Here is a 68,089-nt window from a genome sequence, read left to right on the forward strand (position 1 = left end):
ATCGCTTCTGATCACGTCCCGCGGTCTCTCCCAAGACCATGCACGGCTCCTCGCTGGGCAAGGGCCTCGAGAGCAGGCAGGGAGCACATGCATCTCCTGCAGAGCCTATGAGCAGGAGCCCCGCGTGCTGCAGATCCTGTGATGGGGACATGCAACGAGTAGCCCCTCTGCGCCATGCTGACCAGGCGCTCATGGCCCTGGGGCTCTGCAGTGACGTTCTGTGGGATTTGTGACCTCAGGGAAAGCCACTGGGATGTTCCCATGCGAGCAGTGCTGGGCGCAGTGTTGGCTGACTCGGTGGCGCGGAGCCACCCAGGAGGAGCAGAGAGGGATCAGAGAGATCAGCCTGGGATGAGCAGGGAGGGCTCGGGTGGGAAATGTGTCCCGGGGTGCAGGGTGACAGTGGAGCGACTTTAAACAATGCTGGATTCTCTGATGGCTCCTAAGGATTGAGTTCCAACTCCAGCTTGTGCCCAGGTGAGGAGGGCAGGAGCAAGGTGGGGTCTCTGTCCCCATGCTGGGCCATGCGGTTTTACAGACCAGGCTTAGTGTTACTGCTGTCAGATTGAGCTGAAATTATCCAGCAGCTCCAGTTCCTGAAGGACTCCTCACACCCAACACAGGCAGATGCCCGGGCTGCCCAGCACCCTCTCTTTCCCTTAGGGGAAGAGGCCAAAGCCATGTGCTGCTCTGGGGAGCTCGGCTGTGCTCCCGAGTCATTCCAGCCCCCTTCCCCACCAGGACACTTCCCTGCCCAGCCTGGGAAAATGGGGAGGGTGGTAATTGCTGCCCTTGCTGTTAAATAAACCTAACTCCAAGAGGGACCGGCTTCCTAGCAGTGGGCGATGACCAGCACCACAGCCAGCAGGACGAGCCATGCAAAGCAGCAAACGCGTCACATCCCGCATTTGGCATCCTTTACCTTCTTTGAGCAGAGGGTGTTTTAAGTGTAAATGGTTGTGGGGCCTTCAGGGCCTTGGAAAGTGGCCAGGAACAGGGTCCTCACCGGCCCCACGCTGTGACGTTGCCTCCTCCCCCGGCTTCACTGTGGCTGCTCCAGCCCCAGACACCACAGATAAATGTTTCTTTTTTGTTTGCAGTGCCCAAGCCATGAGAGAAGCCTGAACCCCTCAGACATGCGTTCCAGAGGCGCATGGGAATGATCAGATCCAATGCTCCTGTGCTACACCGTTTTCCCAAGTTTTCACGTGAATGTCCTTCAAAAGCTGCTCGCCTCTGGCATGCTGTTCTGAGCCCGGGTGGGAATAGTCCCCTGGGACACACGGGCTTTGGGAGGACATGGGACATTGTCATGTGCTGTGGCCACTGCTCCCCGACATGGGGTGAGGGGCAACTGGCTGCCCGGCCCCACATTTCCCAGCAGGGATCACTGTCGGGAAATGCCAGGACTGTGCCGCTGATTTATTCCTCCCTCCGGCCTCTGGGCTTTGACACTATTCTCCTTGTTATCTGGCATTCCTCGGGCATGTATACGTTTTTGGACAGATGTAGCAAGACCCTGGCTCCAGGCCAGGCCAGCGGGACACACTCCAGCAAGAGAGACGGAGCTTGGGGCTGCTCCCAGGCAGGATTTCGAGGAGCCGGCAGCCCTGTTCCTCCTCCGTGCGCGTCCTCCACAAGCCCCGAAGGAAAGCTCCTCACTGGGGACCCCCACTGCAGGAGGTCTTCAGCCTCCCTGCTCGGAGGACATGTCCGAAAGGGGATAAGCGGATGCGCTCCGGGCTCCGTGCGGTCATCCCCGCTCGCTGACAGCTCGCTGGCCCAAACGCCCGACATTTTTCCCTGCCACATTTCCCCCTTCCCCCAGCCCCCCTGCGGATAAGGAGTCAAGTTTCTGTGTGCTCTCCGGAGAGCGGGATGCAGCCGGAGCAAGAGCGGCCAGGGCCTCTCGCCCACGCCTCCGACCCCGTCGCCCCGGCCTTGCGCTGGCCGCGCTCCCGGCTCCGGGGGAGGCGCAAGCCCCGGGCATTGCAGGGGGGAAAGCCATGGGGGGGCTCAAGGCGGGGGGCCTTCCTCTTCCTTCTCCTCCTCCTCTTGCTCCTTTTCATTCCTCCGCGGGCAGGGGCTGCCCCGACGGGGTCCCCCAGGCCCCCGCATCCCCCCCGCCTTCCCCTCCAACCGGGATGCCACCGTGGTACCCAGCCCCGGGGGACCGGGGCGGCGGGGGGGCAGCCCGGGGCGGATTTTGGGATAAGCCGCGATTGGCCGACGCCGGGGCCGGGGGATGCAACGGAGGCGAGGCCGCGGTTTGGGCCCGCCCCGTCGGCAGCGCGCCCCGGCCCGGCCCGCCCCGCCGGCTCCGCTCCGCTCCGGTCCGCGCCGTCGGGTCCGCTCCGCTCGGCGCCGTCGCGTCGAGCCGGGTCGGGTCGGGTCCGCTCGGCTCTTCGGGCCCGCGCCGCCGGGTCGGCTGCGCCCGCGGCGCCCCGGTGCGCCCCGTCGGGTCCGCGCCGCTCCGGAGCGCTGCTCCCCGCCGGGGCCGGGGCCGGGGCCGGGGCCGGGGCCGGGCCCGGGGGGACGATGCGGGCGGCGGCGGCGCTGGCGACACTGGCCGCGCTGGCGGCGGTGGCGGCCGCGCTGCCCCGCGGGGCTCTGCTGCCCCACGGCGCGGCCCGCGGCGACGCGCGGCTGCGACCCGGCGACGACGAGAGCTCTGCGGCCGTGACCCTGCGCCGCGAGCTGCCCTTCTACGGCCGCGCCGCCCGCCAGCTCTACGTGAGTGCCCCGTCCTCCATCCCGCGGCCTCCCACCTCTGTGTCCCCTGCTCTGCCCCTCCGCCTCCCCTTCTGGCCATCCCTCCATCTATCCCACTCTTTTCATCCCATCCCTCCTTCCTTCCTTCTCTCTATCACTCTGTCTCTCTGTCCTTCCTTCTGCTCACTCCTTTCCCCCACAGCAGCTCCTCATCCTCCTCCCCATCTCTGCCCCTCCTCATCTACCCTGTCTGTCTCCTGCACCCCGTCCCTGCACCCCCACGGGGGTCTCTCCTCCACCCACGGCTGCATCTCCGCACGTTCCTGTTCTGCATCCATCCCTTCCTCTCCGCACGCTCCTTCGCTCCCTCCAGCCCCTTCCTCTTTGCCCCTCCACGTGCCTGTTCTCCGTCCATCCCTGCAGGCCTCTGCTGTCCCTCCCCCCTCTCCGTGTGTCCTGCCTCCGGCTTTCCCTGGCTCCAGAGGAACAAGGGGGCCTTTTCCTTTGCAGCTGTTCCTCCGCGGAGCGGCTGCAGCTGGGACAGCCCGGGAGCTGTGGCTCTCTGGGGGACGGAGAAGCCCAAGGTCTTTGTTTCCTCCTTGGAAGAGGCCGCATGTTCTCCCTCCCCCAGGCTTGGCTCCCAGCCCTTAGCACCGCTCTGGGGACACTGGGGCACCAGCACAGAGGTGCCCTGGCCATGGGGACAGCAGGGCAGGGGGGGGCTGCTCTCTGACCACCCTGCACCGCTCTCCCTGCAGGTGGGCACCAACGGAGTCATCTCCACGCAAGATTTCCCCAGAGAGACCCAGTATGTGGACGACGATTTCCCCACGGACTTCCCGGCCATCGCTCCCTTCCTGGCCGACCTCGACACCACGGGCGGCAGAGGGAACATCTACTACCGGCAGGACGACTCTTCGGACGTGCTGGACCGGGCAGCCGGCTACATCCGCGCCGGCTTCCCCGAGGCCGCCGCGTCCTTCGCGCCCACCAACGCGTTCCTCGCCACCTGGGAGGACGTGGGTGCCTACGAGGAGCTCTCGCCGGGCATGGAGCCCTCCAAGAAGGTGAGGGCCATGGGCTGATGTTGGCTTCCCGATGAACGAGTCTTCCTTAGGCAGCACCCAAAGCTCTGAGATTTTTCCTTCTGGGCAGCTGGATGGTCGCTCCAGGCTTGGAGAAGGGCCAGAGGGGTGAGGATGCTCCAGAGCTCCCACAGCATCCAGACAAACCCCTGAACTGCCAGGATTGGCAATGCTGATGGCTTGGGATGTGCAGAGGGGTTGGAAATCGGGCCCAGAGGAGATGGGCAAAGATGTGGCTTTGGGATGGCCCTCTGCGGGTCATATATGTTTTATATGGAGCCTCCTTTACATTGAACTGGGGGTGGAAAAGAGGTGTAAAAAAAATAACTGCAGAGCAAAAATACTTGTAGATGCCTAAGCCAAGGCCATGGCACATGGTGCTGGTGTGCGGCCGGCAAGGCATTTGGAAGGAGGCAGGAGGCATTTGTTTCCTCTTCTCTGGCAAGTGGGAAAAGCAACTGGAGAAATGGCACCGGGGGCCTCCCAGTGACCTTGCAGACATCAAAAACGCAGCCTCGGGTTCTCCACGAAATTGTTTTTCCTCTCGAAAAGAGCTGGATCGTGTTTTAAAGCCAAAATGAAGGGGGAAAAAAATGTTTTGCTTTGAAATGAGACACTTAATGGAAAATTTCATTCAAGGAGGGTGGAAAGTCAGTCCGTGTGTTGTCCGCAAAATTCCTTTTTTTTTTTTTTTTTACCTATCATCTTTGTGAAAACTGCAGGAAAAAAATCCCCAAGCGCCACTTTTCTTTTAACTTTTTGGCTGAATTTGCCATTCCTTGGAGCTCAGAAGTTGAAACTCAGAGTTTATTTATTATGAAAGGCCTTCTGCTTCAAAATCTGCCCTGTTTGGGGCAGAATTTGCTCTTTTTGGCTCTCAAAGGCAGCGCTGCAGCTCAGGGGATGCTCCCCAGGAAGGGGACACTCTGCCTGTGCTCCCACCAAGTACTATTTTATTTTATTTTATTTTATTTTATTTTATTTTATTTTATTTTATTTTATTTTATTTTATTTTATTTTATTTTATTTTATTTTATTTTATTTTATTTTAAAATCTCTTGAGCATCCCAGCTCCAGCTCGCTCCGGGTCCGACGCTCCTTTCCTGTGGCGAGGCACCGGTGCGGCAGGAAGTGCCGTTATCTCTGCCAGGCGGATGCGGAATTTCAGCATGGAAAAACAGCTGTGGCCCCCGTGCAATGTTTTCCCGGCGCCTGGGGCCACTTGCTTTGTGGGGATGCTCCGGTGGCTCGTTAGGGTTGTGCTCGTGGGGCTGGCGCCTATAGCGGGATGTATGAGTGTGGGCAAGGCGCCCGCCTGTTTTTTCCTGAGGAAATGGAGCTTCAATTGCCCTCCCGGGGAAACATGGCCCGTGCTGCTCTCCGGTGCCAGCAGGACCAAGGGGAAGCTCTGACAGTGGTGGGGACAGCGCGGGACCATCGGATGGGTCCAAAAGGAGATGGTTGCAGGAGATGTGTGGAGAGCACCAAGGCCGGGCACATCCAAGGTCCCTGGATCCTGGACATCCCGCCAGGCTGAGGTCCAGGGTCACCCCATCTGTGTGGCTGCGGATACATCGCAGCAGGGTGTGAGGAACATATCCTCAGTGCTGTGTTTGCGTCCGCTCTTCTGTGGTGGCTTCCACGGGGACGTCAGCTGGTGCCTCTGCGCTGTCACACACTGCGTGTCCTGCTCTCCCTGTCCTGCAGCTCAACACGTTCCAGGCTGTGGTGGCCTACGACGCGGTGGACGCCTACGCCATCTTCCTCTACCCTGACGACGGCCTCCAGTTCTTTGGGACCCGGCCCAAAGAGTCCTACAACGTCCACCTGGAGCTGCCGGCCAGGGTGGGCTTCAGCCGCGGCGACGGTGATGACCCCAAGAGGGATGGACTCTTCTACAGCGTGGCCAGCAGCGAGCGGGCCTTGAAGCACCTCTACCAGTACGTAGCACATTCAGGGCGCTGGGTGAGGAAGGGGACTTGGGTGGCTCAGGGTGAGCCAGATGGGCAACGGTGTCCACCTACATGCGTGAGGGCAGCTGCTGAGATGGGTGGTGGCATCTCACCAGCATCAGGTACCAACCATGGGCCCGTGTGGCCAGCCAAAGTCCTAGCAGACAGGCCAGGAGAAGGTACAGGACCCAGAAAACGTGTCCCTAAAGGGTTTTGTGTAGGTGCCACTGTGCTGTCCCGAGCCACAACAGTGGGGCCAATCTTGGAGGCCCTGGTTGGAGTGTGGTGCCGTGTGGGGCCTGGCTCCTCCTGTCCTTCCGTGTCCCTGGGTAGATGCCTTTGGCCACTGTCCCCTAGGGCGAGCAACGTGATGGTGCCCGGCGTGTGGGTCTTCCACATCGGCAGCGCATCCCCGCTGGCCAACGTGGTGCCGGCGGGCGGCGGGCGGCGCGCGGGCGGCGCGGGGCACGCGGCAGCGACGCGCGGCGGGGACGAGCACGCGGCCGCGGTGCCCGAAGCCCACAGCGGAGCCGAGCCCAGCGAGGGCCTCCTGGAGATCCCCGAGGAGCAGGAGGGCAGCCTGGACCCCGACGCCCCGCGGAGCCTCCCGGCCAACCCGACCTCGTACCGCTACGGGCAGCACGGCGTGCGCGTGGAGGAGGACGTCAGCTTCAACACGGATGGTGAGCAGAGCTGGAGTCCGGCTCCTCGGAGGCTCCTCTCCCCGCTGTGTCCTCGCCACGGGCTGGGCTGCTGCATGGCCCGGAGCAAAGCCCTGGGAAGAGGAGCTGGGAGCGTTCTGGCAAGTGTGAAAGCCAAGGAAAGCCCTGAGCCTGGGCTGCTCTCCAAAAGCACATGCAACTCAGAACCTTGCCCTTGGCGTGCCCGCTTCCAGTGTGATGCTCTGTCCCCCTTGCACATGTACTCCTTGTACTCATCCTTCTTGAACGCATCCCCTCTTGCATGCATCCTCCTTGCACACATCCTCCCTTGTGTGCATCCTCTTATGTGTGTTCTCCTTTAAGTTTGTCCTCCCTTGCACGCATCCTCCTTGCACATATCCTCCTTGCACGCATCCTCCTTGCATGTGTCCTCCTTGCATGTGTCCTCCTTGCATGACTCTTCCTTGCATTCTCCTTGCACGCATCCTCCTTGCATATATCTTCCTTGCATCTTCCTTGCATGCATCCTCCTTGCACGCATCCTCCTTGCATGCATCTTCCTTGCATTCTCCTTGCACACATCCTCCTTGCATGCATCCTCCTTGCACGCATCCTCCTTGCACACATCCTCCTTGCACGCATCCTCCTTGCATGTCTCTTCCTTGCATCCTCCTTGCACGCATCCTCCTTGCATATATATTCCTTGCATCCTCCTTGCGCACATCCTCCTTGCACGCATCCTCATTGCACGCATCTTCCTTGCATTCTCCTTGCACGCATCCTCCTTGCATGCATCTTCCTTGCATCCTCCTTGCATGCATCCTCCTTGCATGACTCTTCCTTGCATCCTCCTTGCATACATCCTCCTTGCATGTCTCTTCCTTGCATCCTCCTGAAGCACATCCTCCTTGCACGCATCCTCCTTGCACATATCTTCCTTGCACGCATCCTCCTTGCACGCATCCTCCTCGCACACATCCTCCTTGCACGCATCCTCCCCACCCCGTCCCTAGGGCTCGCCGGGCGCCGCGGCGCTCAGCGCGGTGCCCGCTCGCCCGCAGTGTTCACCTACAGCGCGGCGGGCGAGGAGACCTGCGAGGGGCCCGACGGGCGCTGCTCGCCGCACGCCGTGTGCGCCCGCTACGCCAGCGGCTCCTGCTGCCAGTGCCGCGACGCCTACTACGGCAACGGGCGGCAGTGCCTGCCCGAAGGTACGGCGGGGACGCGGGGGCGGCGCGCGGCGGCCCCCGGCTTCCCCCAGCGTCTCTCCCGTTGCAGGGGCCGTGCACCGCCTCAACGGGGAGGTGAGCGGGCGGCTGGCGGTGGGCGGCGCGGCGGTGCGCTTCGAGGCGGCGCAGCTGCACGCCTACATCGTGGGCACCGACGGGCGGGCGTACGCGGCGCTGAGCCGCGTGCCCCCGCCGGCCGCGCGCGCCCTGCTGCCCCTGGCGCCCGCCGGCGGCCTCTTCTCGTGGCTCTTCGCCCTGGAGGAGCCCGGCTCCGAGAACGGCTTCCGCGCGGCCGGTGAGCGCCGGGAGCGCGCGGCGGGGCGGGAGAGCGCGGCGCCCGCGCGGCACCCGCCGACGCCGCGCGCTCCCGCGCAGGCGCCCACTTCACCCGGCACCTTGAGGCGACGTTCGAGCCGGGCGGCGAGACGCTGCGCGTCACGCAGGCCGCGCGCGGCCTGGGCCCCGACGGCTACCCCAGCCTCAGGATGCAGCTGGAGGGGCGGCTGCCCGCCGTGCCCGAGGACGCCGCCGTGCACGTCGCGCCCTACGCCGAGCTCTACCGCGACGGCGGCGCAGGTGCGAGCGGCGCCGCGTTGGCACCGCGGGATGCTGCTGTTCGGGCACCTCTTGCAGTTTGTCACCGTTGCTTTTCGCTCTACTCGTGTCCCCGCAGGGGTGACGTCGGCGGCGCGCCGCGAGTACGTGCTGAGCTCGGGCGCCGGCAACCGCACGCTGTCGTACCGGCTGCGGCAGAACATCACGTTCGCGCGGTGCCCGCACGCGGCCCGCGCGCCGCCCCCCGCGCAGCGCCTGCGCGTCGAGCGCGTCTTCGCCCTCTACGACGGCGCCGAGGGCGTCCTGCGCTACGCGGCCACCAGCCGCGTGGGCCCCGCCGCCGGTGAGCTCGCCACGCGCGGCGCCGCCTTGGCCGTGGGGACGGTTGGCGCTAGCGGAGCTCCCCGTCACTGCGGTGTTCCCCCCTTGCAGATGAGGAGCAGCAGAGGTTTGTGCACCCTTGCCACGATGGCACCCATGGGTGCCACCCCGTGGCCCGCTGCCGGCCCGGTCGGGGGACTGACTACGTGTGCGAGTGCCCGGATGGCTACGGCGGCGACGGCCGGCGCTGCGACGGTGAGCGCGGCTGTGCCGGCTGCGGCAAGCGCCACCGCGAAACGGGTGCAATGGGCAAGGACAGTGGGTGTAATGGGAGTGCAGTGGGTGCAACAGGCACACAGCGGGTGTGCAATGGGTGCAATGGGCATGTAGTGGGTGCAATGGGCACCCAGCCGGGGTGCAATGGGTGCAATGGGCATGTAGTGGGTGCATGATGGACATGCATTGCAATGGGGGTGCAATGGGTGCAAGGGGCATGCAATGAGCGTGCAATGGGCACGCAGTGGGTGCAATGGGCACCCAGCTGGGGTGCAATGGGTGCAATGGGCATGCAGTGGGTGCACGATGGACATGCAATGAGTGTGCAATGGGCATGTAGTGGGTGCATGATGGACATGCATTGCAATGGGGGTGCAATGGGTGCAAGGGGCATGCAATGAGCGTGCAATGGGCACGCAGTGGGTGCAATGGGCACCCAGCTGGGGTGCAATGGGTGCAATGGGCATGCAGTGGGTGCACGATGGACATGCAATGAGTGTGCAATGGGCATGTAGTGGGTGCAATGGGCACCCAGCTGGGGTGCAATGGGTGCAATGGGCACGCAGTGGGTGCACGATGGACGTGCATTGCAATGGGGGTGCAATGGGTGCAAGGGGCATGCAATGAGTGTGCAATGGGCACGCAGTGGGTGCAATGGGCACCCAGCGGGTGTGCAACGGGTGCAATGGGCGTGTAGTGGGTGCACGATGGACATGCATTGCAATGGGTGCAAGGGGCATGCAATGAGTGTGCAATGGGCACGCAGTGGGTGCAATGGGCACCCAGCTGGGGTGCAGTGGGTGCAATGGGCATGTAGTGGGTGCCCGATGGCCATGCATTGCAATGGGGATGCAATGGGTGCAAGGGGTGTGCAATGGGCGCAAGGATCGCAATGGGTGCAAGGGGCATGCGATGAGTGTGCAATGGGCATGCAGTGGGTGCAATGGGCACACAAGGGACATGCATTGGGTGCAAGGTGGGGGGTGCAAGAGCCTGCAGTGGGTGCAATGGGGACAATACACGCACAATGGGCATATAATAGGTGCAACGGCTGCAGTGAGTGTGCAGGGGGCATGCAGTGGGTGCAGTGGGCCCCCCAAACAGCCCAGAGCGGGGGGGTGCTCCACATCTCTCTGCTTCCTTGCAGATGTGGACGAGTGCACCGCCAGCCCCTGTCACCCAGCGGCCACCTGCACCAACAGCCCAGGCTCCTTCTCCTGCCGCTGCACGCCCGGCTACGAGGGCGACGGCTTCCGCTGTACCCTGGGTATGACACTCTTTTTCGCTCCATTTCGGTGTTTTCCCCCCCATTTCCCGCACACCAGGGCATCCCCGCTGTGGGTGCCACCCGCCGAAGCAGGCGGGGGTGACGGTGACGGCGGCGTCCCCGCACCCAGAGCCCACGCAGCGGGCGCAGACGCTGTGCGAGCGCTGGCGGCAGAGCCTGCTGGAGCACTACGGCGGCAGCCCCCGCGGCGACCAGTACGTGCCGCAGTGCGAGCCCCACGGCGCCTTCGTGCCCCGCCAGTGCCACGGCGACAGCGGCTACTGCTGGTGCGTGGACGAGAGCGGCCGCGAGGTGCAGGGCACCCGCTCGCAGCCCGGCAGCCCCCCGCCATGTAAGAGCGCGCGGGGGTCGCGGTCGCACACGAGGATGTGATGGGTTGGGTTGGGGGAGTCCGGGGTGCACGCGCCGCCCCAGCACTGTGCACGCTTGTGCATGCACGTGTGTCCCTGCTCTCTGCACACACACGAGTGTGCACGTGTGTCCCTGCTCTCTGCTGTGCACGCTTGTGCATGCACGTGTGTCCCTGTTCTCTGCACACACGAGTGTGCACGCGTCCCCGCTCTCTGCAGTGCACGCTTGTGCATGCACGTGTGTCCCTGCTCTCTGCACACACACACACACACACAAGTGTGCACGTGTGTCCCTGCTCTCTGCAGGGCATGCTTGTGCATGCACACGTGTCCCTGTTCTCTGCACACGTGTGAGTGTGCATGCGTCCCTGCTCTCTGCAGTGCACATTTGTGCATGCACATGTGTCCCTGCTCTCTGCACACGTGTGAGTGTGCACGTGTGTCCCTGCTCTCTGCAGTGCACACTTGTGCGTGCACGTGTGTCCCTGCTCTCTGCACACATGTGAGTGTGCACGTGTGTCCCTGCTCTCTGCTGTGCACGCTTGTGCATGCATGTGTGTCCCTGCTCTCTGCACACACATGAGTGTGCATGTGTGTCCCTGTTCTCTGCAGTGCACGCTTGTGCATGCACGTGTGTCCCTGTTCTCTGCACACATGAGTGTGCACGCGTCCCCGCTCTCTGCAGTGCACGCTTGTGCATGCACGTGTGTCCCTGCTCTCTGCACACACACACACGAGTGTGCACGTGTGTCCCTGCTCTCTGCAGGGCATGCTTGTGCATGCACACGTGTCCCTGTTCTCTGCACACGTGTGAGTATGCATGCGTCCCTGCTCTCTGCAGTGCACATTTGTGCATGCACGCCTGTCCCTGCTCTCTGCACACGTGTGAGTGTGCATGCATCCCTGCTCTCTGCTGTGCACACTTGTGCATGCATGTGTGTCCCTGCTCTCTACACACACACGAGTGTGCACGTGTGTCCCTGCTCTCTGCAGGGCACGCTTGTGCATGGACGTGTGTCCCTGCTCTCTGCACACATGTGAGTGTGCACGTGTGTCCCTGCTCTCTGCAGGGCACGCTTGTGCATGCATGTGTGTCCCTGCTCTCTGCACACATGTGAGTGTGCACGTGTGTCCCTGCTCTCTGCAGGGCACGCTTGTGCATGCACATTATTCCCTGCTCTCTGCAATGCACATGCATCCCAGCTCTCTGCACACGTGTGAGCTTGCACGTGTCCCTGCTCTCTGCAGTGCACATGTGAGTGCGCACGCGTGTCCCCGCTCTCTGCAATGCACCCCATGCCTGCTCTCTGCATGTGCACTAACATGCATGTGTCCACTCTGTAATGCACATGCATCCTGGCTCTCTGCACACGTGTGAGCATGCATGCACACCCTCACTCTGCAATGCACACGTGTCCCAGCTCCCTGTGCACAGGCGAGCGTGCCCACACATCCCTGCTGTCTGCAGTGCACAAACAACCTGCCTCTCTGCAACTTGTGAGCATGCACACGCATCCCACCTCTTTGCACGCATGTGAACGTGCAGGACGTCCTCCCTCTCTGCAACGCCCGTGCACCCCAGCTCCCCGCACACTCGTGAGCATGCCCAGGTGTCATCTCCACAGTGCACCTGCACCCTGTCCCTCTGCACATGCACCCGTGTCCCCACTCTGTGCATGGGAAAACCCACCCGTGCGGCCCCGCTCCGCTCCCTGCTCCGCGCGTCTCCGGCGCCGCGGCCGCCGCTCGCCCTCACGGTGGCCGCTTGCGCGCCAGGTCTGCCCAGCGCCGCGCCGCCCAGCGCCCGGCCCACGCCGCGGCCCGACGTGTCGCCGCCGGCCGCCGGCACCTTCCTGCTCTACGCGCAGGGACAGCAGATCGGCTACCTCCCGCTCAACGGCACGCGGCTGCGGAAGGACGCGGCGAGGACGCTGCTCTCGCTGCACGTAGCGTATCCGCCGGGGCGGGCGCGCGGGAGGCCCCGCGGAGCCGCCCGCACGGCCAAACCGGCCTCTCCCCCCGGCGCCGCAGGGCTCCATCGTGGTGGGCATCGACTACGACTGTCGGGATAAGACGCTCTACTGGACCGACGTGGCCGGACGCACCATCAGCCGGGCCGGCTTGGAGGCGGGCGCCGAGCCGGAGCCGGTCATCAGCTCAGGTGTGCCCCAAAACGCCTCTTTTGGGGCGTTCTGCGCCCGTGGGGCCGCCGTGACGGGGACGGTGACGGTGACGGGCGCTGTCCCACGCACAGGGCTGCTGAGCCCGGAGGGGCTGGCCGTGGACCACCTGCGCCGGGCCATGTTCTGGACCGACAGCGGCCTGGATAGGATCGAGCGCGCGCGGCTGGACGGCGCCGAGCGCCGCGTGCTGTTCGACAGCGAGCTCGTCAACCCCCGCGCCATCGCCGTGGACCCCGTGCGCGGGTGAGGCGGGAAGGGAGGTTTCGGGGTGAGCGGGGGGCGCGGGAGGCCCCGGTGCATCCCTGCTCCCATCCCTGCTCCCGTTATCCCGTCGCTCGGGTCACGTTTGCACGCACGCCGTCGTTATTGCGGTGCGAAACAGTCTGGGAACTGTAATTCGGGGCGTAAACACATCTGACATCCTTCTGCGCCGCTTCTAGAGCTTTTCAAATCAAATTAAGAGCTATTCCAGGCCCTGCCAAGGGAATTGCAGGCAGCCCGTCCTGCCAGGAGCTGCTCTCTAAGGAAAAGCGATCGCTCTTCCCCTCAAACCTCGGCTCTGAGCCTCCTGCGGGTCCGTTACCCAACCACCTCCCACAGGAACCTTTACTGGACCGACTGGAACCGCGAAGCCCCCAAAATCGAAACTTCCACCGTCACCGGCGCCAACCGGCGCGTCCTGGTGGACAAGGACATTGGGCTGCCCAACGGGCTGACGTTCGACCCCTTCTCCAAGCTGCTCTGTTGGGCGGATGCAGGTAACGTCCCCCGGGAGCCTCCGCACCAGAAACGCGCCGAGCTCCGAGAAGACACCCCAATGTGTGTATATACATATATATATATATGTATATATATATATATATATATATATATCATAGAATCATAGAATGCTTAGGGTTGGAAGGGACCTCTAGAGATCATCTAGTCCAACCCCCTGCACACGCAGGGTCACCTAGAGCACGTGGCACAGGACTGCATCCAAGCGGGTTTGGAAGATCTCCAGAGAAGGAGACTCCACAACCTCTCTGGGCAGCCTGTTCCAGGGCTCTGGCACCCTCACTGGGAAGAAATTTTTCCTTAAGTTCCTGTGGAACTTTTGGTGTTTCAGTTTCCGGCCGTTTCCTCTAGTTCTGTCGGTGGCCACCAGTGAAAAGAGACCGGCCCCATCCTCCTCACTGCCTCCCTTGAGGTACTTCTAGACACTGCTCAGGTCCCCTCTCAGCCTTCTCTTCTCCAGCTGAACAGGCCCAGCTCCCTCAGCCTCTCCTCATAGGGCAGATGTTCCAGGCCCCTGATCATCCTTGTGGCCCTGCGCTGGACTCTCTCCAGCAGCTCCACATCCCTCTTGTCCTGTGGAGCCCAGAACTGGACACAATACTCCAGATGTGGCCTCTCAACCTGCTGTAGATGCTCTTTTTAATGCACTCCAGGATCCTATTGGCCTTCTTGGCCACGAGGGCACACTTCTATTTATATATATATAAAATATTTATATATTTATTGTGGATTCGAAAAGGAACCAAGCACCTGGAGTGCACGCTCCCGGACGGCACGGGCAGGCGCGTGGTGCAGAACAACCTCAACTACCCCTTCAGCATCGTGAGCTACGCGGACCACTTCTACCACACCGACTGGCGCCGGTGAGGGCACGGGGACGGCCCGGCGAGCGCGGCGCCGCTTCCGGCGGCGGGAGCCTTGGATGGAACGGGAGCTCGGCGCCGCTCTCCGCGTGCGGAGCGAGGCGGAGGCGGGATTCGCTCCCACGTCCGAGTCCTCGCAGCGGGGTCAGGGACTCGCCTCTATCCGGCTCCAGCTGGAAGCTCTCAGGGCTTCCATCCGGGCAGATGGCAATAAACGCTGAGGCTCCGGCCTCGCCGGGGATAATTGCTCCTTGGAAGCGCTGGCCGCGCGATCCCGCCTTTCCCACCGGAGCAACGCGCTGACCACGGAGACGGTCTGGGGCACATTCCCCTGCTGAAAGTCTTGGAGATGGAAAACATCAAGATTAGGGCAGTTCCAATGGTCTGTCCTTAAATGCAGAGAGAGGGAAAAACAAACGTGTTTCACAGCCGATTAAAGCCCTTTTCCCTCTTTATCCATAGGGATGGTGTGATAGCTGTCAATAAAGATACCGGCGCCTTTACCGATGAGTATCTTCCAGAGCAGCGATCACATCTTTATGGAATAACTGCAGTTTATCCCTACTGCCCTGGAGGTAAAAACATTAATAACTTTTGCCTGACACCCGTTATTTGATTAATATGTTAAAAATGCATTTTAAAAAATACCCATTTCTCTCTGCAGCAAGAAAATAGTAACTACTACTTCAAGTAACGACGATCCCTATAACCACAAGAACATGAGACCCAGAAAATCATCACTGCATAGAGCTGAGGGGAAAAACCCTTAACGAAGGCCAACGAAGTGACCTACTTTCCTGCAAATGATTATCAGCTATTTGTGAAGTTATACCTCAAGTCTGTACTACTGTATTTTTTTTAATGAAAAACATTGATATATTACAGAAAATGGTCCTGGGAATCTTAGGCCATTACTCTTAACTTTTGCTTATGCAAGCAAATTTAAAATGCAGCTGTCTTAAAATAATGAAATGGTTTATTGGAAGAAAAAAGGACTAATTTTACAATGTTCGACAATCTGACCAGAGGGTCTTTTTTTTTTTAAACCAAAAAGAGCATATGGAAAGCTTTGGGTGCAGTATCTTGCTGGGTCTAAATAATCTACAGCCCCGAAGACAGAGACTGTATGATCAGAAAGCAGTTATGTGACATGGCAAAAGTATTAGAGTTTTTCCAGAAGACAACTCAGTATTTTCAGCACTGCCTCAATGCATGTCTTTTAGTATTTATATTAGAAGAATAAGCTAGAATTAATCTGTTCATGCTTGTTTTTTAAGTGCCTTCATAGACCTACCCAATGTAGACCAATACATGTTCAGAAATAACCATTTAAGTTGTAATGCTTCACTTTTTCTAGCTTACTTCAATAATTAAATAAAATGGTTGTTTTCAGTTTCCCTCTGGATCTAATTTTAAGTACTTTGGTTGGAGGGGAGGCTGTGGAGAAGCAGCAAGGAAGCCAGCACGGAACAGTCTCCATAGCAGAACTGCAGCAGAGAGGAATCTGCACAGCCTTTATATAACACTCCCTTTTCAACACAAAGCCAAGCACAACGAATAAGGACAATTGTATTTGCCAACTTAGAGCTAATCAGAACAATTTGTCTCCATTTCCCCAACTTTATTTAAAGAAAAATGGCAGCTCGTTAGAACAGTCAGAATTTAATTTCCTGTTTTCTTTCAAACAGTAAAATATCCATTCCAAACTGCATGCCAGGGGTGTACATAGTTCCTCCTAACTGTATTAAGTAGACAGACTAAAATTTTAAACTATTAAACTATTCATCTTCCGACTTTCCCCAGTCTGTGGTCGGTCTTGGGATCAGCAATGATGGCCTGCACTGCTACAATCGCTTCGTTTATTTTTGTTTGCAGCTCTCGGAGTTCTTCTATATGGAGCAATCGCAGAATCTGGGCGGCTTCGTTGAGAACAGCGTCTAGGAGAGGGGCAGAAAGCAGCAGTATAAGCATTTCCATCTGATATTTGTGTGTCTTAAGCTCAACCTGAGCGAATGCTCTGTCCTTTGCTCATGCTTTTTCATGCTTGGAACAGGAGCCTCTGCTCCCGGTGTTGCTGGAGATGCAGGGCGCTCCGTGCGGAACCGCGCGCAGCTTTGGGCTTGCAACAAGCCACAGCCAAGTCTGCTCAGCACGAAGCATAATTTAATTGTACAAGGGGCAGAAGTGAAGAGCAGAAGAGACTCAAGTCATGACTCTTGCTTAGAAAATAACCCATCAGGTCAAGCCAAATGCTGCTTCCTCTAATTGGGTTTAGGTTACGGTCTCCCTGGAACACACGGAAGCAGCAGGCTGGTCCCTGTGCTGGCAGCAGTTCAGTTTTTGCACGGCCACAGCAGGAAGATGCACTTCTGCACGCAAAAGTGACTGCCACTAAAAGCTGCAATTGAAACGCTGGCCTGAAACCATTTATTGCCCAGCTAAGAGTCGTGCTCCCGCACGCAACGCTCCAGGCTGCTGGAAGAGCTCTGCTTTTCCGCTGTGCACATTCCCGGGTGTTCTTATTTGTCAAAGGCAAGCGGCTATTCAAAAGTAACATTTTGGGAAGTACTTACCTCCGGTGTCAAAGCCAAGGATGTGCTTTTCTAAAGCAACAGGCAAACCCTTTAAAAAGGAAGAAAAACACGTTACAAAATGGCATTTCTAAATACATGTGTTGTTTAGAAAAACGAAATCAAAACTACACTTTGTTTATAAGGATGCAACTAGCATCAAAAGAGCATCGTGACATGACTCTGACCTGAAACATCAAACAACCAGGCTATTAACTATTAACAAAGACTCTTCACAGCCTATTAGCAAATAACATATTCATCTTTCATCCTTAATAATATTCCCTTTGCTTCTCCATTGAGTACACACAGCCTGTAGACAATCCTTAAAAGGCGACGGAGAGCACTGCGAGAGCACTCCACAGCGCATCATCTCTAACCAGAGCAAACAAAAAGCAGCACAAATTGGGCTTTCTTAGAAACTGGAAACAGCTGCCAGATTTCAAAGCGCTCACTGTTTTCAAAACAAAGTTGTAAAAACTCCATCATGCAGCAAGTGTCTGGAGCACTGAATGTGCAGCCTCCACCAGCTTCCCCAGAGCATCCTGCCCAGCGTTAAGCTCAGGAATAAACACTGAGTGTTCAAACTCTAAAACATGCTCTGAGACAGTGTCAGTGGGCGTTTTATTGGTGGCTATTTGTAAGCATGGCTATTTCCTCGGCGTGAGCTGCTTTTTGGTGCATGTTTTCCTGTCTGCTCCCTCTGGTGGAGGCTCTTTTTGAGGAGCAGATGGAGCTCTCGGTGAGCACCAGGGCCCTGTACGTGCACTCCCCAAGCAGCTTCAAAGCAGGAGGGAAACTAAGAGCCCCTCTAAACCTCCTTTACTGCACAGGTCAGTTCATTTCACAGCCTGCAAGGAAATTTGGATTTAAAACTTGCTGGGTGACCACCGTCCACAGCCTGCACCCATGGGCAACCTGCTTATTTTTACAACCTAGTTCTACAAGTTTATCTAGAGTTTTGGAAAGATTCACACTGTGCTTTTAAAGCTACCATGGCTTTAGCCTTTGGGACCTCCAGCCCATACTCTCCCACCTGTCCATGTCACTTGAGTGGCCTTTGCTGTGGTTGACCCTACCCTAGATACAGTCCCCAGGCAAGAAAAGCCCAGGATGGGCTAGGAGAGCTGAGGGCTCTCCTGATCTGGAGGACACGGGAGGAAGGAAAGAGGCTGCACAGCTTTAAGTGCACTCCTCACCATCACAGTAATAAAGGGATGAATTATGCAAAGACGTGAAGAGGCCAAAAGCTGAAAATCCTTTGAATTATTTGAGCTCAGACAAGTACTCCCTTTACACCGCGTGCTACTCTTACAGAAGGGTTTGAATATCAAGCTCTCATAAAGCAGCAAGACAGTGCCCTTCCATAAAACACGCCTGCCTTCATGCCTTAACAGACAGCTCAGCACCAAGGACGGTATAAATGATGGGAAATGGAAAACTGATCTGCCAGAAGTCTGTCAGCATAAACCTGAATCCTGTCTAAACACTGAATACATTGAATTGTCACCCATTCAGCATGAAACATAAAAAAAGAAAACACTCCTGAGTGTGTGTCTTATCTTGAAGACTATCTTAACAGACAGACCAACGAGACAAAACTCATTCTGCTCAAGTACTTTTAAAGCCTAAGCACAGCAGCATAGTGCTCATATTGATCCTTTGGCCAGAAGAGACCCATTTCCATGGGCATCTTATCTTTTTGCCCCCTCTACCTCCATATGGCCAAGAACGGAGCTCATGACACTTTGTACCCTAAGTCCTGCTTGTGACACACTATCCAAAGGTTATCAGCTGTTTCAGGGACAAGACTTAATATACACAAAGTGTCCTAGCTCATACGCTGGCCATTAAGAAGCCAGCCAGAAGGAGAGTCCTGTTTTCTTTATCCTTCTCCTCAACTATCCTTTCCCCTTTGAGGGCATTTTCTTCATTTATCATGATGCTGTTCACTACTACTGGTTTTATTTTTTGTTTACAGAAGCATTACAGAAAACCCCACTGCTCTTTTCAGAAGTCATTTATTGTCCTATCAGGAATCCCCAGTTTGCAAAGCCACTCAATGTGCAAGTGTCCCCTGCACACATATAAAGCTGCGTCCCTGCCTCTTCTCCATCTCAGCTGAAATTCGGCATTCGGAATGGGAGTACAATCCCAAAAAATATAACATATTCAATGACTCCTCAACCTAAAATCTTGAGAATGGATCAAATATGAAAAATGCTTTGTCACAAAAAACACTACACTATTCCTTAAAGAAGCTTATTCCAGCAAACTCATAAGAAAACCCATTTTGATTCCTGAACACCAGCATTGCTGCTATGTAAAAAACAGCAAAAATAAAAGTAGCTTTTTATTAATGTCACTTAAGAGAAAGTAAAATTAATACAGCAGTCTCAGCTGCTTACAGGTTTCCTGCTATTTTAATGGCTTTGATTTGCTGTCCCAACACTTCTGGCAATCACTGCATTGCAACCTGCAACTGCCACGCAGTGAACATCATGAGCAGTGTTATGATAATAAACAAAACATGCCCTGCTCTAAGCAGCAGCCAAAAATATAGAAAGTAAGAGAGCAAAAATAGTTTTTTCAAGTAGTATTATTCAGCTCAGAGGCTTAACTGTAGAATTCCATTTCATCATTTCTTATTTGGAAGGGCAGAGGAGCTGGGTGCCCAACATCCCGGCCCTTAAATCGTGAGGGGGAAAAAGCAACACGTTCCATACAAGGAATGTTTTGACTATTTATAGCCAAGGCTGCTCCTTCGAAGGAAAAGCCAGCTCATACATGTTCTTCCTCTGACACTGGAGGCTTGCTGCTCTGAGCAGCAACAATCATCATCCAGCACACACCAAATCAGGAAAAGAGCTATTTACACGAGATACCACTCAGGTGCCTATATTTGTAATCACAGAGGAATTAAAAAGCACTTTGTATGCTTCCTATAATTCTTCTCCTGTTTTTTTTTTAGGATCAGGACTGCTAATAAAAACAAGCTTCCACCTCCTCCAAAATGTTTAAACAGAGCCCAGTTTGGCTCTCTGAGCTGAGACCTTTAGCCCATGCTGTTTTTTGGCCAGTGGAAGAAGGAACACGCGAGCGGCTCGTGGGTACAAACCTCCTTGGACTGGTTGGCCTTCGCGATGGCGTCCTGCGTCAAGCGCTCCTGGACCAGGATGCGGATTGCCTAGGAAAAATATTTAAAGGCCAAAGTGATTTAATTAGGTCTGAATGCATTCCTCTGCAACGCCAAGAAAAAAGGAGCCAACATTAAAACTCTGCGTAATGTCAAACTTGCAGTTTTATAAGAGGCTTTTTGGAGAACTCCTTCAGACACTGAATTCAGTTTCAAACTTGTGCAGCTCTTGTACGACTCCGTGCAATTAGTTTCGTTCCACAGGTTCAGCCTCTTTTGCCCTGAGAAGGCAGTTTAACCAGAACAGATCAGGATTTTACACTGTTACTCTGCAAAGCATAGGAATCGTCAGGGTTCCCCATTCCCAGAAGGACGGATCATGGATCCAAAGCAGCAGCACCAGTTTTTGAGACTGCCTTAATTCTGCAGCAAGGCAGCTTCTTCAGGAAAAAGTTCCAGAGACCAGGATCTGTCAGTAAGCACTGAGCTGGTACCAGCAGAGAAACCTGGAGCAAGGCTAAATTCATGTTTTTTAAAAGACTAAAACATAAAAGAATTATTTTGAGACACACACATGCAAAAAAACCCCAAAAAAAAACACAACAGACTTGACTGAGTTTAACAATCTTGTCGCTCATCTATTTTTACTGGCTCCAGCCTGCAGCCCAAAATCATACCAGAGCTATCAAGTTACTGATACCTACAGCTGTAAATGCCTCTAAAAATAACTCAAGGAATACCACGCAGGCAGGCTTGCACCAAAGAGAACTCCGTCTGTCACACGCCTCCTCAGCCTGCTTCCCTGCGAGCCTCTCCACGTGACAGACCCAGTGTCACTGCTCCACGTTTCTCCTGGCCTTGGGCACGGATGAAGTTGAGAGGCGACGCTGCAAAGTTGCCACTGGGCACCGTGACAAGGCTTCTAACTAGGCAGAGCAGCCTGGAGGAAGCAGCGATTTGATCGGGAGTTTCCTTTTGATATTCCAGCACCAAAGGCAGACTTTGCAGGAGAGTTTTGAGTGACTTTTGCATTAGGAAAATGACTTCTGATATTGGTACACAGAAAAGTGTCTTCTGACCAGCTTTTCAGCTTGAATTTAATAAAATGGACTCCCAATATCCCGATATTTCTCTACTCTGTGGCACATTTACACCCTTTAGCCTTGCTAAGCATCCATTCCACACCCATCACACCTTCTACTATGGTCGTTATGAAAAGAATATACTGTAGTGTGAAATCATTTCACTGATGCATTCTGGTATCATCGGCCCTTGAAAACTTGCGTGATGATGGCTCATGTAACAAGAACTGCTACTGTAGGAACCTACTATCCCTAATTAAAAGCAAGAAATCTAGGGTGGAAGTTTGGTCCAATTACCCCTGACCAAAAATAAATAGATGTGAGACTAGACATGTGCAAAGACAAAGTGTAAATACACTTAATGCAGAAAACACTTGCACTTTTTCTTCCTGAGCTGTTAGTATCAGATTTGGCAAATCTGCTTAGAGCTTGTTAGCCTTGAGACAATCCTGTAAGAGGAGCTCAAGGGATTTTCTGCTGGCAGCTTCCTGAGCTCATGCTGCAGAACCCCAGCAGTGGCACTCGTAGGTCTCTCTCTTTACCTGCTATCACTTTTCGCCAAGTTTGTAGGGGTTTGATACCTGAAACCTCCACTGCTCTGTAAAGTCTTGTGAAGGACCCAAAAGTCATTGCAGGAAGGCAAAGGAGGGGAGCTGGAGAGAAGCAGCAAGTGACCGACAGGATGAGTGCAGGGCCTCATTTCCTTAGGAAGCCAGGCTAAAGTGATAAGACTATTCAAATATACCCACTATAAATTTAAGCACACTGTATAACTGTCAATACCCACAGCATTCCTTTCTCCAAAGTAAATTTAGCAAAGATCACAGCTTCTGCACTGAATGGACCTTAGTCTTTTGTTTTTCAGTGAAGTACCATGTTTATTTTGGTGCCAAACAAAACTAAGAGTATTTCCATATTTTGATATGATCAAGTAGGAACTCAGGATTGTTGCCAACTCACTAAATACACTGCTTGAACATAGCTTTGATGTGAAATTTGCACATTACTACAGTTCTGTCATTAAGGCAAAGACTTCTTTCAATTATTAGAAGAATCATTTGCAAAATTAATCCATTTGCTGCATTTAAAAGTTATGATTAACTGTCAAGATTAAACTAATCTGAACTCAGTTAGGACAAAGAATAAGCAGTTCATGGGATCAAAAGCCAAGAGGAAATAGTGTATAACCTTGGCTCTTTCCTTTTTTTTTTTTTTTATTAAAAAAAAAAACACATCCTTTGCATTACTTAGTCTTTATGTTCTCAAGTTACTCCTTTCATTTGCAGAGCTGGAACACAAAGAACTACTTTGAGTGTATTCCTCAATATATTTTAGGTCTTCGGATGCCTCAAAAAGAGTTCATAAAAACACAAGGCAGTAGTTTTCGCTTGGCTTCACGTTTGGAACCAAAGTTCTCAATTGCTGTTGTAATTCCAGGAACTCTGGTACAATTGAACTGTTGACAGAAATAATTACCAATGCATTAAACTTCCATGATTTATGTTGTGTGCTCCTATCTGCTTGAGAAGGCACATGTAGGATGAGCATAGGGACAAGTGGGAAGTAAAGTCACAGCCAGCAGCACCTCTAGTTATTTCCCACGTTAGCCATGGGTAGGGTAGGGAGGGAAGAGCAGAAAGTTGGGAAACTCACCTTGAGCATGACCAAGTAATCATCGTGCCGCTGGATTTGAAGCAGATTAGCTAACGCCATCACTCCAGCCTTGAAATCAGGATTATTCACTGAAAAACAAATACACTGCTTTAACTGGCTCCAAAGGACATAATTTGCTTCCTGACTCCATGGTATCAGCCTGTGCTCCAGAATGGGCAAGGCTGTGGATACACAGCAGTGAGCAACCAGTTAGTCACCTCGGCCATAGAATAGAAGGGAGGGGCTCAATCAATGTGCTGTGAGATTTAGTTCGTATCCTCTTTGTGCCACGAGGCTCTAAACCAGATTGCACAAGCCACTGGAAGCACAGACAACATTGTTCTTAATGCAGAGCATATTATGTAAAGGTGCTACAGCATAGGAAAGCAGGGCAAGTCTTTAAAAGTCAACAGCAGGACAAACGTATGCTCTTTTGTAAATATTTCTATCACTTAGCTGCAGAGTAGAGCTGCGCCTGCTGTGTGAGGGCAAGATTAAAAGAATGAACAACTGATAAAAGTGATTCTCAAATCACTATTCATGTAGAAGCGATTCTGGGATAGCAGTAAACATGTGAAATCCTGCATTTCCAAAGCTTCAAGCATGACTTGCAGAGCTTACATGTATCACAGCACTGTAACAATATTCAAAAAGCCTCATGGAAGCCAGGGAGCACATTCATGCAAGACGTCCATACAGGACATCACTGCACACTTACCATCCAAGTTAATCAGTGGCTCTGCATTTTTTGCTGTATTGTCAGCATTTTTAGCACCGTCAGGGTTAGAGTCCTTATATTTATCAGCTGTTAAAATAAGAAGCAAATACGATCACCATTAGGGCTAAAAACAAAAATAACAAGTTAAAAGTGTATAAAACAGTAGCTTGAGTCAACTACATTTTGGACATATGGCTTACACCCCAGAGCCTTATGGACACATATGCTGCAAATTTGGAGCTCCTCTACTAAAGACCGAGTAGGTGTCAGTCTAGTGAGCACTTTAAGAGCTCCCATCTGCACCCCACGTCTGTCCTGCTGCAGAGCAGGGTTGCAGCACACTCCCTGCTTCGGCAGGGCACGACGTTCTGCAGTTTCACCCCAGAAAAGCAAGGCTGAACCTGCACCTTGCAGCTCTGCTGTGTCTAAAACCCAGCACGCAGCTAACCCTGCAGCCCGCTTTACCTTAGCCAGCGTGTTCTGATAAGACGGAGTAAAACACTCCCAGGAGGTGCCTTGTTTTACAGGCAACAGCATTCCTGTGTGATCCACATGGCTGTTTTTCAAGCCTTCTGAAAACAGGACCTCTTCCGGCCCCTCCACCCTCACAGAGCCCTGAGTTAAAGGCAGCCCCTCCAGCCAGAGGGGTTAAAAAACAGCCCTACAAGCTGCAAACATCTACAACCCTTCCTTGCCACAGTCAGAGCTCAGCAGCAATCAGAGGTAATGGAAAATGCTGCTCTGGCACCAGTTTTCCTTTTAAAAGGTCTGCCACCAGTAACTACATTTATCTCTGTGCTCTCACTAAATGGAAACCAGTTTTTCACAACCTCATTCTAGATCCCAAGGGCTCAAGAGTTATGTCTTGTGAAATAAAAAAGCAAGAATAACTTATTGAAATATCAGTACTAAAGAAAAAGCGTTTAATGCATTTCAAAATAAGTTCTTATAAAGACAATCCCATGGGAGAAAAGTATAAAAACGTGAAGTGGGTTTTGCTGTATCCAAGACATTATATATTCATGTGAGGAAATATTCCCACATGTGATATATACATGAGTACATTCCTGCAGTGACCCAGGGGAGCTGAGCTGAAGCAGCTCATATTTGAATACAGTGCAAAACAAGTAGACCAAACTTTTTTTTTTAGATAAATACTTTTGACATTGTATTAATTAAACAAATACTAAAATAAACAGTGAAGTTTCCAGCTTATTCTGAAATATTTAGCAAGTTCCATCATACCATTATCTCCATACTCAAGTCTAACTGCTAATCCAAGAAGCCAGTCCACCGTTTCTTGTCGTTCCTGTATTTTGAAGGGACAGTTTACATCCTTCATATACTGTGGAGCAGAAAGAGGAAAAGAAAGAAATAGGAGTTACTGCCGTGAAGGAAGTACCTGTACGAATTAGTGAGGAGCACAGAGTGTTTTGCAAATAGTTACTTCCTCCCAGAATTGAATGTCATTAGAAGATAACTATTAGTAAGAAGAACTATCATGCAGTGTCCTGCTGCACAATCTGATCTACCTGAGGCATTCCAGTCCACCCCCCTCCACAACCAGCTCAATCCACTCACTTTTCAGGCAGTAAGTGATGCTACACACTGTCAGACTGACAGCCAAAGGCACAAAAGATGCTCCTTTCACTGTTCAATTTACACAGTGACTGGAGATTTGGGCAAGAAGGCGAGATAAAACAGAGCAAACGTCTCTGCTTGTCAGCTAAAACTTTCACAATATCGATACCAGCCACAACAGTAACTTTAAATCATCTGGACAAAGGTCAGAGGATTCTAGGTGGCAGGGGGAGAAGTAATTTTTCCTTTCTCAGGTCACCATGCAGTGCTGAAGCGTTAGGCCCAGAGGGCCACGCAGTGGAGGACGACAAGCCCAGGCTGGGCCACCAGTTCAAGCCCTCCAAGGCCAGGACACAGGACCTTGCCCTGACACAACCCACTGCCACGAGCAAAACGGCCAGCACGTGGGGAAACTCTGCAGAGTCCCTTGTGCTGAAGGGAGGGACAAGAGCTGCCACGCAGCCTCCGCTCCAGCAGTGCCACCAGGACACCAGGGCTGGCACGTCACGAGCAGGGAGAGCGTTTCCCAGCGCTGGGAAGAGGGACAGGAGGAGAGCAAGGAGAGAAGAGCAGCCAAGAAAGACCAGCTGCCACATGTGCTGCTGATGCCACAACAGCAGCAGCACCTCTGGCATCACGCACTGGCAAATATTCAGTCATTTACATTTAGCATCTATGGAAATTATTACACACAGAAGCTTTAGAACTTGAATTTGTGTCTGAAACAGCAAAAATACCTTTTCAAAAGATTTGGGCCAATCATCACTGTGTATGTTTCTCAAGTTCCCTCGGTCTTCAATCTTGTAGTGCCTGATTTTCTGGTCTTCAAGCCAAACAATAAAATTTCTGAATTCCGTCTCATCTATAGAAAGAAACAAACAAACAAAAGAAGAATTAACCAATATTTTAAGGGAAAAACCCAGACCGTGAATTTTGAGGCAGCTCATCCGGACAGAATCTGGTACCCCTGCACGCTTTTATGTTTTACCATTATGAAAAATGTATCTTCCACTAAAACTGTATATTCCAAGATAACATCTGACCAGAACTCAGTACTATGAACGTTTCTCATTTTTCTGGTCACTTGACTGTCTATGGTCGACTGACTAAACTAAAAGATATCGGCCAACAGATTGTTGTTAAGTAAAGAAGGAAAAGCAAAACAATGATAGGGAAAAACTCAGTTACTAACCCTGTTGCCCAGGCAAACATGTCACATGTTGCAATAACCCCCAGTCTTTTCTAAAAAACAATACACACACATCCCGTGACTCTGCAAAGTTATTTTTCCATTATTGTTTACTCAACATTTTGCCATTTGGAGTCAGAATTCCACAATACAAAGACTGGAGTCCAAACAAAAATATTAGCACAGGACCAAGCAATTGCTTTGCACCTGCTCTTCAAGGATGGAATTTATTTCTCGATGCTGTAAATCGCAGTCCTGGAGTACTGCTGCCCTCTCCCCAAAAAATAGCAATATTCTGTCATTTGGTGAGTTTCCATATCCTGAAGCAGCTTCTCCTGCATCTCAGACTGGGCTAAGGATGCCGTTTTTCCCTCAGGGGCAGGAACAATATTCCTGCTGCTCAGCAGTGCCTTGAGCAACACAAATGCCCCATTCCTGTTGCACTATAAGAAATGGAGACAGTCACCATGTGCCTGAAGAGAAGCTTTCAAGGAGACACTTAAAACTAGACAGTGGCAGAATCCAGTTTTTTAAAAAATAGTTAACAATAAAAAAAAGTTTGGATCCCCTACAAAAGAAGATGCTGCTAGATGATCTCCTGAAGGAGAGGTCAGTCTATGAGAAGCATTAAAGGAAAAAAAGGCCTAGAAAAAAAAGATGGCTACAATTGATCACACTGGCTACAAATGTATCTTACGTAGCCCTTTTGAGCAATAACAGCAAAAATAAGGTTAAAAAAGACAAAGAAAAAAAGCTGTGAACCTGCTGAGAAGCAGCACAGGGTTGGTGCAATTAGTTTATTATTATTATTAAAGTTATAGTAATAATTTTGCTGCAACTTAAGCGAGTCATGGCTGAATCTTGACCACAGAGAATTGCAGAAATGCAGCCCAGAAAACGCTTTAACTTTATTATTATTATTATTATTATTAATTTATTTATTTTCCCGTTCTCAAGCCCTCGCGTTTCAGACCCGCAGGTAACGGGGAAAACAGCGCAGGGAAGCGCCGCTCGCACCGAAACTCCCCGCGGAGGCCCCGGGGGCAAACGTTGAATCACCGAGGGCAAAAAAAAAATATAAAAATAACAAGAAAAAAAGGCCCCGAACGCACGGAAAGGCTCGTTATGGGGGTGCAAGGCACCCCGTAGCGCCGGCACCGGGAGGCGCGGCGCGGAGAGGCCCGTTAGCGCTCACCCCTGCAGTTGAAGCCGGCCGGGTTGTGGTAGTCGAGCGCCGAGAGCTTGCGGCGGAACATGGCGCCGGTTAACGGAGCGCGGCCCGCGGCGGCCCCGCCCCGGCTCGGGCTCCCGGTGCGCGGGGACTTCCGCCCCGCTGCCGCCTCCCATTGGCCCGCGCCGTGAGGGACGGGCGCTGCCGCCAATCAGCGCGCGGATGGGGCTGCCGGGAGCGCGGGGGGTGGAGGGGGATTCACGCAGTTTTAATGATAGCGCTGCGCGGGGGCGGGGCCTGGGGAGGGGCGGGGCCTGAGATAGAGGGAGGGGCCTGGAGAAAGGGGCGGGGCCTGAGGCGGGGTCCAATAAAGAGGGAGGGGGTGGGGCCTCATTGAAGGGGCGGGGCTCGATGCAGGGGGCGGGGCCCGGGGTGTGGAAATGGCGGGCGCGCTGAGGGGAGCGGGAGGGCGGTGGGGCAGCCTCAGGGAGCCTCCGCGTGGGGTCGCGTGTCCCCACACCAGGGCCTTTCCCAGGGCAGGGTTTTCCCTGGGTTTTTTGTACAAAACATCCCCCAAATACCTGCCCACGGGCTGGATGCTTCCTGCATTCCCGCTCTTTCTCTTAGGAAAGAGCAGGAATTCGGGAAGCATTGGACCAGCGTGCCAAATGGCCAGAGTTCGGAGAGAGCTGGGAGGCGTGAGCAAGTGGGGAGGGGAAGGAAGAAAGGCCATTTATTTAATTTCCCCTTTTCCCACCTAAAGTACCAGCCCCTGGGAGCCGCACGCCAGCAGCTGCTTGCCGGGATACCCCGGGAGCAAAACCCCCGTGTGGAAATGAAGGTCGGCCACGTGCAGGCTGGCTCTTGGGAGCCCGCAGATCCCTTCCCTCCCATTGAGGAGCCAGGATGGGAGCGGAGCACAAAACACTCCGGTGCCACCAGCGCTGCGACGTGCAGCTCCAAACGGGAGGGCTGGGAGAGCAAATCCCAACCCTTCCCTCGCTCCGGGCACCGCGGTCTCATCCTGAGCGGGGCCCCGGCTCGGCCACCCTTGCATCCCGCAGCGCCGCTTCCCAAGGACGAGACAGGGACCGGGCTGAAACGAGTCCAAAATGTTTATTTCCAACGAGTACATTGACCACGTGGGGTGGGGACGCGCGCTACATCACGACTCCGGCCTTCCCGCGCTTGGGGCATTTGTGGTTTTTTTTTTAAATTTACTTTAAATTTCATTTAAGCCACCCCCCACCATTGACATTGACATTTACACGGCCTCGCTGCCCAAAGCCCGCGGCGCCGAGGGGCAACACGGCACGCTCGCCCCTGCCATGAGCAAAGGTTGTAGGAAAATCAAATATAAATGCAAGAAATCAAAAGGGGAAAGTCCCATTTCAGCACTCCAGACATTCTTTAAAAGCCCAGGGGTTGCCTTTAACATCACCGCGCTGGAAATGCGTCACCGGTGCAGAGACGTGACACCCACTTGTCCCAGCGTGGGATATGGAGCTGGCTGCATTTTGCTGGATGAAAATACCCGGCAGTAAAACACTATCAGTGAGCAGCTAATTCCAAATCCCCCTTTTGGGCTTCTCCTGCAGCTTTTCTGTGTGTCTATTTATTCTTTTAGGTAAGAATTCAAGCAGTAAAATAGGCGAATCATTAAGAAAAGGTTGTTCCAAACCACTTCACGGCAGCGCTCGAGAAGGGGCTGGGGGGCGAGCAAGACCCCAGGCGTGTGGCTAGGCCGGCTTCACTCTCCATTACAGCAAACCAGCACGGAAAGGGAAAGATGAACCGTTTTACGGGATATTTACAGCTTTCCCGGCAGCGCCGCGCGGAGCCGGACAGGGAGCGGGGGAGAAAGCCGGGATGGGGGCGCTGGGAAGTTCCCGGGGACGTCTGGGCCGTTCGGCTTGTACAAACTCGTCCCGGGTGCCCCAAAGCGTAAGAACAGCGGGTCTTTGTGCCAGAAGGCTAGAAAAAGAGTACGAAAAGGTAGAAAACCCAAAAATGCACTTGTCACGGGCTAGAAAGAGTCACAGAAAGGAACGGAGAGGTTGGTTCCCTCCGGGAATTTAAGCCGAGCCTGGGTGGGGAGCGACCCTCTCGCAGCCGCAGGCAGAAATCCCGCCGGTTCCGAGATGAGTAGGAAAAACCGGAGCTCTGTTACCAAAAGGGAGCTCGTGGCGCCGGAGCGGGGTTAACGGGGGCAGAGGAGAGGCACGGAGGTGTCGGGACCAGGGCCGGAGCCCCCCCAAGGAAGCGGCCGCCTCGGGTTTCCCTGATTCCCGCTTCCCAAGGCTAAGGCATCGCGGGAGCCGCTCGCCTTCGGGCATCCTTCCCGCCGGCTCCTTCCACCGGCGCGCGGCGGCGGGCACGGGAAAAGCAAAGAAAACGCGGAGCGCAAACGGAGCTACAGCTCATGCACTACAAGCCATCACAGGGGTACGAAGCGCCAACCACGAGACACGAGTCACTGTTACTTGCGGAGTCGAAGCTACCACGGAAGAAGCGCCGGGAAGCGGGATCGGGCCTCGAGCGCCGGCTCCGCGCTACCCTCACGCCAAAAATCAAAAAAGAAGCACAAGACCGAACATTAAGTAACATCATAGTGACCTAAGCCTGTTGCTATATATCCGACAACTTAAATAATAATAATTAATAATAATAATTAAAAAATCCTATTGGGAAAAAAGAACGACACTATCATTCCAAGACGGTTATGCACATCCTCAGCAACTCGCTTTGCTCAGCACAGCTCGAGTGCTTTAAATACGGAGCCACCGAACAAGTTTGGGGAGCAGAAGAGCGACACACATTTATTCTTTACACTTTTTTGTTTGCTTTTTTCCCCCCCTTCTCTAGGCAACTCTACAGACTTCAGGCCTTTTGCCTCGCAAGGTAGATCATCTCACTGCCCCAAAGGTGGCCGGGGTCTTTAAACATGCACATCGCTGTCGCTTCCAGGCCGCGGGTTTTACTGATTATTTTGGTTTTGTGTTACGATTTTTTTGTGTGTGTGTTTGCTTGAATTCAGTGGACTACCAGGTTGTCCCCCCCGTTCCTAAAAAAACACCCCTCTGCGCCAGTGTTCAGGGCGGCCCCGCGCCGGGCAGGCTCCTCGCGGCGTTACAGGATCGCGCAGAAGAACTTCTTCTCCCTAAAGGGGTTTTCGGAGGCCGGCACGGGCGTGAGGAGCGGGTCCTCCTTGGCGCGCGCCTCGCAGTACGCCATCAAGTCGGCCGCCGCTTTGGACACCTGCAACGGCGGCAAGGATCACAGAATCATGGAATCACAGAGTGCTCAAGGTTGGAAGGGACCTCTCGAGGTCACCTAGTCCAACCCCCTGCACACGCAGGGTCACCTAGAGCACGTGGCACAGGACTGCGTCCAAGCGGGTTTGGAGATCTCCAGAGAAGGAGACTCCACAACCTCTCTGGGCAGCCTGTTCCAGGGCTCTGGCACCCTCGCTGGGAAGAAATTTTTCCTTAAGTTCCTGTGGAACTTTTGGTGCTTCAGTTTGTGGCCATTTCCACTAGTTCTGTCGGTGGCCACCGCTGAAGAGAGGCCGGCCCCATCCTCCTCACTGCCTCCCTTGAGGTACTTCTAGACACTGCTCAGGTCCCCTCTCAGCCTTCTCTTCTCCAGGCTGAACAGGCCCAGCTCCCTCAGCCTCTCCTCACAGGGCAGATGTTCCAGGCCCCTGATCATCCTTGTGGCCCTGCGCTGGACTCTCTCCAGCAGCTCCACATCCCTCTTGTCCTGTGGGGCCCAGAACTGGACACAATACTCCAGATGTGGCCTCACCAGGGCTGAGCAGAGGGGCAGGATCCCCTCCCTTGACCTGCTGGAGACGCTCTTCTTAACGCACCCCAGGATCCCATTGGCCTTCTTGGCCATGAGGGCAACTGCTGCCTCATGGTCACCTTGTCGTCCACCATGACACCCAGGTCCCTCTCCGCAGAGCTGCTCTCCAGAAGGTCGGTCCCCACCTATCCTGGTGTCTGGGGTTATCCCTCCCCAGGTGCAGGACCTTGCCCTTGGCCTTGTTGAATTTCATGAGATTTTTCACCGCCTTTTCCGGATAGGTCCGGAATTTTAGGGCGCCGCAGAAGGGGGGTGTTTTTTTTAGGCCCGGAGCGGACGGACGGCGCCGTCCCCTCCGTCTCACCTTTATCCTGTCGATGTTGGCCTCCATCTTGAGCTGCTCCACCAGCTTGCGCGCTTGGGCGATGCTCGCCGTGTTGTTGCTCGCCATGGGCGCGCGGCGCTCACTGCTCCGAGCCCGGCTCAGGGGGTGCTGGCGATAAACACACGGGTGTTTATTTTTAAGGTGTTTATTTTTAAGAGCGCAGGGTGCAAAAGCAGGAGCCCCGCTGAGCTCGGGCTCCTGGTGTTACAGGAAGGGGGATTGGGGCCGTGGAGCCAAAGCGAGCGCACGCCACGGCCTCTGCTTCCTCCCACCTCCTCCTCCTCCTCCCAGGGAGCCTCCGGCATCGCTCCCGGCTGGCTGCCCTGATCCCAGTGGAGCACAGGAGCCATTTGGATGCTGAGGAGGATGCCGGAGCTTCCCGCTGCTCCCGCTGCTCTCTTACCAGGAGCGGCTCCGTGCGCCGCGGTCGCGCCTCCCCGCGGGAACCTCTGCTCCTGCTTCCCCTTCAGCACCTTGAAAGAGGAGGGAAAAAGGGGAAAATCAATCGCAAAAGTCACGGGTTGGACGGATACGATGGGGCACGGGAAGAGGCTTCGAGCTGGGCGGCCAAGGGCTGTTGGCAGCTCCTCTTTGGGCACTTCCTCTGCCAACTGGGACCTGCCTCTGCCAGCAGCTCCTCGTTCGGACAGAAGGACCGTGCAAAACCCTTTGCCAAAACCATTTGGTCCAGACACCTTAAACAGGCAGCTGTTATCGCAGGGGGAAGGAGGAAAAAAAAATCAAAGCAATTTTCGCTCTGTTTAATGTTTTGGGATACTCCAAACCAGCCCATGGAGGTGGCAGCGAGCGCCTTGCCGTGCATTCCCGCTGCTCCAGGGCAGCCGGAGCGTGGGAATCCCTCCCTCGGCGGCGGCGAGGGGCTCCGGCTGCCGCTTGAAGCCGCCCTGCTGCTTTCACCTATTTTTAGAGCTAGCTTTGCCAGAAAAAGAAACTGCTAAAAATACACCTAAAACCACACAGATATTCCAGGCAAAAGGGGCAAGAGCCGCGTCGCCGGGCGGGGGGAGATGCCGCGAGCTCCTCGCTGTAGGGATCTTGTTGGCTCCTCACTGCGGGTGATGCCGGCTGCAGGTGCAAATCCCAAACCCCTCGGGAATCTTAGGCTGGAGGGGAAGGTGGTGCTGGCCCTGAATGGGAGCCGTTTGTGGCATTTTGCCTCAAATTTCAGCAGCAAAAGCTGAGGTTCTCCGGTCTGCTGCTGCTGCAGAGCCGGGGATGGCTCTGGATGCCGCGTCGTGCTTGCAGTGGGGACAGTCCTGCCACCTCCGTGTATCCAGTGCTTTTTGGGGCCAGAAAAGGCATCTTCTGCGCAAAAATGCACCAAAGCCAGAGCTACTGAGGCTACCACAACCCTCCAAGCTCGGTCAGCACTTGTAGCACCACCAGCCGCTGCACAACCCACTGACCCTTAACACAGGGATGCAACCCAGGGTGAATATATCACATTAACGAGCCCGGGGTGGCACCAGGAGCCACGTGGCCCTCTCCAAGGATTGCCCCCAAATCCAACCTTCAGCAGAGTTTTATTTTAAGTAACACTCACGCAAAGCCTAATAAACCTTCCTAGCCGCTGGGGATCACCCAACAAGTTGCATCAGCAGAGGGACAACCGCCTTCACCATCCCATTAGTTTTAAGACCCCACAGGAATTAGCTTAGACCGCCTTAATTAGCTATCCGCAATGCAACTGAATTAATTAATTAGCGATAAACACCTGAACCACATTACTCATAAGGAGCTATTTTAAGCATAAAATACATCAAACGGGTCACAGTCTTTCACAAAAGTGATTTACTGCTACAAAAGCTGCCGGGGTCTCCCGGGTGGGAGAGCTGAGCACGCACAACTCATTGCACCCACAGAGACAGTTTGTTTTGTGGTTGCGGTTTAAAGTCGCGGGGTGGGAGAAGCCCCCGTCGGCCTGGCTGGGAACGCAGTAGGTTGCGGCTCTGGTCTTGGGAGGTGACCTGACCCATATTATTGCGATTAAATTTAACTTCCGTGCCCCGCTACCGCCTCCTCGTCCCCAGTGGGACGGCAGTTTGCAGCAGAAACGCGGGTCCTTCTTCCCCAGGGCGAGCGGCAGAGCAGGGTTTGGAGCAGCAGGAGGTGCACCGAGATGCTCCGGCCTCAGCCGGGCTGCCGCAGCGCCGTGGGCAGAGGCCCCTCTCCCAAAACGGGTGCTCGGGAGCCGCGCGCTCCTCCCGCTGGCCTTGCCGGTTTGCGATAACCCTCCGGAAACCGCGCGGAGCCCACGTGCCTCCCGGCCCCGCTTCCTGCCGAGTCAACGGCGCTCCGTTGAAGCCAAATGTTATCCTTGCCGTGCCACGGAACGGCGGGATAGCCACAGCAGCAGAGAGGAAAAGGCAAAGGGCTCCCGTGTGCCCGGCGCGGCTCCCGGTCCCCACGCAAACTCCTCTTCAGCACGCCAAAGAACTTGCACAAAACCAGGTCTTCCATGAAAGTTCGGTTCGTTCCCAAAATCCCCGTTTGCCCATCGGAAAGTGCTGAGGAATCCAGAGCAGCTGGAAAATCAACAGGCCAACTCACGCTTTGGACGGAGCTGGATCTGCCAAAGCGCCCGTCCCACTCCTGCATCCACACTCCAGCTGTCGCAGAAAGGCAAAAATCTTCCAGGATTTCTCACCTCCTCATCCAGCTTCTGCCCACGCCAGCGAGCTGGCACGAGGAGGAGGAGGCAGCAGCAGCACCCGCGGGATGAAGATGCGTGACCTGAGCTCCCTGCAGCTTGGACGTCCCATCCAAGCGTCCTGGGAGCATCCAGGAGCACCAGAGCAGCTGATCAGTGGGCAGAACAGGGTGAGGAGTGACGTTCTGTCCAGCTCCCGGGACATCCACGCTGTATTCCAGCATCCCTCAGGGCTGCTCGGAGCCGGTGTCCACACTGACTTGACAAGATGGAAATTGGAGATTGAGGAATCTCCATCAGAGCCATTTCTGTTCATGTAAAACCTCAGGATGAGAGGAGGAGAATGGGGTCTATTCTCCATCCTCCCTGCTTCATTAGAGGTAGCGCAAAGCCCCATGCCCTCTAGCTGACTGCAACAGGACCAATCCCACCAGGAAAGGCTTGGAGGCCAAGGGAGACCCTTGGGACAGGGAAAGAAGGGCACATCCAGCTCCAGCTCCCCTGCTCCAAGAGCCCTGGTCATGCTCAAGGTCCATTCCCTGATTTCCAATGCCTGTTTTTCAATCTTCTTTCCTTTATCTGCAATGAGTCCAACTAAAGACATTTGGTGTGGAAAGGACTGAAATCAATCCTGAACACTTTGCATCCAGCGGTGGCTGACACTTTGTTAACCAGAACGACACGAAAAGCCCAACTTCTCCAAAAATTCAATGCGTGAGTGAAATGCACTCAGCTCCTCAGGCTTCCTGGCTCCGCGGAATTAGGACCACTGGAAAGCTCATCCTGCTCGCTGGGGCATCCTATGTCACACAGGCTCTGGATTTTCCTTAAGGGCATCAGACTCCTGCCTCTTGGCTGCCCAGTCCTGTTCAAGTGGGGCTCTCCCTGGCCGGGAGATATGATGGGGATTTGTTGCTCTTGTTAAATATTCTTGTGCTTTATCCTGCTGCAGCACCTGTGTTTTTCCCTCTTGGATGAGGTTCAGACAAGAACAGACAAGAAGAGAACATGGTTTCTTCCCAGCTCCCTGCCCAGGTTCCATGACACACAATGTCACTTACCCCATGATCACGCATGGCATCAGCAAGGGGACATGGAAACCCACGGGTGGGATTGGTACCACCACAGGGGCAAAATCCCAGGGAAAATTCCCTTCAAACCCACTGGATTCAGGGTCACCAACCTCAAGCACTCCAGTGAGGACAGGGACCGGGCAGGGACCGCTCTGGAGCATCCCAAGGAGCTTTCCGGACCAACAGCTCCTCCGAGCAGCTCCCGACATCATCCAGGGCGCCAAACTGAAGTCCAAGCTGAAGTCCAAAGCAGCTCTTCCAAAAAGCAGCCAAAAAATCCCCTTTCCTCCCGCCGGAGGAGCGCAGGTTCCACAACCAGCTGCCGCTGACACGGCGCGGGATGACAGCGCTGAGAAGCCCTTCCTATAATTAGTGCAGAAATCAGCCCAAACGCCGGTGTCACTATTTTCCCCAACGTGCCAGTCACCGGGAGCGCTCCGGGTTGCCTAGCTACTTCCGCGCTCGCTCGCCGACGGAGAGGCTTCCTCGGCTCTTGCTCAACGCCCAGTGCTCTCGGAGCAGAAGATTTTCCCTGGTTACGTCGGGAAAGCACCTTAGCTTGGGTTTTGTTTCATAAATGCATGTTCGTTTGGGTTGCATTTCATAAGTGCGTGTTAGTTTGGGCTGAGTTTCATAAATGCACGTTAACATGGGTTGTGTTTCAACTCCATCAAGCGCAACACGTCCCCAAAGGACCCCTAAGCGCTTTCTTAGGCAGGGACCCCATTTGTGTCCCAGCCTTAGGGTGGATAGTAGGCATGGGGGTGATGGGTTTGTGGTTGGACTTGATGATCTTGAAGGTCTTTTCAACCAACCACAATGATTCTATGGATCCCATCATGGCTCAAGGGGAGAAGGTCCCGAAGTCTTCGTTAGGGACCAACATCATTAGTGCCCTGAGGAAGTGGGGCATTAGATGATGCTGCAGGTCCCAAATCCATCCCAAGCAGAAGCCTCAAAATAGCAGATTATGGGAGCGTGAGGCCCATGGCCAACCCAAGGCCACTGGGCAAGTGTTGACACAACCCAACCACTCAACACCCGGGCACCCAAACTGAACACGAGCCAGGCTGCTTTCCAACCAACGGATCTCATCCCACTTTCCTCCACTAAGTCGCCCACCACAGCAGCGTCTCGCCCTCCCCTTGGACAAACTCATTAGATGGAGCCGTGATAACCACAAGAGGCAACGGGGGAAGAAAATTAATGTGCGAGAAGCAAGAGGAGGAGTTGGTGAGGTGAACACTAATGGTGCTGGGTACCATGAGCAGCTTTCAGCACATCTGCTGCCCAGGAGGTGTCCAGGGCCCCAGCAGCTGCACATGAAGCACCTCGGGGGGGTTATAAGGCTTGATGCAATCCCACAGCAGGGATATTTTCTTATTTTTCGGCACAGAGCTTGCAGAAAAACTGCGTTTGGTGTCTCTAATCAACACTGGGGTGTGAAATCCAGGGGACGGACGCGAGGGACGGACGCGCACGGAGAGCATCGCTCGCGGTGCCGGCGGAGCCGGTTCCCACAGCAACCGGCCCCGCTGGACGGGATCGCTCGGCCGCTCCGCTCGGAGCCTGGGAAGGCTACGCTGGGGAGCTGGGCACGTTGCCCCCTCCAAAAAGAGGCGCTGGGGCGATGCCTTCCTCGCCCCCAAAAACAGAAGGGGAGGAACAGCCAGAAGAGAGGCGAGAGCCTGGAATGCAAGAAAAATAATAACAATAAAGAAAATCCAGGCTCCCCCTTGGCCAGCAGCACTGCCTGCGGGCCATGCAAGCCCTGGAGCACCGCAGCAGGGATTATGAATTTTTATTTATTTATTTTATTTTTTTGCAGGGACCTGGGTGGGGGGCACAAAGGCTTCCTCTCCATCAGTGCCCAGGGGAGGCATTTCCAGCCCCCCGGGGTTTTACCCCACAGGTGACGGAGCCAGGCGAGAGGGCAGCAGGGCTCGCGATTCCCCCTTGGAAAGCGAATCGAAAAATCCCCTTTTAACAGCCCAAACCCGTGCCCGGCTCCGGGGCCAGGCGGGTGCTGCTGTTCAGAGCATCCTCGGCCCGCGAGGCTTCACCCCAAGGGCTTTTCCTCACAGTGATTAATCGAGTCGGATTTCACTGGCCATATGGCAGAAAAGAGGATTAGAACCTCAGGCTTCAAACGCGGGCGGCAAAATCCAGTTATAAGGGGGGAAATAAAACGCTTCCTCGGCCGGTCCTGCCGTGGCCGGGAGGGACCGCACAGGCTGCACCAGCTCCTGCTGTAGCCAGCCCTGCATCCTGGCCAAAAAAAACGGGAATAAAGAAATACCGCAGGAAATGGGACTGCTCAGGGCCACCCCCAGTTCACCAGCGCCAGCCGTGGTGGGGACAGCCCGGGCATCACTTCGGGCTTCGATATAAATCCCGTTTGCTCCGAGCAAGCAGGGAGGCAAAAGTTGCTGCTAGGTGATCCCCGCCCTCCTCAGATCCTGCTTTTGGGGAAGAAACCCACAAATTGGGGTCCTCGGAGAACGGCGGCCGCCTGTCCCCGGCTGGCAACGCCTTCACCGACGGCCCTGACCCCCGCGGCGCCGCTTCCTGTTGCACCGCCGCAATAAAAACCCCGCTGCGAAAAAAAAAAAACGCCCGGAACGGCAACGGGGCCCGAAACCCGCCCATCCCCGCCGGGGCCCCCTGGCCTGGCACCGGCTACAGCTGGGATTCGGGTCGGGAAAAGCCGTTTTGGCTGTGCGAAAATTCCTACCCGGGGAAGGGGAGGGGCGGGGGAAAAAATAAATAACGAAAAGAAAAAGCAAATTGAATCGGATTGGGAACACTGCGTCCCATTCATCCCGGGAAGGCGGCGGCGCTCGGCGCAGCGCGGGGCTAGCGGCGGATCAGGCCTCTCAATCGGAGCTTTGTCGCGAGCCCCGGATTTGGGTGCCCGGCACCTTCTCCGCCCCCGTCGCGGGACCCCCTCCCACGGCGGGACCACCCCCCACGGGGGACCCCCCCCCCCCCCGGCGCCGTCGCGGCCACTGCCACCCGCGGCCACCGCGCCCCGGCGCGGGCTCCCCGTGGGGCGGGGGGCAGCGGAGGAGAGGGGGGCGGTTCCCCCCTCCGCAGGGATTTTGGGGTGGGATTCGCTGTTTTGTGTCGCCCCGCGGGGAGCGGATTTGGGGAGCGCGCGGCGGGCGGGGCTAGGGGTGCCCAGTGTCCCCCCTGTCCCCCCCCCAGTGCCCCCCAGCGCTCGGTACCTGGAGGGCGGCGCTGCCCCGCGGGGCGGCCCGGCGGCCGGCGCAGGGATGGAGGGACGGATGGAGGGAAGGAGGGATGGATGGAGGGAGGGATGGAGGGATGGAGCAGGAGGAGGGGGTCAGCAGCAGCCCGGAGCGGCGAGTCCCCACCCAGCTTTGTCTGCGCTCATCCTTCTGCCTACAGGAAGCGGCTCGGCCCCGACTTCCTCCTCCCTCCTCCTCCTCCTCCTCCTTCTCGGCGAGCCCTCGAGCTGCCCTCCTCCCTCGTGCCCCCGCCGCCCCGCATCCCGCCCCATCGCTGCACCCCACAGCGCCCTGCGCAGCCCGTGCCCACCCCTGTGCCCACTCACCCCCCAACCTGCCCTCGCCGTGCCCGCACCCCTTCAGACCCCCAGCACCGCCCCCGTGTGCAGCCTGCCCCCACCCTGCCCCACATGACACCCCCTGCACCCACCCTGCCAGGCACCCCTGTGCCCACCCCATCACACCCCCTGCACCACCCTGCACCCACCCCATCACACCCCCCTGCATCCCCTGCATCACCCTGTGCCCACCCCATCACACCCCCCTGCATCCCCTGCATCACCCTGTACCCACCCCATCACACTTCCTGTGCCCCCTAAACCACCCAGTTCCTACCCCGTCACACCATTCTGTACCTACCCCATCACACCCCCTGCACCCACCCTGAACCTACACCACCACACCCCCTAAACCACCCAGTTCCTACCCCATCACACCACCCTGTACCTACCCCATCACACCCCCTGCACCACCCTGTACCTACCCCATCACACCCCCTGCACCCCCTAAACCACCCAGTTCCTACCCCGTCACACCATCCTGTACCTACCCCATCACACCCCCATCCATTCCATCACCCTGCACCTGCCCCATCACACCCCCTGCACCCCCCTGTACCCCCTATCTCACTCCCTGCACCCACACCACCATGCACCCCCATCCCGCTGCACTCTGCCCCATCACACCTCCTGCACCCCATCACCCTGCACCCACCTCATCGCACCCCCATGCACCTCCTGCGCCCCCATCACAGCCCCTGCGCCCCCATCACCTGCCCTCGCACCCCCCAACACCCTGCACCCCATCACCCCCTCACCCCAAACCTACCACCCCCTCCCTGCACCCCCACCTTACCCCACAGCCCTGCACCCCCGGCACCCCAAATCCCCTGTACCGGGGTGCTACTGCCCTGCCCGCCAAGGCCCCCCGTCCCCTAGCCGTCCCCTGCACCACGGGGCACTGTGTCACGCTTGTCACCGCACCCCCCCCCCACCACCACCCGGCTCCTCATGAACCCACGGGACGAGCCGCAGGGGGGACAAGCCATGGGGACGAGCCCCACGGGGACGAGCCTCGCGGGAGCCGCCGGCGCCACTTCGCTGCTCCGTCGCCAGCCGCGGCCCCGCGAGCATCGCGGCGGCGTCGCCCCGGGGGCCACCGCGGGGCGCGGCGGTGACACGGGCGCCTCCAAACGGGGGGCTCGGCCGCGCCGGCGGTTGCGGGCTCGGCGCTTCCCGCGGCCGCCCCGAAAACGGGGGTTCCCCGCCCGTCGCCGTGGCAACGGGGGACCGGTTTCCTCCGTCGCCACGGCAACCGGGCCCCGCGGCTGCCGCCGGTGCGGGAGGATGCGCGGCCACCGCGCAAGCGGCCCCGGGGCTTTGCAGCAGCGACGTATTTCATATATATATATATATATTTGCAAATAGAAATTATCCCCAAACGTCGTTTTTTTTAAGTGCGTTTTGCAGCCGGCTCTGTCCTCGCGCTGCACCCGCCGCGTTTGACCCGCTCCCGCGGGATGCCCGGGCCCAAGCGAGCCGGCCGCAGGATGGCAGCAGATGCCAACGCTTGGGACAGCCGGGACCCAGCGACCTCTCCCGGTGAAACCGGGGCCGAGGAAGAGGAGGCAGCAAGGAAGCCATGGATGGGCGCAAGGCAAAGCCCCCACCTTTCCTTTTTTCCCCTTTTTTTCCCCCTATTTTCGCTGCTCCCCCCCGCAGCCCTCCCCTCAGCTAAGAGGCAGAGCACCGCAAACACAGGGAACTTTATTGGCACTTTCAGCCGCACCGCGACAGGCACCCGGCAAACACCAGCAGCACAAAAAAAAACTGCGCTGGGAGGGGTGCATTTTTCCCTTTTTTGCCTTTTTTCCCCCCTCCCGTTTCCCCTTGGCAGTAGTCCGGCTGGAAAGAGCCTTTCACGGAAAGGACTAAGGGGGACAAGCCAGGGGCAGCTCTAAGTGCTAAAGGACCTGGGGCCCCCCAGCCCCACTGCCCACCAAGCTGCACGGGTGCCCGGCCCTTGGGAATGAGGCAGAAGATATGGAAAAAAAAATAACAATAATTAAAAAAATAATAATGCAAGAGTCAGGTGCTGGGGCTGGCGCTGGGCTTGCTGCCCCTGCGATGCAGCGGGATGCAGTGGCCTCGTGCACAGGCTGACAGGGGACAAATCACCTCGGAATTAGCCATTAAAAATCCTGGTGATGAACTTGGGGTGTTTTCCCCACCTTAGGACTTTTCTCCTCCTTTTCTCCTCCAAAAAATGCAAGTGGGGCAGCAATAGTGCCAAGGCACCCTGTAACATCCCTCCGTGGTGACCCAATATGTATATATATTTATATAAATAAATATATATGTCGTCCCAGAGCCTGTGGCAGCAAAAGGGGCCCGTGCACCCTGTCCAATGCTGATCCCGAGCACTACCCCAAGAGCTCCATTTTGGCACTGAATCCCCCCTCCTCCCGCTCTCCCCTCCCTCTCCCACTGTTTCCTATAAAAATAAGATTGTGCTTATTTATAAAATATTTTTTCTTTTTTTTTTAAGAAAAAGTTTCCAGTTTAAAAAAAAAAAAAAGGATGGTGTATCAAAATATGGCAAAACTTTGGCTGTCGGTTTGCTGAACACCGCGTAAAAATATTGCCTGGCAAAACATGGGGCTCCTGTGTCCGGGAGCAGGAACGGGATTGGGACGCAAGGAAAATGCACGTGGGTCTATAAGATCCAGGCGTATCTAGACATACCTACCCCTATGCACTCGTCTATGCGTTCTCCACCTATTTAAAGACTGGGTTCGGCAGATGTTGGTGCGGTTGCGTTACAGCTGACCCGTTCTTTCCCATTTTCCTTTGGTTTGCTTGGGTGAGGGTTTTTGGGGAGGTTTTGCCCTGTCCCTGCAGCCTCTATGTGACGTCCTCCCCCCTGCCCACTGTCCCAGGCGCTTCCCAGCCTGGTTATTGCTAAATTCTCCCTTCCCATACTGGCCTTGACGGGGACGTTGGGGCTCTTTGGCTTGGCTGCCGGCGGCTCCTTCCCGGCGGCTCCGCTGAAGCTGCGGCAGCACCAGAGCCAGCGGGAGCCATGGCAGGATCATGGGGAAAAAAAGGGGGAAAAACGTCAAAAAAAAACCTTCTCGAGGCAGGAAGCAGGAGATTCGGGTTGTCCTCCACGAGCCTGAAGACGCTGCGCTTCTCCGGGTGGAAACAGGAGCATTTGGCACCAAGCGCGCGGATGCGGCGAGCCGGGCACCCTCCCCGTGGCTCTCCGCGCACCGGAGCGGGGAAAACCCGGGGGAAAACGCCGCGGTGCCGCCCCAAAACCATCCTCGGAGCCCTGGGCGCTCTCCCAAGGCTGGCGGCCCGGCCCGGCTCACACCACGAACTCGGGGACCTCGTCGTGGGCGAGATCCAGCGAGAAGTACTTGCTGGCGCGCTTGGCGGGGAAGCCCTCCTGGATGTTGATGCACTGGCGGGCCAGGCAGCCGTGGCAGTAGAGGGTCTCCTCGGGCAGCCCGTGGCCGCAGCCGAACGTGTAGCTCTGCGCCGTGTCCTGGCACAGGTCGGCGAGCTGCAAGAAGTCCTTCTGGTAGAGCCGGATGTCGTCCAGGCTCAGGCTGTGCCGGTCCGTGGACGTCTTGGGCTTTCGGCAGCCGGTCTGGGCAAAGTGCAAGGTTATGGGGCGGGTTGAAGCTTGGGGGAGCTCCAGCAGCAGAAACCCAATGCCCACCTGGTGGCCACCAAGGATGGAGGTCCACCAAGCGCTCCAGCAGAGCTTGGGGTGAAACGCAACGGGCTGGGGGGCAGGATGGTCTCCTGCATGGGAAAATCTTGGAATATCCCCTCCCGAACTGCCCAGGGACCCGTGCTAGGCACAGGCATGTGGGACCCACCTGCGGCAGCGAGTCCGTGCTCTGCCCGCGCAGCTTCACCACCGTCTCGGAGGAGCTGGAGGTGGAGGAGCTGATCTCCTTGACGATGAGCCCTAGGCGCGGTGGAGAGGAAGAGGATGTCGCGAAGGCTGTCACAGAGCACCCATCCCGTGCCTCACGAGGCTTCTTTCTCAGAGCGTTGATCGCAGTGCCCCACAGATGCCCACGCGAGATTGCAAAGTGCCCCAGGATGCTGGCACTTGGTCACCCACATGCAGGTGCCTGCATGGGCTCATCGTGCCCCAGACGTGCCACTTTCCCCAGGAAAATCTCATTCCTATGCTTCCACCAGCCAGCTTTACCCCATCTTTCCTTCAGGCAAACTGCTTTTCCCAGTGTCCCAAATCGAGGCCTTAGGGAACTTTTGCAGGGCTGGGAGCAGCACGGGGAAGCCGAGCGCGGGAGCGGGCGCCGCGGGCACCTCACCTGCGTGCCCGTTGAGCTGCCGCGACAGCAGCATGTCCTCGGTGATGTACACACACATGTCGGGGCTGACCTCCAGCGCCAGCTCGCCCGCCTGCTCCAGCTCGCGTGGGTCGTCCACCAGCATCTCAATTTCTGGAGCCGCGCGGCAGACGGGACGAGTTACCCACACGCCGAGGAGAGAAGGAGAAAAACACGTGGGGATACGGATTGGAGCCAAGGGGTAGCACAGACCCCTCCGAAGTTGCTCCCAACCCGGATTCCCCCATGAATTGCGAGCATGGAAGCGCATGGCTGCAGAATAGAGGCGCGTGGGAGAGGAGGTGCTTCGCCGGCCTTACCGTCGTCCTGCGAGTCCTCGTCCAGGCGGTCCTTGCCGCCGCTCTCCACGCCGGACGTGTGCGAGCTGCCGTGGCTCGTCATGGAGCTGCACGTCTGGAGCTTCCTGTGCGCGCCGGGGCCGGCGAGCGCGTCGTCGGGCGCCGCGTCGCGCGCGCGGGGCTCCGTGTCCACGCCGGACGTGCGCGAGCTGCCGCGGCTGGCGCTGGAGTGGCGCGAGAGGCGCTTGTGGCGCGCGCTGCCCGCGCTGCTGCCGCTGGCCCGCGAGCGCTTCTCCAGCTGCTCCATGTCCAGGTCGAGCGTGTCGCTGATGTACGACTCGCGGTACTGCTTCTTCTCTGCGGGCACAGCGCGCCGTCAGCCCCGCGGCGCGGCCCGGCGCGGCCCGGCGACGCGGCGGCCACCTACCCTCGTTCTCCTCGAGCCGCCGGACCTGGCGCAGGACGGGCTGCAGGTTCATGTAGAGCCGGTGGCTGCTGCTGAGCAGCTGCAGGAGGTGGCGGGAGCGCAGCGGGGAGCCCGTGTAGTAGATGAGCTTGCGGGCCGAGGGCAGCCCGTCGGGCAGGATCTCGAACTTCTTGCCCTGCCGAGGAGACGGCGCCGGAGGCGTCGGAGAGGCCGTGGGGATGAGGAGCCCGCTCGGGATGCGCAGCAGCCCCGTAGTGCCCCGCACTACTCACCACGAACACCAGCTTGCCCACGTTGGTCCAGGGGAAGTCGTAGAGCAGCTGCTTCTCCTCGTCCAGGTTCTGTGGGAGAGGGAAAGCGCCCACGCTCAGGAGGCCCGGATGCTCCGGAGGCCCGGCCGCTTTGGAGGCCCGACACGCGCTCCCGGTGGCACCACCGCCACCGCCTGGAGCCCAACCTGGAAGATCTGTATGCCCCGCGTCGTGAGCCCCAGCGTCAAGGAGGCTTCCACTTCCCTTTTGTCCTAAGGGAGGGAAGAAAAATAAATAAATACAACAAAAGCCAACACTTTCGAGGCACAATTGGATCCATAAACTGGATCAATCTGCTCCCCCAGCCCCAGGATCACAGGATTCTCCCACACGGTGCAGCCTTGCATGTGCGATTCCAAGGTGGAGAGCATGGAGGATGCCACCAAATGTGGAGCTAAACCCTGCACTTTAATCATAGAATCATAGAATGCTTAGGGTTGGAAGGGACCTCTAGAGATCATCTAGTCCAACCCCCTGCACACACAGGGTCACCTAGAGCACGTGGCACAGGACTGCGTCCAAGCGGGTTTGGAAGATCTCCAGAGAAGGAGACTCCACAACCTCTCTGGGCAGCCTGTTCCAGTGCTCTGTCACCCTCACTGTTAAGAAATTTTTCCTTAAGTTCCTATGGAATTTTTGATGTTTCAGTTTCCGGCCATTTCCTCTAGTCCTATCAGTGGCCACCACTGAAAAGAGACCATCCCCGTCCTCTGCACTCCCTCCCTTGAGGTACTTCTAGACACTGCTCAGGTCCCCTCTCAGCCTTCTCTTCTCCAGGCTGAACAGGCCCAGCTCCCTCAGCCTCTCCTCATAGGGCAGATGTTCCAGGCCCCTGATCATCCTTGTAAACTCTTCTCTCTTAATACTTCTCTCTTCCCTCCCAGAACACACTTGTCAGGAAGAAAACTCCCAAAACAAACAAACAAAAAACAGAAACAGAAACCAAGTAAATGAAATCAAAAAGCCCCGAAGCCTCCCAGCCAACCCCCTCGCCTTGTAGAGCCGGTAGTAGTGCACGGCGACGTCGTCCAGCCGCACGGCCTCCTTGATGTACTTGAGGTGCGCCTCGGAGGCCGTCAGCGCAAACTGGTCCTTGTGCATGTTGGGCACGTGCTTCAGGATGTACTCCCTGCCCCGCTTGGCCACCACCTGCGCGGGGAGCGAAGGGAGGAGAAGAGCGACGCGCCGCGGCCTTGCGGCACCTGCGAGCTCCCCGCGGCCCCGCGCGCCTGCAGGAGCCCCGACCTCCCGACGGCATCGCCCCGGCAGCTCCCGCGCCCGGACGCCGCTTCCCTATGGGGTTTTTCCACCCACGGGGTTTTTTCCACGCGGGGCAGCGGATTTGGGGGTCTCCTGGAAGAAGCGGGACAGCCCATAGAGCAGGCGGCAAAGCCCCCATCCTTATTCACCCCTCTGCGTCGGGCAGCATCGCGGAGGAATCGCAGGAATGCCGCGGGGTGTCCAGCTGCGCTGCGCGCTGCCGCGCGGCCCCGCTTTAACACTAATATTTACTCGAGCTTCATTCGCCCGCCAACAACCCCAGCGCTTCATGTTGCCGTTGGGGCGATATCCCGGCTGCAGCGAGCGGTGCCCCCCATCCACGCTCCCATCAACGGGGCCACGGTCCCACAGAGGGGCTGGAGACGCCATCCCTCCCGAGCGAGCACGCGGCGCCGCCGGCGCGCTTACCCAGGCCGGGAAGTAGGCTTCGGGCTCGAAGTACTTGCCGTAGTGCTTGCTGCGCTTGAAGTCGCCCAGGTCGGCTTGCAGGGCGAAGGCGGTGAGGAGGAAGTAAGCCTCCTCGCGCAGCACGCACTGCGAGTGCAGCACCTGCTTGCGCAGGTGCCAGTAGTAGTAGTAGCGCGCCGTGCGGTCGCTGCAAGAGAGACGGAGCCGTCAGCGCCCGCGCGGCCGCTGCAGCGGCCCGGCCCGCTCCTCGGTGCGAAAAATGCAGCCCCGGGAGAGGCTGGGAGCAGCCCTGGGCGGCATCGCGGGGACGGCCGCGTTGGCACCGGGCGCTGCTCCCCACCTGATGAGCCGGCCGTTCTCTACGTAGTACTGCACGCGGAAGTGGATGATCATCGGCGGCCCGAACTGGTCGATGCCCTGGAAGCAGCGACAGGGTCAGGGCTCCCGCGCGGCCCCTCCGCAAACCCCGTCCCAGCGCCCAGGTGGTGAAGCCGCGGGAAACGGAGCTCGTATGCGAACACCGATCCCGATCACCAATTTTGAGCGATTTTCCTCTTTCTCTTTACGAGTTTGGGAAGCGGAAGGGGCACATTAAGAAATTGCACTATCATATGTGGAATAAAGTGGATAATAGATGGAATGGATGCAGAGAAAATGCCAGCAAGCCCTCCGTGCCACCTCGCTGTCACGCAGCGTTCGCTCACGTGGCCTTTGCACGCGCTGATGTCTCCCACCCCGGCGCCTGCTCCGTGGGGCCCAAAGCCAAGAGCCGCTGCCCCCTGGGATCACTTCCCATCTGGGAAGTGACCTGTGGCCGGGACAGCACCGGCCTTGGGGGTGTCACCGGGCAGCGCTCACCTTGCTGGCCTCCTTCTTCCACTCCTTGGGGCAGTACTTGTAGAGCTTCTGGGACAGGTCCATGTACACGTGCTCATTGTCTGCGCCACAGAGACCGTGTCACCGAGCGCGTCGTGTTCGCGAACACGCCGCCACGTCCAGGGCCACGGGCACGCAGGCGGCTTCGCCACGGAGCACGGCGAGCTCCAATGCAACGTGGTGGTGACCCCGGGGGACACCCTCCCGGGCACCTCGACTAGTCCCAGCACCACACGCAGAAGTGGGACCAGGTCTCATCCCACCACAGGATTTGCAAGCCAGGCAGGAGGACCCAGCTTTAACAGAGCGTCTCCAAAGCCTCCTGGTCAGCACCTGCTGATGCTGATGCACCAAAGGCTGCTTGGGGCTCCTCCATCCACGTTTGGACTCAGAGAAGCCACCGAAGGGAGGCAGCGCGAGCTCCTCTGCTCTGGAATCGGGATTTGGCAGGGCCAAGGGCCGCTTCCCCCGGGAAAACCCTCCTGCACCCACGGGAGACGGGACCGGCTCAAGGGGCAAAGGTAGAGGTGACCTGGCTGGAAGCCACCACCGAGGCCAAGATTCCTGCTCTGAGAGCAGCGGGGCGGGAAGCCACTTACTCTGGATGACGCTGAGGCCGAAGAGGTGGCAGTCCCTCAGCCTGAGCAGGTCGCACACCTGCACGAGGAGCTCGTGGCACAGGATCTTCACCTGCCGAGAGCACGGGGCAGCTGGGCACGCGGGCGCGCGCGCAAGGCTCCCCGGCGCCCGCCCCGGCGGCCCCACTCACGTTGATGATGATGCTGAGGGAGTCGTCGTTGGGGAGGAAGATGCACACGCTGCGGCGGTCCTGCATGACTCTGTTGTTATGGAAGGGCAGTTTGTTCATGGTGGGCCGCGCTCTGCCGCGGCGGGGGACGCGCCGGTGCGGGCGCCTCACAGCCGGGCCGCGGCGGCCGCGGGCTCCGCGGGGGCCATTCCTGCGGGACAGCGGCGTCAGCGCGGCACGGCACGGCCCGGCAGCGCCCGCCGCTCTGTGCACCCCGGGCTGCCTTGACCTGGCTACATTCCCCGCTCGCAGTCACCCTGCGCTGAGTTATCTGTGGGCTATGGGCTATGAGGATGATCAGGGGCCTGGAACATCTGCCCTGTGAGGAGAGGCTGAGGGAGCTGGGCCTGTTCAGCTGGAGAAGAGAAGGCTGAGAGGGGACCTGAGCAGTGTCTAGAAGTACCTCAAGGGAGGCAGTGAGGAGGATGGGGCCGGCCTCTTTTCACTGGTGGCCACTGACAGAACTAGAGGAAACGGCCGGAAACTGAAACACCAAAAGTTCCACAGGAACTTAAGGAAAAATTTCTTCCCAGTGAGGGTGCCTGAGCCCTGGAACAGGCTGCCCAGAGAGGTTGTGGAGTCTCCTTCTCTGGAGATCTTCAAACCCGCTTGGACGCAGTCCTGTGCCACGTGCTCTAGGTGACCCTGCGTGTGCAGGGGGTTGGACTAGGTGAGCTCGAGAGGTCCCTTCCAACCTTGAGCATTCTATGATTCTATGATCTGTGGGCATTTTCCCTGGGGTGCATTTACCAGGCTGCATTACCCAGTGCATTTACCCTGGGCTGCAGTATCCAGATGCATTTACCCTGGGTTGCATTATCCAGGTGCATTGACACTGGGTGCATTATCCGAGTGCATTTACCTGGGTTGAAGTACCAGGGTGCGCTGACCCTGGGTTGAATTATTTGGGTGCATTTATCCTGGGCTCTGTTTACCAGGTTGCACTACCTGGGTGCAATTACCCTGAGCTGTATTAATTGTGGGCATGTACTCCAAGCTGCATTTACCAGGTTGCATTACCCAGGAGCATTTACCCTGGGTTGCATTACCCGTGTGCCTTTAGCCTGGGTTGTGTTTACCAGGAGGATTTACCCTAACCTGCCTTAACCAGGTCGCTTTTACCGGGTAGCGTTCCCTGCTTGCCTTTACCCTTGGTCATATTCACCGCAGGTTCATCTAGCCCAGGTAAATGCACCCGAGGTTGCTTTTATCCCAAGTTGCATTTACCCCAGGCCACATCACCCCAGGCTGTGTTACCCCAGCTGCATTACCCCACTGCATTTTCCCTTGGTTGCATTTTCCCATGGTTGCGTTTTCCCTTGGTTGCATTTTCCCTTGGTTGCGTTTTCCCATGGTTGCATTTTCCCTTGGTTGCATTTTCCCTTGGTTGCATTTTCCCATGGTTGCGTTTTCCCTTGGTTGCATTTTCCCTTGGTTGCGTTTTCCCATGGTTGCGTTTTCCCATGGTTGCATTTTCCCTTGGTTGCATTTTCCCATGGTTGCGTTTTCCCATGGTTGCATTTTCCCTTGGTTGCGTTTTCCCTTGGTTGCATTTTCCCTTCGTGCTCCGCAGGGCAGGACGGGGCCGGCGCGGCAGCCCGACCCTGCTGCACGCAGATCCCAAAACCCTTTTCCCGCTGCAAGGAGGCCCCTGTGGGCCGGCAGCTCCGGCCTTGCCGGGGAAATCCCGGCCGGACGGCAGCCCCAGCTCCTCGGCTGCCACCACAGCCCAAACCTGCCCTGATTCCATCGGGAAAATCAGGCGTTGGGAGGAATCAAACCATGCATTTCTATATCTAATGGCATTGCCACGCTGAACCGCTGCCGTTGCTCCTGCTCCATGTCACCGGCCCATCCAAGAGCCAGGCTATCCAGGAAAAGCTCCCGGGAAAGCTGCCGCTCCCGGCTCCCCTTATCCGGGCACATGCTCACTGCGTCACCCGCGGGACGAAGGCTCCCGCTTGCCAAGCCTTTGCAATGCCAGGAAAGGGTTAAGGAAAGGGGCCTCGGCAGCCCTCGCAGCTGCGATGGGCCCTTTCCGGAGTGGGAATGCCGCTCGGCACGAGCTGGAAGCGGTGGCGGGGAAGGAGCCGCTCGGATGCCGGCTGATCCCAAACGGGAAACTCCACCCCGTGCACGGCGCGACGGGTTTCCTTCGGGAAAGGCGCTTGCTCCGAGCGTGAGCGGCACCGCAGGCCCCAGCGGCCGCTTCCCGGCGGGATGGAGCGAGTTGTAGGGCAGCGCGCGGAGAAATCCAGCAGCCCTCCGGCTGCCCACGGGGGCCTGTAACACTGGGGGGTTGTTCGGCAGCGCAACGCGCGGCGCCAGCCGGGACGCGGCTTCCCGGGGCAGGAATTTCTCGTTTGCAGCCGCTCCGAGTGGCTCCCAGGCCACATCAGAGCGCGCAGGTACGCGCGGGCTGTCATTACGAGCCGGGCGGCCGCCCCGCAGCCCCATTAGCTCATGCTTGCGGTCGCCCCGTAATTAAAAGCGTCTCCGGCTCTTCGCGAACGCAACAGTTCCCTCCCGGCGACCCGAGGCAGATGAAAGAGCCCTTCACTGGGAAAAAGGCCTCGGTTATAAATACCGCATTGCTTCAGCGGCCGGGATGCTCCGTGGCGGAGGCCCGGACGGATCCGTCGCTATTCCGGCAGCCGTGCCCCGCGGCCGCTTTGGCACCACAGAGAGACGGGTCTGGCCCCAGAACTGCATGTTTTCCACCCAACTAACCCCCGGGCAGGAATGACCCTATGGGGCTCCGCAATTCCCGTGTCCACGGTTCCTTCTTTGCTAAAAAGGATAAGCCTCAGCGCTGTAAGGATGCGTGGCTGCCCTGGTCTGGTTTTCCTTCTCTTGTCTCTTTTTTCCTCCTTTTCCTTTCATGTTGTTGCATCAAGCCCATCCGTTTTGTCTCCTTCTCTGCCAGCCTTGGGCATTTAACCACTCTCTGCTAGGAACTTCCAGTTGCATCGAGGCAGAAGAGCCATTCCCAGGCCCTGGTGGGATCTGTTCCGGCTGCTCACACCGCATCCAGCGCTGCCGGCACCTCTGGGCCTCAGAAAAGCGGGAGAGGAGCCGGCACGGTGAGGGGACGCAGCCCGAGGTTCCGGCTGGGAAGCGCCTCCCATCGGCATCGCTCCAGAAGGGGTCCAAGCAGCAGATATTCCCACTTTGCGGAGTGCTGCGGCTCCCCAGCTTTGCTCCCCGGCGGCATCTCTCTGGCGCTCGGCTCAGCAGCAAATCCCCGGGATTTCGGCTGGAAGCGACCTCCGGCGAGGCCGAGCGGGCCCCGCGGCGCCGCGTTTCCCCAGCAGCGGCCGCAAAACGGGCTTTTCTTTCGGGTTTGCTTGATAAAATCCTCTAAGCCCGCTTTGCAGACAAAAAAAATGGGAGACATCAAACTAAATTAGCAACCAGGCAGATATTTTAACCACAGTTTGTATACTCCATCTGGAGTCCAAAGCACTGCTTTTTTTTAAAATAAAAAAAAAAGCAGGAGGGAGCTGACATCATCTTAATTTGAAATTCGCATTTATTTTTACATCTGGTCTGAATTAATCTTTTCCAGCGTCCTGACTTTCATGTAATGGAATAATTGCTTACAGACTTGGGCTGTAAAGCGTTCGAATGATCCGAGGGTAGAAAAAGGGCTCCTTCACAGACGATGCCGAAACGCAGCTCCTATAACCGAGCCCTGATGTGCCTGCTGGCTGGGGCGTTGCAAATGCAATGGCACTGTTTTTGAGCGTTTTATCCAAAAAAAAAAAGAGCCAATAAATCCATGCTCCGTCCACGGAGCAGCGAGCGCAAGTAAATACCATGAAGGAGGAAAATAAAGCAACCGGCACAGGGAGGGCGGCAAAGCTCTGCACACCCGGCCGGTCAATCAGCTGCGGTGGTTCTGGAGGAGAAGAGTTGGGCTTAGGGTGAAAAATATCCTTGGGATGAGGAACCACAAGGGGCAGGAGCCACAGAGGGCGGCGGGGCTGGAAATCTGGCGAGCTGCTGGGATGGGGTTTTTACAGCCCCGTTCTCTCAGGGTTTATTCCCATGACATCCATAATCCAGCTGGGATCCACGTGCCCGGTACCGGCCCCAGGGCCCATTCGCTGGCGCCGCTTCCCTCGGCGCTGGGTGAGCATCCCGGGAAACGCTGCTCCGAGCCACGACAGCAGGGACCAGCCTCCGATCCGGGGCCTCCATCGCCCTCGGCACCCCAGCAGGGACCAGTCGGAGAAGCGCAGCCGGATGAGGCTCCGAGCCGGAGCCACCGGCATCGACCCGGCACGGGGCACATCCCAGGGGCAAGAGGGACCCGTGGGCAAGGGGGTCCCACGGGGGTCCCCACGGGTGAGAGAATGCAGGGAAAACAGGGCGGACAGACAGATGGACAAGAGGAGCCCCGGGGATATGGGGTGCCCAGGACGGAGCGGGACGCGGAGCAGCGGAATATGGGGCAGTGGGACAGCGGGACGCGGCGGCCCCGATGCTGTTAAATTTCAACCGCCCTGCGCCCGGTCAGAGGAAATGACTCGCATTCCTGGAAAATGAAGCCGCGCGCAGTTTTCCAACACCACCAACTAATCCCCCAAGTGCAACAAGCAGCCGGAGCCGCCGGCCCCGGCTGCTCCGCTGCCCCCTCCGGGCCCCGCGGCACCGGCACCGGGAGCGGCGAATGCATTCGCCGCTCCCGGTGCCGGTGCCGCGGGGCCCGGAGGGGGCAGCGGAGCGGGACCGGGACCGAGACGCGGAGCGCGCACCTACCTGCGGCTCCGGGACCGCGCTGACCCGAAGCGAGCCGAGCCGAACCGAACCGAGCCGAACCGAGCCCGGCGCAGCCCGGCCCTGCCCGCCGCCCCCGCCCCTTCCCGGCCCGCGCCGCCCCGAGCGGCACCGGCGCCGCCTCCCGCCTCGGCGCGGCCCGGGGGGAGCCCCGGCTGCTGCCGCCCCGCCCGGTCCTGCCGGGGGGTGGGAACGGGCTGTTTCTCCCCCTTCTCCGCCTCCCCCGGTGTCCCCATGTCCCCCAGGAGGGGACCCGGGAGCCCCCCAATTGCAGCCTCCCCAGTTGGAGCCCAGGGGCTTTTCAGGGGAGCGGAGCATCGTCCTGGGGGAGAGCTGAGTTTCCACCCAGGGGCATCTGAGCATCCTCTGGGGGACCAGAGCGTCCTCCTAGGGACACCCCGGAGTCCTCGTGGACCTCAGTGCCCTCCCCAGGGAGCCAAGAATCCTCCTGGAGACACCCCAAAGTCCTTATGGACCTCAGTCCCCTCCCAGGGGAGCTGAGCATCCTCTCAGGGACACCCCCAAAGTCCTTATGGACCTCAGCGTCCTCCTAGGAGAGCCAAGAACCCTCCTCGAGACCCCCCAGAGTCCTTATGGACCTCAGTGCCCTCCCAGGGGAGACGATCATCCTAACAGGGGCACCCCAGAGTCCTTATGGGGGCACCTGAGCGTTGCCCCCAGGAGAGACCTCAGCGTCCTCCTTGGAGACCAGAGCATCCTCCCCAGGAGGGACCACGTTCCTTATGGAGCATGGAGCATCCCACATCCCCCAGGAGGAGACCCGAGCATCTCCCCAAAGCGGGACCCGAGTATCCTCGTGGGGGCACCCGAGCATCCCCAGCGAGGCCCTGAGCATCCTCCCCGCCGGGACCGGAGGCAGCGCGGGGGAGGCGAGCGGGGGCTCCGGGTTGGGCCCTGTTCCCGTTTAGGCCCCATAAATTAGCAGCGCGGCACCTTCGCGGCTCCTTCCTCGGCAGCGCCATATGGCGAGGCCGTTTGAGGAGCGCTTATTTATTCCTCGCGTTCGAGCCTCTCCAGGCAGTTCGGGGGCCGAGCGGCGAGGCCAGCGCAGCCCCCGCGGCTCCCGGACCCAAAGGCGCCCGACGCTCATCCCAAAAGCTGCTCCCGGCCCTGCGGCGCCAGCAACGGGACCCCCACGGGAAGCCCATCCGGAAAGAGGGAGCTCAGCCCGGCAGCCGCTCTGCTCCCGAGGGGCGTTTCTCTTTGGCAATTCTGCAATTCAGATTGCTAAAAAAAAAAAAAAAAAAAAAATCCTGCAAAAAGAGAGAAAGAAAGAAAGAAAAAACACCCCTCGGAGAAGCGGAAGCGCAGATGGAAAATGTCATAAATCGGACTCTCTTTTCTTTTCTGGACAAGGTTTAACGGAGCTAATTGCTCTGCTAGGCTCAGGGAAAGCAAAGGGAAAGGAGCTGCGGTCATGGCTGAAAATACCGTTCGCGTAAAACACACAGAGCTTCTTCACCCGAGATATATTTATATTGAGAGGGGAGGAAATAGCAGCTGTTTGCTGCGATCCTGCGCCGTCCTCCGCCGCGGCTCCTCTCCCGCAGCGCTTCCCAAACCGGCCTGCGAGCCCCTTCGTCCCACTCTTATTTGCCCCGGGGATTCTCGGGTGGCTACTAAGGGCTGAGCACGTCCCCGATGTGTGTGGGGCTCTGCTAGGGGGTTAATCGTGGGGAGGGACGCGGAGCCGTGGGCCCCGGAGGGTCCGGCTCTCGCGCGAGACCGCGGGCTCCGGTGGCGCGCGGCCAGCGGCGGCCGGGCAGGAATGCCAGAAATGCGGAGCCGCCAGCGGGCCCGGGCCGCCCTCGCGCTGCGCGGAGGCGCCGTCGGAGCGGGCGCCGTGCGGACGCCGCGGGGCCGGGGCTGCCCCGGAGGGTGTCGGGTCCCAAATCAACCCTCTCTCTTTGCCCTGCGCGCTTCCCCTTCCTGCGGCTTGGCAAGGAGGAGCGAAAAAGGGACTTTGAGAGATGGAAGATGGAGGGGCTGGAGAGAGAGAAAATCCCCTCTGGATAATACCAGGAACGTTTGAAACGTGGAGGCAGAGCTGGATCCCCAAGCTGAGGCTTCCTGGGGCCGGCAGGGCCCAACATGGGGCTGGGGATATTTTTAGCCCCTCTGCTCGCCTGCTCCTCTGCTCCCTTCCGAGTGCTCCGGAGCCGCTCGGCATCTCCAACCAAACCCGACGGTGGGGTGGGAATCCCAGGATCCGCCACCGCAACCGGCAGCTCCCTCATACAAGACATCAGGGAATCCACTTGCTGGATCCATGTGGGACGCGGACTCTGCCCCGGCGCTTGGCAAACACGCGGCGCCGGAGCCGCAGGGAAAGCCGGTGCCGGCGGGGACCCCGGGCCCTGGCCGCGGCACGGCCCCACGCAGCGTCCCTGTCACCGGCCTATCAATTATTTACCACTGCTCTTAATTGCATTCGTGCCAACGGGCTTCCCAGAGGCCCCTGCCAAGGTCGGCGCCCGCTCGGTGCATGCACATATATACATCTACAGCAATATACGTGTGTGCATACACATATATAGGTGAAGTCAGCAGCCAGCTTCACCCCAGGGCCTGCAGTGCCGCCCTTGCCAGTCCCTGCAGGACAGCGATGCTCGGGGGCAAAATCCACCCAAAGTGGGGATGTTGGTGGGCAGGATGCCCATAGGGATAACCAAAGGGCTGCAAAAGCCCCTGGGATTTGGGGATTTTGCTGCCCGCACTGGGGATGCCGCCCGCTCCAGGCACCGCGGGGACGAGCAGGTCCAGCCGGTCCGGGGACGCGGTGGCTCCGGCTGTTTTTAGGTCACGGGCGATTCGAGGAGGGGAAGTGACTCACGGGTGCTCATCCCCTCTTGCAAAGCAACAACCCAACCCTGCGCGTTTGACATCCCAAGCGGCCGCCTCCAAAACAACAACAGCAGCAGCAGCATCGGGCCCCTCACAGCTGCCTTTGCCCGGCTCCCTTTTCCCCGGCCTCTGCCCAAACTGCTTCATTTTACACTAAGCAGACCCGGCTAACAGGAGCGCGTTGATAAACACTTTTCCTTCCAGGGTGTATAGGAATGTTTTAGAAAAAAACCCGTGCTCCTTTGACAGATAGTTTGCATTTGAGGTAATTAAACTTTAATCAACAAAGCTAAGGAAATGGAGATATGTTTTCCCCTCAGAGCTGAGTCGGAGCTGGGGACGGCACTGCATACCTGCCTGTCAAGCGCAATATATCCCAGGAGGAAACAGCACCGAGCTATATTTGCTCCTCGCCGCAGCTTGCGCGGGACCGAGACGCCCACGGTCAAACCCGCGCCGGAAGATTTCCGTGTGGGAACAAAACGCCCGGCTGTGCCAAGCAAAGACGCGTTTCCTGGATGGGCTTTCGGGTCATGGATCTTGCACCCCAAAGCAGCCCCTGTCCAACAGTGCCTCTTGTACAGCCCTGCAGCTGCAGCTTCAAAGCAGGAGAGGGGGCGAGCGCATATTTTCACCTCCAAATTGGCTAATTGCAGGGAGAGCGGGAAATTCCCCCTCGGCAGAGCCAAGGCCGCAGCAGTGGGTGGCGGAACAAATCTCCTCCGGGAAGGCAGCATAGAGCGGCCTCCCAAAAGTCAAGCCCAGGGAGGGCACAAGGGAGCAGGGTCCCCCTGCACAGCTTGGGAAGGGGGCTGCGAGCCCCGGAGCAGCAGCTGATGTGTGGGGAGAGCTGGTGTCCGGGTGTCTGTTGGGCCAAACAGTGCGGAGGGAGGCTGGGAAAAGCAGCCAATTCCCTGCTCTGGCCCTGGGCGGCACCACTGGGGCCCTGCGCCGTGCTGGAGTGCTGCACCATGCTGGGATGCTGCAGCGAACTGGGATGCTGCACCATGCTGGGATGCTGCACTGTGCCTGGATGCTGCACTGTACTGGGATGCTGCACCGAACTGGGGTGCTGCACCAAACTGGGATGCTGCACTGTGCCTGGATGCTGCACTGTACTGGGATGCTGCACCGAACTGGGGTGCTGCACCAAACTGGGATGCTGCACTGTGCCTGGATGCTGCACTGTACTGGGATGCTGCACCGAACTGGGGTGCTGCACCAAACTGGGATGCTGCACTGTGCCTGGATGCTGCACTGTGCTGGGATGCTGCACCAAACTGGGGTGCTGCACCATACCAGGATGTGCACTGGCTTAGGATGCTGCACTGTGCTGGGACCCTGCAAACACTGGGACACTCTGCAGTGCAGGGATGCTTCATTGCACCTGAGTGTTGTTCTGCACTGCACCGGCATACTGTACTGCACTGGAATGCTGCACTGCACCAGGATGCTGCACCATGCCAGGATGCTGCACCATGCCAGGATGCTGCACCATGCCAGGATGCTGCACCTCACCAGGATGCTGCGCCACATTGGGATGCTGCACCTCACCGGGACGCTGCGCTGCACCGGGATGCTGCGCCGCATTGGGATGCTGCACCATGCTGGGATGCTGCACTGCACCGGGATGCTGCACCTCGCCGGGATGCTGCACCTCACCGGGATGCTGCAACATGCTGGGATGCTGTGCCGCACCAGGATGCTCCACTGCACTGGGATGCTGCACTGCATTGGGATGCTGCACCATGCTGGGATGCTGCACCATGCCAGGATGCTGCACCATGCCGGGACACTGCAGCGCACCGGGATGCTGCAATGCATGGGGATGCTGCACCATGCTGGGATGCTGCACCATGCTGCACCTCACCAGGATGCTGCACCGCACCGGGATGCTGCACCGCACCGGGATGCTGCACCGCACTGGGATGCTGCGCCACGCTGCACCGTTGCACCGCAGCGCCCTGGCGCTCTGCACCGCCAGGCTGCACCGCGCCGCGCTGCCGCCCGCGCCGGCACGCCGGGCTGCACGGCGTGTTGCTGCACGCAGGCCGGGGAGGCGCCGACTTCCCCGCGCTCCCCGGCTCTCGCCTCGTTCCTGCGCCATGACTGGGCACGATTGCTCCACCCGGGAGCCTCCGAGGTGCCCGCGCGCCCCGCGCACCCGGCATCGTTCCCAGGCCAAAATCCCCTCGCACGAGAGCCGGCTCTGGCCCCGCTTTGCATCACGCAGTGTCCTAGCCCAGGGCTGGCCTCTCTGCAAGGCCGGATTGTGTTTCAGACCATATTTTGGGATATTAATTATGTATCCGATGCCATATGTACCCAGACCTCCACATCTGCCTCTGGAGCACCCAGGGCTGCACCAGCAGTGACCCGGGACCAGGCTCCCAAACACCCTCTGGAGCAAAAACCAGCAGCAAAACCCAATGTTTTCATGGGGAAAGGAAAAAACAGCGACTGGGAGAAAGGCCTGCAATTGAGCTGTTTTTCCTCCTTGGAGGCTTTGGCAGAAATTCACTTTCCTTTTATTTTTTTTCTATTTTTTTCCCTCTCTCCCTGTCTCTGGTTTTTAATATTTTTGACTAATAGGTTAGCGAAGGCTCTTGCCTCCTGACAAAACCCAGGCTCCCTGCCAGCACATACTTTTGATAATTCATTCATTATTAAGTGAAATAAAAGAGATTATTAAAAAAAATAAGCCGAAGGACGTGAGAACAGCAGCATCCAAGAAACGCACACGGAGGGAGCGTTGTTTCAGCTGAAAGGGATGAAAAAAAGACCTTTCCGGTGAAACCCTCCTTGCTTTCCACCCTAAAATGTTCAGCCTCTCCCAGACCATGAGCAATGCTATGGATAACGATGGAAGAGGTGGCATTTGGTGGGATTTTTAGGGTTTGGTGCTGAGCGTTTCCTTCCTCACTGCTCGAACAGTAACTCCGGTGCCGGCTGGAAAATCCCTTCCCAGCCAGCGGCTTCCCGGGGGAGCGCGGGCGAGCGGCGGGATGGAGACGGCCCGACTGGATGAGCCGGTCCTTCCCAAACCGGAGGGAGGGAGAGGGGGAAGTGGGATGGGATGGGGAGGGAGGGGCGCCGCAATTACAGCCGCTCGCTTTAACGAGCCTCGCGCTTCCCTCGGCCGGTCCCATAACGCAGCAGTAATTAAGGCGCTTTAAAGGCTTTTATGGTCGGAGACCCCCAAAAAGTAGGGGGCTCAGCCTGGTTTCCAGGCGCACATCCCTGCTCTAGGGCTGGGAGAAGCCCTGGGATCATCCAGTTGGATCTGGGGGCTGATAGGGCTGGAGAAGCGCTTGGAAAACAGCCTCATCCCTGCCCATCCCAGGAGCAGAGCAGGCCGGCACGGCCGGGATTTGGGACCGATTCACCCTGGGATGGAGGGCCAGGATGGGGTGTTGGCAGAGATAACCGGATCCCATGGGATCCCACGGATCCCTCCTGGACCTCCCGGAGCGACCCATGGGCTCCCCGGCCACCAGCCCTAGAGCAGGGCTGTTTGCACCGCTCAGCCTCCCCACATGCCTCAAGTTGAATCCTTGAGTAAACGTCTTGTAGAAGATACCAGGGTGATCCTGATTTTAGCACGAAGTGGGGAAAAATTAGAAGTATGCAAAACCTCTGACGAAAGAGGGAGGAATGAGGTCGGCTGCGCCGTGTCCAGACAGGCCAAAGCCTCTCTTCCCACCCAGCAACTGCTTGGGATCCTCCCGGGAGAGGGACCCCCATGTGCCCTTTGCTCCTCACAACCCCCTGGAGAAGCCCCCGTGCTGCTGGAAGGGGCCCAGGCGTCCGGCGCAGGAGCAGCCCAAGATGGACGGTGCCAATGGGCGCCTTGTAGACCTGGGACACCAGCAGGCCCTCACCGAGGCCAGCGCAGACAAAACCTAGTGAAAACCAACCGGTTCCAGGCCAGCGAGGTGGCCGTGGAGGTGCCGGGTCTGCTGCATGCAGCACTGTCCCTGCTGAGCCCCGGACACGGGGATGCAGCCTTGAGCACGGCACAAAGCCCTCCCGTGCCACCAAGGCTCGGCCACCACGTCCCCAACACTCGATCCTGGCAAAGCGTGGCTAGATGCTTCCCACCATGGTCCCACCGCTCCTGCAGGAGCCAGCTCAGACCCTCCTGGGTTACCATCCACGTCCTCCCTCATTTCCCTCCCGCCACCCAACACCCTTCCAAGCACGTCCCCATCGCCCTACCTGGTGCTGGGAACGTCTATGAGTTGGGTTCCTTCAGCTGCCCCATGGCCAGCGCCGGGTGGCCTCAACTGAGCTGCAAGAGAAACCAAGGGAAGCCCTAAGCGTCTCCAGCGCTCCCGCTGCGCTCGCGCCGGCGGCCGGAGCGCATCCCGCGGAGCCAAGGTGGGATCCCGGGGCGCTGGGAGCAGAGCAGCCTCTCCAGGTGCTGGTGAAAGCCCCAGTGCGGGATTGCTCCCTGGGAATCGCGCTCGGCTCCGAGGGACCTACCCTTTTTTGACTGCGGTCCAACTCGGAGCGCGTGTTCCTACCTGCTCGGTGGAAGATGGTGGAAGGATCACAGAAGGCTCCAACACTCTCCCAAGAAACTCATGGGCTTCCAAGAGGGCTGGATCTCGCGCAGCTCCTTCTGCTCCTCAGCCCCACGACGCTTAGGGAAAAGAGGGATCGCCAAGTCGCAGCAAAGTGGGGAAAAAGAGGAAGGCGACGTGAACTCTGCCTGCAGCCAGTGTCTGGAGAGCTCTGCCGGGCGGTTAATAGCGTGCTGTGATCAACAGGTACATTGATGTCAAGCTGGGGCTTGTCTCCTCGCAGAGGAAAGGGAACAGCAGAGATTACTAAGCAATGAAGGAATGTGGTTTGTTTAATATGAGCAATCAACACAGAAGAGTAAAATAATGACAGATGTGCAATCACATTTCCTGAGTCTAAAACCATGAGATAGGGAATTTAAACACTACTTTTCCCAAGATCAAGAAGAGAAGCAGTTTGGCTAAGAACTCATTTGGCTACTAATTTCCTCGGCATTAAATAACCTGCTTCGAGACTTTCCTGACATACTTTGCCGGGGTGCTCTGGAGACGGGGCTGCTCCTGGTGCGCTTTGAAGTGGGGGCAGGTAGGCTGAGAAGATGCTCTGGGAACAGGGATACACCGGCTGACCAGGCTGGCCTGGATCGGGGATTCCTGAGCATTGCTCAAGTGGTTTCTCTTAATGAGAGATGGAGAGATAAACTTCACGTGGCTTCATATGAGGGGAGCAGGGAGCGGTGTGAGACAGAAATCAGGATCTGGGTTGAAGCAGCCTGTCAAGGAAGGGCATCAAGGCAGACAAAAAGAGCCGTTTCCCCATGAAAAATCCGGAGATTGAGGAAGGCCTGAGAGGGTTTTGCTGAGCTCTCTTTTAGCAGGTCCATGGAGGACGCACAGCAAGGGAGCCAGCCCTGATGTGCACCAAAAGCAGTGGGAGAAGCTGCTGGGCAAGCTCATCCTTACCTCAAACTACAGCAGATTTTGGAAGGTGATGGGTGCAGCAAGCTGAAGGGACAGGGTGATGTGCAGGAAAGGGCTGGCAGGGAGAGGTGCCATTCGCTTGTCTGGTTTTTATTCAACTCTTAAGATCAAAAGGGGGAGAAGTGTCAAAACAAGTGGAAAAAAATGCCCTGGAGCCCAAAAACCAACTGGAGAGGGGCTCTGATCTGTGGGAGCAGCAACGTCCCTTGAGCTGGTCTGTTCCCTCCAGTCAGTGCTGGCAACCTGGAGGCAAAGCCAAAGGAGCCCCTGGGTGGGCACCCCTGGCTACCCCCTTCCTTGCCCATCATCACTCCAGGTGGCCAAGTCTCCAACCTCACTGGTTGCAAGCCCAGGGTTGCCACCATGGGGGTCTTATCCTGCCCATCACCTGGATTTGCAGGGCACATCAGCAGCAAGGAGCACGCGCTGGGTACCTCGCACCCACAGAGATGATTTGGGAGCTGGAAAAGCCAACAAGGAGACATCCAGGACCTTCCCAGGCAGGAGGCAGCTGGCCGTCCTAGGAGAGCTTGTGAGGGAGGAAAGGCGTCTTACTGGAAGCTTGGACAGTCCCAAGTTTACTCATTTATTTTGCATTTGCTGGTATAGCTCAGGTCCCAAAAGGGGCTTTAATTAGTTAGACCAAGGGCTATTTGGGAGCCCCCGGTGCTCCAGTAAAGTCTCAGTTTCAGGCTGAATTGTGCAGAGCCCGGGCCTGGCTTGGCCCTGGCCGGAGCATTGGAGACGGTGCCGGGATAGCCCAGGGCTGGATTTGCCGGGGCAGTTAGGGCTGCGCCAGACTCAGCTCAACCAGCACTGGGTGAGACACTTGCTGCTCCTGGCAAGGGGCGTAATTTGGGATTTAGCTGTGTGGTGAAGGTGGGGAGGCTTTGGAGGATGTCTCGGAGCCCATTCCCGAGCGGAGTGTGCATTGGAGAGCTTGCGCTGCACCGACGGTGCAGACGGGGTTCCTCGTGCAACCCTTGGGGCTGCGCTTCCTCCGTCGGAGTCCCCTGAGGTGGGACGTGGCCATCCCCATCGCGCCCTCCGCGTCAGCCCGCTCTGCATGGGGAGTCTAGACGGCTGGTGGAGCCGGAGCCGTCTCCGCTGGAGATACGCGCTCCGGCTCGGAGGCGCCCGCCACATCAAAGGGCCCCTGCGCCGAGGCTGTAATTAAGGCACCCCAGGGCAAGAGGGAGGGAGTCTCTCGGTGCCAGCTCCCTCCATGGCTCAGGCACCGGGGTGGTGGCCACCGTCATGGCTAATGCAGCAGGGTGCTGCCATCCACCCTGAGACACTTCTGCGGTGGCACCGGGAGTTTCCATCACCTTTTTCAGGGATGGCGCTTGCCTTGTTGAATCACAGAATCGTTATGGGCGGAAAAGACCTTTAAGATCCTCAAGTCCAACCTTGTGCTGAGCCTGGTCTAGAAACCAGGCAGCCAAGGCCCCTTTGCACAGAAGTGATGCTCCGTCTGCAGCTTCCCGGCTCCCCACGGACACCGACCACCAGCTCCGCTCCAGCCGTAGGACACAGGGATAAGTGAGGGAGTGCTCTGCTTCCCTGTCCTGCTGCAGGAGGTTCCCTGGAACCAGACTTTTCCCCAGTGGGAGCTGGAGCTTCTCATTCCCTGCTCGATCCACCCTATGCAAGCCAGGAGCGAGCAGAAGGGGTTGCTTGCCCCGTGACATCCCACTTTTTGCAGCTATCCAGGAAGAGCTGTCCCAGTGGGAAGAGGGGAGCTGCAGCCCTGGGAACCCCTGCAAACGCTGTGGAGAAGCTTCTATGTGGAGCTTTCAAGAGTGCAAAAGAAAAGAGCTATTTAATTACCCGGAGGAACCTGCTTCATCTCCCTCCTTTCTCTAGAGCACATTTGAATTGTGTTGAGTTTCACCACAGAACAAGCCCCAAGGACCTGACACCGGGGCAGGAACCGGACCGGAGCCTTGCAGGTGGTAGATGCGGGATGTTTTTGGTTTTAGGAGGGTTTTATACAGCTGGACCAATTCAGAGAACCAACAGGTGACCACAGAAAAGAAAACAGGTATGAGCAAGAAGCATATTGCCCTTTTGGGCAGGGAAAGAGGGGTTAACCATTAACCCCGTGCACCAGCCCCAGCAGGGTCATGGTCATACAGCCTTGATAAAAGCAGGGACATGTCTCAACCATTCATTAAAACTAAGCTCTATGGGGTAGCAATAAAGCCATCACTAAAGGATAAAAAATGGCCTGAGATGTCTCCAAAACAGTGTTCCACAGGGAAACCTCCATGAAGCAGAGTGTCCTGCTGGGGTTTCCTAGAGTTGGTACCGATGCAGATGCCGGGGGTTTCACCCCATGTCTGGGTATAGCTGTAAAATTCCTGTGGCCACTGGTGTGCAGCATCCCACCTGAGTGGTGTGTGTGCTGAGCACATCCAAAACAGCGAATCTAAGGAAATCTGAGAGTTTTTTGATGAGCAGCTGATCAATAACACAAGGGAAAAAAAAATCAATTATAGGCATCTCAACCTCTCCAAAATGGGTTTCTTCTTATTAAGCAGGCAGTGGCCACACGGGCAATTAGTTACTCCCTCTGTGTGCCCATGTGTTCGTGCTCTCAAGATATCCCATCCCATCGCGGAGCCCTTGGAGGGCTTCCGAAATGCAAAATACCCTGGAGCTGGGGGTAAAGGCAGGCGGCACCAGAACGTCACCCCACTGCTGCGTCCCAAACAGGGTGACGAGGTGCCAACCTCTCCTTCCAGAGGAGCCCTGCTCCAAAGCGCAGGGCTGAGGGTGCAATTAATCTCCATGCAAGGGAAATTGGCTCCCTGCTGCAGACGGGCCCTCCCTGCGCAGACTCGCCAGGTCCGTATGGAGCGATGCAGCAGGCTGAGCAGCTGGAGCTGTCCTGCTATCACTGCCCAGCCTTGATGACTTTATATTCATCTTCTCTTCCCGCCGCATAACTCACTGTTTGAATTGCCTTGAAATTCACTTTCTGTGTTTTTTTTTCCCCAAGATAACAAAGAAACAGTTCTTAGTCTGTGGAATCTTTTTTTTTTTTTTTTCCCTATGAGCTATTAAATCCGAAGTCTGCTGCGAACACAAATTGGATGTGCACTCAGTCACAGCTCCACAAAAACCTCATTTCTAAAGGAGAGGCAGCTAGGGAAATCTCACCTGGGAAGCCAACCAGCAGCAGGGGACAATAGGATAAGTAAAACACCCCCTTTAAGTGTGGCAAGCTTGGTTAAAGCTGAATAAGAATTTAAAGCAGGAATATGCATGAACCAAGACACTGTGAAATGACTTTATGAGTCACTCCGTCTCTAGTCTGGCCTATAAGTCACTGAAGGCTTTGACTTAAAACATGAGCTACACTGAGATGAGAAGGACATTAGAGATATAAAGACAATATAACTTTATAGGCTAATACATACTGGGGCCACAACAGGCCACCTATGGAGAGAATGACCCCAGTCCTGGGCACTGCAGAGCAGGTAGCACCCTGGCCAGGCTGGAGTTCTCCCTGGGTTTGCTCATAGCTCAGGGGACATCAGGGCTGAAGGGGAATGGTCCAGAGCAGAGGACAACAACAAACTGGGGCTGCTCAGCAGCACTTGGGAGTAGGGAGGAGGACGGGAGAAGCAGCAGCATGGGGCCACCAGGAGAACCTCCTGAGTGAAGTTCTGCTGGTGGAGCCATTCCCCAGATTCGCTCCTTATAAAGCAACCCAGGTTTGAATTTGAGGCAAGAGAAATTACCCAGCCTCACTGACCTGAGCAGCTCCAGGGCAATGGGCAGGAACTTGCTACTGCTGCAGCTGATTTGCAAATATTTATTTGCTTTTTAGATCACATTTGGCTAATAGCTCCTGAGCTTGCTCGATAGTGCAAGCTAATAAATCTTCCCTGGGGATCCATCAGCATGTTGCACTATGGCCAGCTTGAAGGCATCCCTCATTAAACCAGTTTTGCCATCCTACTGGAGCCCCAGAAGTCATCCAGAGCAGGAGGCAGTTGGGTGCTTGCCACACTGTGCTCCTAGCAGGATTGCAGGCCAAGAAAGGAGGTTCTGCTCTGTGACCACAGGCCTTGGTATGTGCCTCAGTACGGCCCGACCCATGGGGACCTCCAGGAGGGCACCTGAGCTCAGCTGAGCCTGCAATGACTTGTCCAGGATGGAGGGTTGGGTGAACATAGAGCTTAACCCCGGAACCTGGGTCCTTCCGTGGGGCTGCCCATCCTGTCCAAGATGGGACAACCAGGGTGCCTCAGAGAAAGGTCTGCACCCCTCGCTGCCCTGTCCATATCATGGTGTCCCCAGGTCCCCTGATCCCTATAGTGGTCAGGTATCAGCCCATCAGTATGTTGTAGGCTTCATTTGTCCCACCCTAAGTAACACACCTTGCACTCCACCAACCCGCTTGAGCAACTCTCTTGGTTGCCCAGGTTGCCACCACACAGAGGCGGAAGGGAAGTCAACATGTGTCGTAGACACCCACAGCCATGACCAACGTGGGCTGTGCACTAGGGGTTCTGGAGTGCTGCCTTTGCAGCAGCAGCATCTCCCCATGCCCACGGCTGTCTGGACATTGGTCCTCTCCAAGCCACCTCTCCTTGCTGGTGTGACCATGGCGTGGATGGAGGAAAGGCCTCCAGGCAAGGGATGGAGAGGCAATGGGCAACGTGGGCACAGCTGATACAAGCAGGTTCCCTGCTCAGGGCCCACTGGCTCTGAGAAAACCCCAGGGCCTCGGACACTAGGGTGCTACTGAAGGTGACCAACACGGGAGGCTGACCAGCACTTTCCTTTCGAAGAGGCCCTTTCAGTTGCTTTAGGCTCTCTCCCCACCATATCTCCAGGCCGATGCTTTCTTGTCTGCCTCTCGTGGAAATTTTTATGGAGAGCTGCAGTATTTTCCTAGGAAAATGTTTTGTCTCTGCCCTGCAGGGACACTCCAACTCCTGCTTGCTTTGGAGCTGATGTGAGAGACAGCAGCAACAAGAGGACATCACTCCTGGTGGCCAGGAACCTCTGCCCCCCTGTGATGGATTCAGCACCCTCTTGTTCTCACCCAGGTTGCTGCTGCTGCCTTAAGGTCTTTCCCCACAGGGACCAGGCGTCCATCCCAGACCCTGTTTTTTCTCTTCTGTCATGATTTTCTTTGTGTCTTCTTGTCCCATCGAGGCAGTGACCTCTTAGGGATTGGGAACACGTCTTAGTGACACAGGTGAAGCGTTGCAGCAGTGAACAGCTTGGGATGGGGAGTCCCGAATCCAGCTCTTCTGCAGGCCAAGGGCTGCCAGCACCGTCCTATCATCTCCCATCTCCCTGCTACCCTGCCTGTTCCCTACTCCTCTCCCTGGCCTGCAAAACAACAAGTCTTTGTCTGCTTCCCCCGGTTTGGAGGAGAATGAACAGCCTGAACTTTCTCTAAGAAAGTTATTTCCCTGCCAGCAGGGCTGTGCGTTGTGTCAATGCCAGGTATTAACTAAGAGGATGACTCAACAAGCCGGAGCAGAACAAGCAAGGACAACCCTTTCCTTTTTCCAGGATTCCAGCACAAGCTGTGCTGGAGCATCCGAAAAGGTTAGTTCACTTGCAACATTGCTTCTTAAGCCACTTGTTGCATCTCCTTAGGGCTGCAACTGGCATTGAAGGATGAGGGATGGAAATGCAATCAAGGGGATCAGTCCAAGGTGTTTTTGCTATTTTTCTCCTGTGTGCCTGCGCTGGAAACCCTATGAAGTTTCCCTGTGGGATCTTGAGATGGAAAAGCATCACGTGGCATGTCCTAGGAGCAGAGGTCCATGGCACGGCAGGGGATGGGTGAGCCACACGGCTTGCCCACGGCTCCAGCAAGGTAATTCCAGCAGGTTCCTCAGCCTATGGCTGCATTATGGCATGGACAGATGCATTTGCTCATGGGTGCTCAGTAGATCTAGCTGCAATGTGGTGCAAAAAGAGCTGTCACCCAAAAAGTGGTGCTGCTTGGCATGGAGACCCAGCTTCTGCTGCAAGAAGGAGGAGGAAAACAGAGCCAGAAAAGCCACCTGAGACACTCAGTGGGCAAAGCAGACGTCCAGCTCCAACTTCCAGCTCAGGAGGAGCCACTGAGACATTGCTTGGAAGCCCTGGAGTGCAGCTGCCCAGCACTGCAGAGCGGTGACACTGGGGTCCCCTGGGCAGCCAGGGAATGAGGGACCAATGTGTGGGTGCCCACCACATCCAGGTACCACATGCAGCGAGAAGAGCAGAAAGCCCATGGGCAGAGAAGGGCAAAGAGGAGGAACGCCGTCCTGGGAACCCTGCTGGGCTTCCCAGAGGAGCAGGGCTGGGAATGTGACCTGACCCTCGGCTGCACGCGGGATATTTGGGTGATTTCAGCCAAGATCCGACCGGCCACAAAAGCTCCTCAGAGCGCAGCAGGACGGGGCACAATGAACTTCTTGATGAGCGGGGGGCAGCACGGAGCTGCTTCCGTGCCCGGAGCGGAGCAGCAGCTCAGGGACCATCCGTAAAGTTCCCTTGGAAGGAGGCTGGAGCTTGCCAGGAATTCAGGTCAGGTTTGACCTGCTTCATCCGGAGGAAACACGGAGCGGAGGCCGGAGAGGGTGGGAAGATTTTTCCAGCATTGGAGCTGAGCGTGGGGACGTCTCACAACATGAAGTGTTTCTGCTGCCAGACAAGCAATACTTGCTGTTTAAGAGCTGACCTCAGTGGGAAGACAAATTGCTGCACAAAAGGGACAGCCTGTGTGAAGCCAAAAGCAAAAACTCTGCGCCGGTCCCACAGGCGGATTTGGGTGGGTCCAGACAAGGCATTTTTAAGAGTTTTTGTTAGAAAAAAAAAAGAAGAATTTTGGACAAAAATTCTGAAAAAATGCCTGGTTTGGGTTAAGCAATGCCCCCGTTGTTTGTAATCCTGCAAGTTGTTTGCTTTGCCCCTGAACCAAAAGCGTGCGTGTCCACCTCTCTTCCACCCTACTACGTTGTCACCTCGCTGTCCCTTTCTCTCCTTCACATCAATAACGAAATAGCCACCACCCTGATTAACACACTGAAAGGGCTGCAGCTCAGAGCGCCTTGTCAGTCCTTAGAGCCCAGCTCTATTTTTACTCCTGTTTCTGCATCACTTCCTCCCTTGCTTCCTTATGCAACGTGTTGCAATTTCCATTTGTGTTTTGCTTCACTCCAGAGGGAGCATCCGCCCACTCCGCACGTGGCACCGGTTACTGGGGCCAGCCCTGTTCCACGGACACATGGGGATGGTCAAAGGCCTTGATGGGACCCAAATGCCAGGGAGATATTTGGGGCTGAAGGGGATATTTGGGCTGGTCCAGGCTG

At 56.9% G+C, this 68,089-nt stretch overlaps 4 protein-coding genes across 5 annotated transcripts; 1 reads left to right on the forward strand and 3 right to left on the reverse strand.

Moving 5' to 3' along the window:
- Positions 1-2,538: 2,538 nt before the first annotated feature.
- On the forward strand, positions 2,539-15,178 carry NID2 (nidogen 2). Its single transcript, XM_088533789.1, has 18 exons — positions 2,539-2,733; positions 3,471-3,779; positions 5,505-5,737; positions 6,107-6,432; positions 7,473-7,622; positions 7,690-7,935; positions 8,016-8,216; positions 8,314-8,538; positions 8,628-8,771; positions 9,940-10,055; positions 10,186-10,411; positions 12,207-12,376; positions 12,462-12,591; positions 12,685-12,856; positions 13,214-13,371; positions 14,130-14,253; positions 14,716-14,828; positions 14,918-15,178. The coding sequence occupies exons 1-18, from the start codon at positions 2,539-2,541 to the stop codon at positions 14,926-14,928; spliced, it is 3,249 nt and encodes a 1,082-aa protein (XP_088389915.1). The 3' UTR covers positions 14,929-15,178.
- Positions 15,179-15,899: 721 nt separating this feature from the next.
- On the reverse strand, positions 15,900-27,470 carry RTRAF (RNA transcription, translation and transport factor). The gene is made up of 8 exons (XM_088533773.1): positions 27,378-27,470; positions 25,731-25,855; positions 24,658-24,757; positions 23,413-23,499; positions 22,695-22,783; positions 19,942-20,010; positions 16,827-16,875; positions 15,900-16,190 (listed from the first exon to the last, which is right to left on the reverse strand). Exons 1-8 carry the CDS (start codon positions 27,436-27,438, stop codon positions 16,036-16,038), a joined length of 735 nt encoding a protein of 244 aa, XP_088389899.1. The 5' UTR covers positions 27,439-27,470; the 3' UTR covers positions 15,900-16,035.
- Positions 27,471-30,430: 2,960 nt separating this feature from the next.
- On the reverse strand, positions 30,431-31,654 carry GNG2 (G protein subunit gamma 2). The gene is made up of 2 exons (XM_010223763.2): positions 31,525-31,654; positions 30,431-30,611 (listed from the first exon to the last, which is right to left on the reverse strand). Exons 1-2 carry the CDS (start codon positions 31,609-31,611, stop codon positions 30,483-30,485), a joined length of 216 nt encoding a protein of 71 aa, XP_010222065.1. The 5' UTR covers positions 31,612-31,654; the 3' UTR covers positions 30,431-30,482.
- Positions 31,655-42,169: 10,515 nt separating this feature from the next.
- Positions 42,170-47,752, reverse strand: FRMD6 (FERM domain containing 6). Of its 2 annotated transcripts, none has more exons than XM_088533797.1 (13): positions 47,563-47,752; positions 47,393-47,483; positions 46,776-46,855; positions 46,258-46,334; positions 45,918-46,104; positions 45,222-45,377; positions 44,375-44,440; positions 44,190-44,258; positions 43,918-44,092; positions 43,512-43,847; positions 43,174-43,305; positions 42,709-42,800; positions 42,170-42,473 (listed from the first exon to the last, which is right to left on the reverse strand). In XM_088533797.1, the coding sequence occupies exons 1-13, from the start codon at positions 47,659-47,661 to the stop codon at positions 42,189-42,191; spliced, it is 1,845 nt and encodes a 614-aa protein (XP_088389923.1). In that variant the 5' UTR covers positions 47,662-47,752; the 3' UTR covers positions 42,170-42,188. The 2 variants fall into 2 exon arrangements, with proteins under 2 accessions (XP_088389923.1, XP_088389922.1); XM_088533796.1 differs by having other exon boundaries at positions 44,375-44,432; positions 45,214-45,377.
- Positions 47,753-68,089: the final 20,337 nt, after the last annotated feature.

This window comes from Tinamus guttatus, unplaced genomic scaffold, assembly GCF_059628265.1.
Source record: "Tinamus guttatus ecotype Peru unplaced genomic scaffold, ASM5962826v1 Tinamus_guttatus_pri_ptg000522l, whole genome shotgun sequence".
In the NCBI taxonomy this organism is placed as follows: Eukaryota; Metazoa; Chordata; class Aves; order Tinamiformes; family Tinamidae; genus Tinamus; species Tinamus guttatus.

Coding starts and splice junctions, on each gene's coding strand:
- RTRAF (XM_088533773.1), bottom strand. CDS start 27,438: ATGTTCCGCCGCAAGCTCTCGGCGCTCGACTACCACAACCCGGCCGGC. Junction 25,856..27,377: donor GGCCGGCTTCAACTGCAGGG/GTGAGCGCTAAC, acceptor TTCTTTCTATAG/ATGAGACGGAATTCAGAAAT. Junction 24,758..25,730: donor GGCCCAAATCTTTTGAAAAG/GTATTTTTGCTG, acceptor TCTGCTCCACAG/TATATGAAGGATGTAAACTG.
- FRMD6 (XM_088533797.1), bottom strand. CDS start 47,661: ATGAACAAACTGCCCTTCCATAACAACAGAGTCATGCAGGACCGCCGC. Junction 47,484..47,562: donor CCCTCAGCATCATCATCAAC/GTGAGTGGGGCC, acceptor TGCTCTCGGCAG/GTGAAGATCCTGTGCCACGA. Junction 44,441..45,221: donor ACTACTACCGGCTCTACAAG/GCGAGGGGGTTG, acceptor TCCCTCCCTTAG/GACAAAAGGGAAGTGGAAGC.
- GNG2 (XM_010223763.2), bottom strand. CDS start 31,611: ATGGCGAGCAACAACACGGCGAGCATCGCCCAAGCGCGCAAGCTGGTG. Junction 30,612..31,524: donor CCAACATCGACAGGATAAAG/GTGAGACGGAGG, acceptor CCGCCGTTGCAG/GTGTCCAAAGCGGCGGCCGA.
- NID2 (XM_088533789.1), top strand. CDS start 2,539: ATGCGGGCGGCGGCGGCGCTGGCGACACTGGCCGCGCTGGCGGCGGTG. Junction 3,780..5,504: donor GCATGGAGCCCTCCAAGAAG/GTGAGGGCCATG, acceptor CCTGTCCTGCAG/CTCAACACGTTCCAGGCTGT. Junction 10,412..12,206: donor GCCCGGCAGCCCCCCGCCAT/GTAAGAGCGCGC, acceptor CTTGCGCGCCAG/GTCTGCCCAGCGCCGCGCCG.